The 56,777-nt window shown below is 36.3% G+C and overlaps 1 protein-coding gene across 2 annotated transcripts; it reads left to right on the forward strand.

Moving 5' to 3' along the window:
- The first annotated feature begins 243 nt into the window (after positions 1 to 243).
- On the forward strand, positions 244 to 29,515 carry gabra6b (gamma-aminobutyric acid type A receptor subunit alpha6b). Of its 2 annotated transcripts, XM_008426913.3 has the most exons (10): positions 244 to 457; positions 630 to 748; positions 1,054 to 1,121; positions 2,886 to 3,106; positions 5,141 to 5,223; positions 7,226 to 7,369; positions 7,721 to 7,873; positions 13,392 to 13,672; positions 20,575 to 20,831; positions 29,058 to 29,515. In XM_008426913.3, the coding sequence occupies exons 1-10, from the start codon at positions 399 to 401 to the stop codon at positions 29,068 to 29,070; spliced, it is 1,398 nt and encodes a 465-aa protein (XP_008425135.1). In that variant the 5' UTR covers positions 244 to 398; the 3' UTR covers positions 29,071 to 29,515. The 2 variants fall into 2 exon arrangements, with proteins under 2 accessions (XP_008425135.1, XP_081472100.1); XM_081615974.1 differs by lacking the exon at positions 244 to 457 and having other exon boundaries at positions 671 to 748; positions 991 to 1,121.
- Positions 29,516 to 56,777: the final 27,262 nt, after the last annotated feature.

The raw sequence follows: 56,777 nt of genomic DNA on the forward strand, positions 1-56,777 counted from the left end.
CCCTCCTCTCTCTCGGTTTCTTCCCAGCGCTTCGTTCTTTCCAACCTTCTTAATCAAAATGGCAATAACCATTATTTCCTTCAATTGTACGCACTACCGATTTCTGTTCCACTAACACCCGAAACCTGTGTGTCTTCTATAAAAATAATAACAAAAAAATAATAAAATAAAAACTCAAAAATCCATCCCCCTTCCTCGCTCCCCTGTTACTCCCCCTCCTCTTCACTCTCTTGAAAACTCTTTAGGCTTTTCCAGCTGAGCAATTCAGGCTGAGGCGGGCGCAACCGCACTAGAGGGAAAGTCAAGTCGTGCTGGACTGGCGCGATCTCCTCGCACTGTTTCCAAATAAAAGGAAGGACTCAAATCCGCAAACAATCATGCTTCTAAAATAATGCAACATGTCGATCGGGTCTTTGCGAGGCATGGCTTTCGTTTTAACGAGCTTGTTCCTGTTTTGGTAAGTGTGGCAACTCTTTCTCTGCATTGTTGGCTGACTTCTTTACGCACGGCAACGCAGTCATATTGTGCACATAGATACTGTACACTCTTGCTATGATTTAATAGCTAATTGAATGATCTGTGTGTGTTGATCTACTTTGAATGATCTGTGTGTGTTGATCTACTTTCAGTGCGAGTACTGTTTGTGAGACGCAACACAGTGAAACCAGTATTTATTTGGATAATATCACGCGTATATTGGATAGATTACTGGATGGCTATGACAACAGGCTGCGACCTGGATTTGGAGGTATATACATATTTCTATTATTGACTTGCATGTCAATTGCTTGCAGTTAACAGTTTGGTTGTTTTTTTTCTCAGAGGATAGAGTTTCACTCCACTGCGTGTGCACTTCATTTTCTGTTTAGTGCTGATACATCATTCCTAGATTTCAACTGGATTTTTGCTTGATGTTTGAAATTTCTGCTAATTTTTGAAGTTGTCATTTATATATTTTAAAATGAAAGTTTGATTGTAACTTTTTTTTAGATATTGAGGAACATTACATAGTTTGATCCAAAGTCAGAACAACAACTTATACTTCTGCTGTAGGTCCCGTCACGGAGGTCAAAACTGACATCTTTGTCACCAGCTTTGGTCCAGTTTCAGATGTAGAGATGGTACGTAAACCTGATTAAACTCTAATTTTCAATTTGCAAATATATTGATTTAAACAGCTGTATGCAAATATACTGTTTTCCTAGTGAGTCAAAGCATATATGTCTTAACTTATAGCTCTCTCATCCTTCATTATTCAGGCATTTGAGCAGGATGTCATTAGTACAGCTTAGGATTTTAATCTGGTTGGCAATCCCCTCTACCCCCCACCTCCCTCACCCTCCACTCCATCCTTCCAGAGAGAGAGAGAGAGAGAGAGTGATGTGGCTGATGTTGGGACATGATAGGCTGGCTACTCCTGGCCTGGGATAGGCTGACTGATATATGTCTTTTGTGCTCTACACTGTAGCTTTAGATACTATTTGACTGCATCTATAGCCTGTAATATGCTGGAGGCATTTGTGTTGTGAACCATGTGAGCAGCTCTTAAAAGCTGAACAAGTTCAGTCCTATGAAAATGTGTCACAACAAACTGTTTGGAAACTTTGACTTTGATAAAACATGCATTATTGATTTCAAAGTTATTATTTTTATTTTTATTCCCAAAAGATGTTAGCCCTTTCTGGGCAGTTCATCAGATTTAGCAAATCAGACAATTGAAGCAACTAAGCATCTAAGCATGTGGAGGACAACTTGCTGAAGTTCAAACCAAGCATCACAATATGAAAGAAAGGAGATTTAGGTGATTTTGAAAGTGTTGTGGATGTTGGTGCCAAGCAGTTTGGTCTAAGTATGTTAGGAATGCTTGCAGAAAGCTGTATAAAAAGAGAAACCATCCTTTAAGCGGTGATTTGGTGGACAAAATTCTTTGCTGACACAATAAGCCATAGGAAAATGAGCTGGTTCAAGATGATAGAAAGGGAACAGTAGCTCCAAATATAGCACATGTTAAACATTGAAGCAGATGGGTTTCATTAGCAACAGACTTCTCCACCTTTAACTCCTGTCAGGTAAGAACAGGAAACATTTGCTACAATTTTCACAGTCCCATAAAACTTTGATTCAAGATTTAAGACGTGACATTTTGGGTTGGAACACATAACATGAAAGCGTGAATCCATCCTGCCTGTTTGGGGGATAGTTTCTTGGACACTTGGGATTTCTTAGTACTAAGGAGCAATGCTTAAACTGACAATGTCCATTTCTTCAACGTACCGTCTTTTGAATTTCACCTCCATCGGTCTAATGGACCAGGTTGCTTAGTTAAAATCATCTTAAACTAGTTTGCTGAAAATGATTTCACCACACTAAAATGATAGTAACCACATCTGGCAGGGGAATGGGAAATTCACATCATGAATATGCAGCAACTGTTTGACACACTCAGCAAAACCATCAAACTCTCTGATGACTGATTGAGACATTGTATTAAATGAATGGCATGAAAAATTAAGGCATTTCTGTTTGCGAAGGAGGTCAAATGCAGTACTAGTAAAGAACATCTAACAAAGTGGTAAATAAAATTACTCTGTGAAATAACTTTTCATTGGAAGTGCCTAAATAACCCAACCCTTCAGCAATAGCAGCTAGTATCCCCTCCCCCAAAATGAATAATAATCATGAGTGGGAAAATAACTCACAGCACTGGTAGCATAGTATCAAGCTGCTTTCATCAAAAACCATTGCTCACATACCCATCTGTCCTTCTCTCTGGGGTACCAAATAATAATGACTCAAGATAGTAGATGGTGGAAGCAGCATCAGCAGTATGCATGGTGTTAGTATCAGTAAAACCTGTAATTATATACACTTTGACCCCTTTCCAGGAGTACACCATGGATGTGTTCTTTCGTCAGACGTGGATTGATGAGCGGCTCAAATTCGAAGGCCCAATTGAGATCCTGCGGCTAAACAACCTTATGGTCAGCAAAATCTGGACCCCCGACACATTTTTCCGGAATGGCAAGAGGTCAATCTCTCACAACATGACCACCCCAAACAAGCTGTTCCGCATCATGCAAAACGGAACCATCCTCTACACCATGAGGTAACGGCGCTGGACTGCAAAGTTAAAACCCAGCCAAAGCCGGAATAGAGCACAGATCTGGAGAGCTGTTCAATTGAATAGGCATCCAAGAATATGCACAAACATTAAAAAGAATCATAGAGTGCCAGAAAATGTGAAATGTGCCATCTGATACTCAAAACAGTCCTTGAAAGCAATTCAAACAAACATGACTTCAAGCTTTGTTCCAAAAGTAAATATGCAGCATATAAATCCCACTGGAGTCAGTGACAGTATAAAAACATAGATTTCAAAGATAACCAGATTATTTGTGTGGCCCAACTTGACTTGTAGAGGTTAAGATACAATTTATAAGCTTTAAATAATCCATTCAATAAACCATGATACATGCTTCAAAGACACATGAACACAGATTACATAGATGGCAAGTGTGGTATAGCTAATTAAAAGAGAAATACAAGAAATGCATCTTGTGATTCAGGAAAAATAGTTCCTCAAGTATCCTATTTAATTTTTAAGCTGTATATAAAATATTATCTCGGTAGTCATTTTTTTCTGAAAACAAACTGATACATATACACACGTCATAAAAATGTCGTCAGAAAGAGCATTAACAATAGTTATAGTCTAACAGTTCAATTCCTTTTAGTTTCAGCAAGGCACAAGTATTTCTTAAATTCATGCATTTTTTGAAAGACTTTGCTTTTTGTCAGATAATTTACCAGTAACTTTTGAATTTTTAAATAATTCAGTGTCAGTATATCTGTGTGCTTAACCGTTGTGTGTGCGAGGACTGAGGCAAACGAAACAAGTTTTAGGGGTGTGGAGTCGGTTGGACCCCATTTCTACATACAAGGGTTCAGATATTTCCTCAAAGTTTTGACCTACTTAGAAGCACCACATGCTGGTCTCTGCTGTGTGCCAGGTAAACTGAAACAATTTTATTTTTTATAAATGAAATACATTAGAAACTTTGCATTAGATATATCTCCTCCCATCATAAGACTATCATAAGTGAAATTTAAAACGGTCTCCCTCCCGATGTGTATAATTAAACTGGTTAAGGGTTTTGTTTTCAGGAGAAATGTTGCCTGTGAATTCCAAGCATATTATTATTACATTAAATTATTTTAGGCATCATGAACATAGAACCAAAGCAATGGCAAAAGGCTCAGTTTTTTCTGTATGCAGGCAAAGTACATTCATTTTTACAGTGATGGTGGTGGGAAGCATTTTGCCGTGTGAATAATAAGAACATTTTGGTTTTTCTCTGTATTCCATCAACATGTCTCATCAAACAAGCTAGTGCATGAAAGTTGGCGCAATAAAATATGTACGATATATTTTTCTGTTGTATTTTCAAGTTTTCTTTCTTTACTTTTTTCTAAATGCTAATCATGACAGGTCAGCTACTGTGCTGGTATTTGAAGGGCTGGCAGAAAGAAAGCTTTGGCATAAACACTGAAATCATCAGTTTCTGTTTATGCAAAGTAGAAATACTTAGCTGATGAGATAAGACAATGCATAATATTGAAGAAAATACATTTTACCAGTATTCATAAGAAAGCTAATGATGAATTTGCTGTTGTTTTCACAGCTAAAACTAATGAAATGGCGAGTTCAGCCCTGTTGGGTGTAACTATGTTGTATGACAATATTTTTCCTTCAATGCTTAAATAATGTTCTTATTTGTCATTGTGACCCAGAGGCCTGGTTCACAATTTAGGTTGTGAAGACTTTATTAATACTAACAATTCAAAATAAGAGCCGGCGCTCAATACTCCTCTCATAAATAGGGCTTTGTGAGACAACCTTTGTTAGTGACCATCTATTCTATTATTATTTTTGGTTTATTAAATGTATTCATTTATTAAGCAATGTGATTGAGGGATGCAGGTATTTTTCTTAATTTATTCCCACATCTTGAATACTTGTGTGCTTTGTTTCAGTGTACTAACTAACTGCACCATGTTGCAAAATCCAGGTGAAACCAGCAGCCGTTATCCAGTGTTGGTTTAAATGAAAAATTGATTTCAGCTTTCCTTGTTCTAACAGATTAACTATAAATGCAGAGTGTCCAATGCGCCTCATGAACTTCCCAATGGACGGCCATGCCTGCCCACTCAAATTCGGGAGCTGTGAGTTTTGTCTTTTGTTAAGTGTCAGTGGTTTGACAGATGGTGTCACTCTCAAATGATCACACTGCCACATTGTAACTGACCATTTGACAAGATGTCTTCTGGCTGCAGTTTGAAACATCAAATGTTGCAGCTCAAATGTGTTTCTCCTTCCTGTTTGTTTGCAGTATCTGGCAAAAGTATCATGAAATTTTGAGATATTCAATGGAATAAAACACCAAGTAGTATGGATTTCTAAAATGCAAAAAAAAAGAGATATACAGTAATTCTTTATCTACATTTTTATGAATAAAAATCTAAAAGTATTGGATGCATATTTATTTTTCTGTTCTTAGAGGTATCTCTGGGTCAGCTGACTTCATATGTAGACATGGACACATTTCTAACATGAACATGTTTTGAACCAAATTATCCTATTGCAGCTCTTACTCTGTGTAGGGTTTGTTTGACTGGATGATAGACATTTGTCCCAGTCTCAAGTTCTTTAAAATATATATGTTTCTGAGTTTTCCCTGTAATTCCCTCTTTTAATGCATGATGCTGTCATTTCCAGCGTTCTTGTTTTCTTTTTTTAAGGTTTTTTTGGCTCTAGTGGCCTTTATTTGAAAGTAGTTTGACAGGAAAGAGGGTTATGAGAGGGAAGGCCTCAATACATGGGTTGTGCTTTGCCCCTGGACCACCACAACACCCGCGTTCATGTTTTCTATGTCATAATACAACTTTTCCACCAAATTTTCAATATGAAGACAAAAAGTTCAGTTTTGATCTCATTCAACCAGAACATGTTCTTCAACGCTTTTGCTATGTCCCCTATAAGGCTAATTGCAAAATTTCTAGGGAATTATTTTAGAAATTTATTTCACCTTATAGTTATGCCACACTATTTTCATCTTCAGATGACAAATTTAAGATGTTAAAACATTGTTATATATTTTAGAACCCTGTTTTAAACTTTCCTTCTATTTTTTCAGTCACCAGTCTGTGTTTGTTGGTCTCCATGATACTTTTATCTTTTCCTCTGTTTGTTCATAAATGTTTACCTGGAAGGAGAATTTAAGCCAGCTGGTTGTACTGAATTTTATTTAAGGTTATCACAGTAAAGAGAACTGAAAACTTTTTTTTTTTTTTTGCCATTTTCAGAATTTTGTTTGTAAAACTTTGAAATTTTGAACCTAATTTTCCTCCCTGTAACATTTTATTTGAATGGGGGTGAATAAGACTGACATGACACTGTAATAAACATGACATAACACATGTCATAAACATGAATAAGCCTTCATGAATATTTATGACTGTTGTCATAAAGCATCATTTGGTAAATTATGACACTTTTAATACAAAGTCAACATTATTCAAAATGTCTTTGTTATGACAACTTGACATTAACCAATAAATCATTACTGTTTAAACTTTACCTTTAATAACATAAAGTTACCTAATTTTTAAAGTGCAATCAGTAATACTTTTATTACAAATTTATATCAGTAATGATTTCTTGGTTAATGTCAAGTTGTCATAACAAAGACATTTTGAATAAAGTCAACTTTGTATTAAAAGTCTCATAATTTACAGAATGACGCTTTATGACAACAGTTATAAATATTCATGAAGGCTTATTCATGTTCATGACAGGAGTTATGTCATGTTTATTACAGTGTTATGTCAGTCTTATTCACCCCCTTCAAATCAAGTGTTACCTTCCTCCCTATTTAGTATTGTACTTCTTTGGTTTGTCACAAAATACTTTGAAAATTTGACTTTTGCAAAATGTACTTTTAACCCTTGTGCGTGCGAGGCAACTGATCCAAGTGATACGGTATGGTGTGGGGTCGGCTGGACCCCGTTTGTAAACACAAGGGTTAAGTTTTGTTAGGAGTGCTTATAGTGGAAGCTTATCTTCTTTTAATCATTAATATGCATTCTTAAACATTTTAGATGAACTGTTTGTATATTTTTCTTGAGGACCAAATTCTAACAGAGGTCTCGCATATCTTCTCCATAGATGCATACCCCATCAGTGAGATTGTGTACACATGGAAGAAAGGACCTTTATCTTCTGTTGAAGTCCCACAGGAGTCATCCAGCTTGTTGCAGTATGACCTCATTGGTCAGACTGTATCAAGCGAGAGGCTGAAGTCCAACACAGGTCATCAAATTTATCTTCTAAACTCATTCACTGATTACACTAATTAGATCTGAAAGCTTTTTGTTCAGATTTGGCATAACCCATGCATAACTGATCTTTTTTTTTTTTTTTACAATGTGTAACAAGAGCTTTTCTAAATGTAATATTAGTGTTTCCAAAAGCATTTGTGAATTTGGAACTGAGCAGTGAAAATAATCATAAATATCCAGCATTTTGACATTATGGGAATGTTTTATAACAGCTCTGCATTTTTATGTTGGAATTAAAATGTAGTTGTTAAGAAACATTGACAAAAAAACATGTAGAAATTAGCTGTTTGTATGATTTGGATTTTATGTTTAACTCTTGCAGGTGAATATGTCATAATGACTGTCCACTTCCATCTTCAAAGGAAAATGGGTTTCTTCCTGATTCAGACCTACATTCCCTGCATAATGACTGTCATTCTGGCACAAGTTTCCTTCTGGATTAACAAGGAATCAGTTCCAGCTCGGACTGTCTTTGGTAATTTGCCTTTAAATCCGTTTTGCTTTTTTTGTATAATTTGCAAAATTACTTTTCAGGCTTCATTTATTTCAAACTAAAAATAGACACCAAACTATACTATATGGAGGATCATGCATTCTTTGTCTCTCAGAATTGAGCTTTGTGAAAAATACAACACCCATAATGTTTGCCAAAAATTGCAGCCAAATGGTCTTTCAAACAATTGAGGCTGTTTTAATTTATAGGTCACTAAAGTTACCTAGTAAAACAGAGAAGATGCTCAGATTCTCATGAACTTGTAGATTGTTAGATGTTCATATAAAACTGTATTTGTGTTCATTCAAACATCTCCCATCCTAACTGGTGGAGCTGGAAAAGAAACTGCAAAGCAGAATGGATGAAGCTGCCTAAATGTGTGCTAAGATTCAAACAGACTCCAGGTTGTTGATCCAAAGGTGGATCAGCAAAGTATTAAGGAAAGGCTGTGAATACTTCAATTTGATTTCTTGTTTTTTTAATTATTAATAACTTTGCAAAGCACTCAAAAATCTTTCTTTGACATTGCCATAGTGGAGTATTTGCTGTTAGAATTTTGGAGAAAGAAATTAATTTAATACAACTTGGAATAAGGCTGTAACATAAAGTGAAATGCTGCAAATACTTTCCATATAAATTATGTCAATGCAAAAAACACTGTTTGTTGGGTGAAAATGGGCGCAACTCTGCCTTTTTTTCAGAATGAGAAGCATGTGCAAATTCAGTTTTGCAAACATTTAAAACCAAACAAACCAATCTTTTTAAAAATACTTCAATTAGCGTGGCATTAACATGGTTTTACAAATTCCCCAAATCTTTATCATTTATAGTGGAATGCACATACGAATAAAAACATATAGACACTTTGTTATTGAAACACGCAATTTTAAAGCCATAGCTTTTTAAGACAGCCTACACATTTCCATCTTTAACTTTTTGATTCAAAATACTCTTTGAGGCTTCTTTGTAGAACTTTTTCCAACTAGAGAAACGTAATTATCTTCTGTTCTACACTCTAATTCTAATTATAATTCTGAATTTTAATTTCTCAGTTCTACCTCTACTGTGGTGCAGCTTAATTAACTGGGAAAATATCCGTTTTGGAACCGGTCATGCCAGGACTGAGAGGGGGAGGATGTTTACTTGGCTCTCTTCCGAGCACTCACAGGTTCCACTTTCTCACATTACATTACGCTACAGTTGCCACTGAGCTCCAGCCCCGGGAGCTGAGAGGGTGAGAGACACTAAACAAAGACAGAGATAAACTGAGAGGAATAACAGGCATGAAAAGAGACAATGAAGAATAGAAAATGTGTGAAAGTACATGGCTAGAGCTATCATTTGCAAATGCATTTCCACTTCTGGGAAATTCAACAAGCAGCAGCTGAGTAGAATTACTCTGCTACCTCTTGCAGCTCACAGCTTTTCCCTCTTCTTCCGAAGTGAGCCAATGCTTCAACAAGCCTGCACTTTGCTTTAGAGAATAGATCCAAGTCATTAGAGTCAGTAAGGGAGTTCAGACCCCATGTAGAAATGCAATCTGTGGCAAGTCATTGATGTCATTCTTCCTGCAGCTTTCTGGTCTCCTACTGTTGGATATGAGATAAATTGTTTATTCTCTAGATGAGCCCTAAGTCAACTTAGAAAACCTGCATCTGGATTTATAACAAACTGGATGAAACTGTTAAAAACACATGGGATACATTGTTATTATTTTCTTTGTGGTGAAGAACTCTTTGGAGAATTCAGAACCAATCTTGGTTAACATTTTGCAGCTTTAATAGAAAGTTTTATTCTGCTTCTCATTTCTGTTTCCCAGGTATGTTTACTGTCGGTAAACAGAACTTTAAATAGAGAACTTTGCTGTTTTGGCTCATGTCTTTCTTTACTACGACAGACTGGAACAGCACCCATTTTACATTTTAAACTTCTCCATTTGAGACAAAGAATGAACTGGAGGGAGTAAATCCACCTTTTTTGAAAACTATGGCTGCAGATTCAGATTAGCTGACTCATACAAATGGCTGGGAAATGCCTCAGGGTACGGTAAAGATGCCACATCATCTGCAAGAGGTAATTATGAGACCCTTAGGCTCCTAAACCAGACATCCTCCCCACGAACCACACAAATAGAATCTGTGAAAAGTTGTAACACTGGCAGAGTCCAACTGGCAGTGGTGTGAAGGCAGACACAGCTTTTGATTTGGTGTATGGGTTGGCCTTTGAAAGCATCACTGCACAGTACTTCAAGGGACATGGTCATAAACTCTCTAGATCCACAAACCCCATGTTGAGTGGACTGAAAAATCCCCACGGCCTTCTGAGGAATGCTGCAATAGCAAAGATGTCCAATGTTTCCATTGTCTGGACAAAAGCCACACCCTGATCATGGACTCAACCTCCTGTCTTTAGATGACTCTCTGCTTTATCACACCTGGATCAGCTCATCAGCAGAACTCTGTAATGCTTGACTGCAAGCTAGGGATGAAGTTTATCCATGTAAGTCAAAAGTGTAGGACAGGGGACACATCTAAAAGCTGCAGGACCCTGGCACACCACTGGCTGACTGCCAAAGGAGGAACGACGTTGTGGTCACTGCTGTAGACCAAACTTTCCTTATGAAATTGAGACATATAGTCCCTCAATAGTTGATACACACTCCAGGTCCCATTAGTATACCATCGAAACAAAAACAGAAATAGAAAAAAATAAATATTTTTACACACATCACATTTTGTGTAATCCATTTCTTTTCAAGCCAGAGGTTACAAAAGGGAGTAAATCGACAAGGCTGGTCCTCTAACTCGGGTGTGAGGGTAGGGGAACTTCAAAGTCTTACCCAACCATTTTTTTGTTTGTAGATTATTTATAAATTGATTTTTTCATATTTGGATATCCAAACGTAAAGCTTCCCATTGCGCACTCTTAAAATTCTGTAATGACACAGTGCTTTTGTACTTGAAATACCTAAAGAAAGTCATTTCCATGGTAGTTTTGTTCATATTCATGATGAGCCATTGAAAGGAAGATAAAAGAAGGGAAGGGAGTAGAGCAGAGGCCTGCTTGTCAACAACCTCTGCAAGCGCTGAGAGTCCCCTGAGCCCAGGTTATACAGACTTAATTGAGTATGGCCTAAATTGTACCTTACTTTTTTCGCTGTAAAAGCACATAAATGCCCCAAGCGTTTAATTTGTATCCTGTCTCTCTACTTCTTCCCCCTCCCACACTTTTTCGTTCCCATTCTGTTGCCTCTCCCTCCCACCATGACAGCCTTTCTTCCCATGTCCCCCATTCATTGTGATAGAGACAGTCACCACTGGTTGACTGCCAAAGGGGGCTGCATTTGAGAGTTGTTAGCATTTACTGTTTAAGCTTACAGAGAATGCTTTTAAAACATTATGAGGTGCATTAAACCCCTACACGAATCCCAAAGCGGCTAATGAAATGTGTGCAACTAAAGCACACATTTGGTAAAATGCAGGCAGGAATGTTCAATGGTCCTTTTTCTCTTGCTAACTTTAGCTTGATGAAAGTGAACTAGATATGTACTTTGCTAATGGGCTCTCAAAAAAGTCCTTTATCATTAGCACTTTCAACATAATTAAGTAATGGACTGGGGAAAGTTGCTTCCCAATGATTGAAATACAACACAATGTAAAGACCGATTAATATATATATATGCCACACAATGGACTCCACAGTAAATACTTACCCATTACAGTCAAAGATAGTGTTTACGCTGCCTTCGCATGGTGGTGCATCGTGCCATCTGTCAAAATTAGAATGGATTCTATTTTCGCCAGACGCCAGAGCAATGTTGAGTCAATCTTCAAAGATCACATGACACCAAAAGAAAACAAACAAGCGCAATATTTGTATTTTCAAAATAATTCATCAAGACAGACTATATTCTCAAAATTCTAGCTATATTAATGAATATATGGGTATGCATTTTCCACATGCTCTGCACCTTCGTGTTTCTCAGAACAGCACAGCCGCTTAATATCAGGCTGGTCAGGTTTGGTGTTGCATTCCTTATGTTGCATGCTCAATATTTGAGTTGTAAAGTTTCACACTAAACAAATTTACTTTTTGGTTTAAGTTTGCCATAAAAGAAAAAAAAAATTTGAAAGTCATACTTTCATTTTGTCATTTATAAATGTCATTGTTACGGACTACATATTTATTTCAAAAGCTAAATCTTTGATTTATAGTCTGAATATCTGGCTTATAAGGTAAGTGATGTTTGTGCAAACTAAATATTTAGTTCCCAATTAAAGATGCAATTCTAACCACAGAAAAAATATAAAAAGTTTAATTTTTCTTCTGTGGTTTGATGTTATTTTAATGAGACAGTATAGATAAAAGACAATAAAATTTTTCTAACTGCTTTGACCACTGGCCAACTTATTGCTTGCTATCAAGGAAACTTTTTTTTTTTCTGTTTTTGATATACAAACTATGTAATGTAGTTTACAAACCTGTGAAAATAGAAAGACTGACATTCTTCCCTACTTCTGGATGCCAGAGTGACAAGTCAAATTGAAGATGGTAATTAAAACAATATCTTAATGTCAAGAGGCTGGAAATTTAATCCAGACATTTGCAGTCAAGTTTTCTTACTTTCTTACTACTATTCAAAAGATACACGATGTAAGATTTCCTTAAAATGTTAGTTTTTTCTTCAAAGTGTAACATGTTTCCTACTTATTCATTTATTTATTTTCTAAAATGTAAAACAGATTATTTCATTATTTTATGTAATATTTTGGAATAGAATACAGTGACTAAAAGTGACATCCCTGTTACAAAGTTTGAGGAAATTACAGAAATTGGATTATCATTTGTTGCATTACATCAAATAGAGTCAATTTGTTTTCGTCTGTGCACTGTGTCAGTTTGGCTTGTTAATCTTAGCAGTGACCAAACTGCATGTCCACCACAGAAATATGTCGCTCTGGAATCCAGCTGAGCTTGGACGTTTGAGAACTTTAAAGGGGCAGCTGCTGGAAGTTATTTTAAAAAATGGCCACACTGAAAAAAATAATACTCAATACATCCATTACTGGTTAAATTAAAACAACTTTATTTTCCTAATTGGATAATAAACTACTTCATCCAGTCAAGAGCTGCTGCTACATTTAATCCAAAGGAGTTAGCTTATGTTGCGCGGTCATCTAAATGGACCCCTCTCTTCTTTCTTTAAAGAGTTTTTTGGGGGGTTATTATTGAGGAGAGGCCCTGGAGCAAAACCAGAAATGGCTGAAAGATGCAAAGATATTTGTAGATGTTTACTATGGTGGGCAGGAGCGTGACAAGAGTAGCAAGGGGGAGGAGTGTCTGGATTTCCCCAACAACCAGATCTTGGAAAAGTAGAGGGCAGCAAATGGATGATATATATCAATAAAAAGATTTAATGTTTAATTGAAAATACTGATAAACAGAATATGAAACCTTGAGCAGATCCGTGTTGTGAACTTCTTCTCATCTTTGTTTTCAGGCATCACCACTGTCCTGACCATGACAACATTAAGCATCAGTGCACGGCACTCCCTCCCTAAAGTTTCGTATGCCACCGCAATGGATTGGTTCATTGCTGTGTGCTTTGCCTTCGTCTTCTCTGCCCTCATTGAGTTTGCGGCTGTCAACTACTTTTCAACACTCCAAGCCAACCGAGAGCTGCGAAAGGCAGCAGCCATAAAGGCAGCCGCTCAAGAAGCAGCAGCAGCTGCAGCCGTGGTTCCAGCAGCAAGCACAGGGACAGAGGGAGACGTTGCTTCGGTAAGTCAGGCATATGCTCTCCCACTGGTGTTTACATGTGTCAGCATATGTTCAATGACATGTGAGCTAATGCTTAAACTGAACCAGATAAGGATGGGTCACATGGCCTTGTGTTGATAACTACACAATACTTTTTTGTGGCTATTGAAAACATATGCAATTTGAGGTGCATTTTGACTTATATTTTAACTCATATGGGAATATGAGTCCTTATAAGGTGTTATGGTTACACGTGAACATTCATCTAAACGGTAGAGCTGCTGTTATAAATGATGATCAGAGCAGATGGTTCTTGGTGAAAAATAGGACTTTCCTTGGCCTAATTACATGCCTGTACCTGTCGTCATTAATCTCCACTGAAGTGAACATTTCTGGGGTTTTTTCTTCTTGTAAATGAGAAGGGAGTTCCTAAAACTTAGGATGGCTTGTGTTTTTACTAACTGTACATTTTGTAAGACTTCAGTTTTGAAGCTTTGACTATGTTGGTCAACTGCCAGAAACAAGGTAATAACTGTAATATTTCAACACAAAGTAACAATTACATGAAAAAAAGGACAGTCACTCTGGAAATAAAAGATGAATAAAGAGAAACAAATTATGTTTTCAGCTAAAATATGCTGCTGACAAAGTGGAAGTATTAAAACCCTTAAAATAAATCCTTCACTGGAGTAACTTCCTTTGTAAAGGAATATTTACACAGTAAATTTAATCTGTCAGGAGTAATAGTTGTATGTTAAGAAACTACAGTTTTTCATAAAATCACAGTTGCCATACAGTGGTAGTCCTGCTGGTAATTTTTTGTAAAAAGCCCTTTTCCCACAGAGACTGCATTTTATGTCTCCTCTTAATATTTTGCATGTTTGGATCACTACTAGAGTGGGAGCTTTTGTCCTTGCACAAAAATCCTGAAGTTCATCCAGAATCCTGATGATCCGTTATGTTCTTTTCTCTTCAGATTTCCACAGAGCAGGGATCTTTAAATGCATGTTTTAGAGCCTCTGACCAACAAGTTTCAGATGCGTCTCTGCTCCAACAAACCAACTAAAAATCTGACCAATAATAATAAAAAAACATGTTTCTGTTTTTTGGGCAAAAAGACAAAATCAAAGCATAAATGCACTAAAGGTTCCTATGACTTTCCTATGACATATTCTTCACATATTCCTTCTTCCATTGCTTTATGTTAGACCCACGATCATTCACAGAGAAAATGGCTGTAAATACTAATCATGATAAACTTTACAAGGCTTCCAGTTACTGTTAAAGAATTGTTTTGCAAACGGCATGTTCACCCTTTTACCTGGGGTGCAAATATGTGTGGTGGACACTTATTCTGGATAAACTATTTTAAAATACACATTATTTTTGATGTGTTGGGGACATATTCATGCCAGGATGATTCTTTTGACAGTACTAAGTTGCTCAAAAACTAAAAAGAAAATAACATTTTATTGCAAAGTGTCATGTCCAAGAAGTACATATTGAAATTGAAAACAAATAGTTCCAAAAGGCCAGTAAAATAACTCGTAAACAGTGTTTAAAAATGTATGAAAACTTTAAAAATACCTTAAGACCATTAAAAAAATTATTTTAAAAAAAACCTTGCTGTTTGCCTGAGAAGTGATTCAAGAATTCTGCATTAACTTTGCCATTTTTTAGTTGGTTCTGTTGCATCATTGGTTTATTTCAACATGCTTGCGTTTGCCTAGGGATGTTTCTCTTCGTCTTAATGCAAAAACAGTTTAAGCTCTGTAATTTTCTAACTTCTGCTTGTTTTACTGAAACCACTTTTTTGACAGGATGGAATAAAACAGTATAAAGTATAAACAGCATTGATTGATGTTTATGCATCGATTCCAAATAAGTAACTTTGAAAAAACACCTTTCTTGTGAATATGTATGCGTTACTTCTCATGGTAAAAAATCATTGAAATGTGTGCCAAAATCTTAACTGGTTTAATTTTACAGATGTGCTGTACTTCTTGGTAAATACAAATCTACATTGACAGTTTTTTTTGTCCCTTTGTGAGTGGAGTTTTTTTTCTCTTGCCAAATCATCACACATTGTTAACAGCTTTTTCCGGACTTGCAGTTACCGTTTGTGGTTATACAACATCAACAGGGTTATAGAACTGGGCTCAGATGGGTGTAGGGATTTTATCCTTAGTGTATTTTTTTGAGAAATAGCTTCATTCATCCTCTAAGAGATTCTGTTTTTTGTGTAGAGACCACTGAGCTTTGCCTGTGCTTGCGTCTCCCCATTATATACTTCTAAAGCATTGTTGTGGATGTTTTGATGGATGAGATTGGTTTGTTCCTTTTAAAGGCCAACTGGCTGTCGGCATTTTGTGGTAAATAGTCAGCTCTTACAGTGTCTACCCCACTTAGCCATCTGGCAGTTAGTGGTTAAGTGGAAGCTGTTTAAAATAGAGTTTTGTGTGTGTGTGTGTATGCGTGTGTGTGTTTTATGTTGGGTGTTCCTGGTTTTTTCATGGATACTCTTACTTCAACCAGGTAATAACATCTTGCATCCAGATTGTCGTGGAAAATATTGTTATAGTGATGAGTTTAAAAACCTTTACTTGTTAGTGTTTGCAGTTTGCATCTATAAGAGAGGGCTTGTACACCAGCTTACTTGTCTAATTGTTGAAATGTCCAATCACAAGAGAGCAGTGTAGTATACAGGACAACACAAATTCATTTCGGATGTTCATGCAGCAGTACAGATTTTAAGGGCATTTGGTCACAGTGTCTTTGCTCTCATCATGATTGCTGATGCCAGGAAATCTATGATTGAATGGGGACATTTGTAGCTGACATTAAAGTATAGTTACAAATAATCACGTGTTTAAAATGGAAGCTGGAGCCATTAGTTGTTCCGTGGATGATTTGTTTTATCAGATTTAATCTTTTTTTTCAGTTTTTATAGATGATTCATTTTCTTTTTCAGTTGTGATTACGTATAATTTACACATTGCATGCATATTATATGTAAGATACCATTGCATATCGGTATATTTATTTGTTACAGACTGTGAGTTTTTTTTAAATTGAACTCAATGAACATAAAGTGTTAAGTCTTGGGACAGATTCCTAATTACAGTTTGGTCTGGCTATTGACTGGGCTATCCCAACACAGGTTTGGATTTTGCAGGTTATATTCATATCCATTTTTATATTCATTTTTCTACAACATAATTTCAACTTAAATTTACTTCAGTCCAGGCTGGATGAATTGGATTTGACTGAAAAACAACTCAGTTGTAGACAACAGTCATTTATTTTAATGCTTTTTTTCACATATTTATCACAGTTGCCATGTAAAGTCATGAAACGTATTGTATAATTGTAATGCATTCTCTGGAAGGACATCTAGGATATATGTAAATGTGAAGTATGAAAATGTTCAAAAACAATCTGTAGCACATCAAAATGGTTCCTGTTCAGAGTTTCCAGTGTCTTATGGAATGAATGTATTCCAGACCAGAGATGCTTCAGAAGCAAAGTTAGGCCTAAGTTTGTCATTTCCAGTCTACGATTTGTTCCAGTATACTCCATGCAATCATTCTTCTATTTGCAGTCATTTGGTCTGTGCACAATGTAAAAATGTGCATGCAGAAAATGCACTCCAGCATTTCTTCTTCATTGTGTTTTAATGAAGCTTACAACTGTAAGATTCTACTATTTCTGTTTTTTTATGACTGTTTTTAAGTCCTTTGTCACGTTTAACTTAATTTCTTGTGCACACATGCAGGTTTTCATCACTGCATTCCATTCTCTTCAACTTTAACTTTTGGTAAAAACACCACAAACTCCACTTTATGCAGTTTTTCACTCTGTAGGTCCGAAAGACACTCGAACTGATGTACGTTAATTTATGCGATCTACAGTAAACTCTGTCTGCGCCATCATTTCATTTGCTCAACACACCCTCCCTCTCTCTCTCGCTCTCTCCCAGTCTCCTATTTGTCTCTGTAACTATGTGATAACCACAGAGAGTGACATGAGCGGACAGCCAGTGGCTCGGCAAATGATGCTGTTGCAGATTATGTAAGAGCTGTAGATTAAGGAAAATCCAGCAGATCACTGCAAGCTCAGAGGAAAGAGGGCAGACACCGCAATAAAGATGGGAGGGGGCTTGGAAAGCAAGCCCAGTCCGTTTTTATGAAACAAGATGGAGAGATGGGTTAGAGTGGGTCCTGGGTATGTGTTGGTGTGTGCATTTGTGCTATAGAGTTACACTGGAAGAATAGAAAGAAAGAGAGTAGGAGGAATGCATCATAGAAAATGACTGCTTTCACCAAATATGTAGGAGGGAAGACTCTTCATGACATGGAGAAGCAAAAAAAATCCCCAGGAATAGAAAAAATCATGCAGTCATGAGGTAAAATACCTGGTATGACTATGAAGTTTTTCAAATAATCTTTTTGTCCCAACCTCCCAATTTTTTGTGACAGGTAAGACTGTGGAAAAGAAAAGTTTTGTAAGTTCTACTTCGAACATACATCACGTTTTCATGAATTCTCTGCTTATTGTAGAATCTCCATCTAATATCTGAGAGTCAAACAATGTTTTAATATCATGTAATTTTTAATACATGCACACAGTAACACCACCTGGTCATTTACCTGTGTTTAGGCAGGTCAAGAATGTCCCTGAAGTAATGACAACTACTGAACCAAAAAGAGCTTAAAGGTCATCTTTTATTGAATAATCTGTGCTACAATGTCATGGGCATAGTTGTTTCAAAATAGTTATTACATAAATGCAATCACACACACACACACACACGCATGCACACGCACATGCACACACACGCGCACACACACACACACACACACACACACACACACGCACACACACACACACACACGCACACACACGCACACACGTATATGAATATTTACTTAACCTCACATACTGCACTGGATAAACAGTTCTTAGAAACATCAGCTTATAATTATGAATATATTGGATTCGTTATTTTGTTAAATATTAGAAAAAGGTATAACTTTTTTGTTTAGTTGTAAAAGTTATTTCAGGTTTTTTAAATTAACTGCTTGCTGTTAGTATTTCTAATACTGTCTCTGTTGAGCAGTTTCTGAACTCAAAGAGAAAAATTTAATATTCAGACAAATCCAGCAAAAATATCGCAAGTTCACTTCAGTTCCAAAACTGATGGAATTTACATAAAATTTTTTGCAGAATTTGAGCGTAGTGAGAAACTGAGTTGAATTTGTTACATAATTTAAAAACATAATTTCTCTCTGCGCCCCCAGAACTACTTATTATGCATCATCATCTTAATAATTTAGAGGATTGTTTGATTTATTGAAATCGCCCTGGAACATCATGATGTGACGTTTCTGTGCTTCACACAGAATTGTTTTTTTTTTTAGACTGTGTTAATTTGCAGCAAGAAGCTTTGCACATCCTGTCCTAGTTCCTAGATATATTTTCTGCTCTCATATTGTACCTGATTTACAACAAATATTGCCAGAGAGTGTGTATTGTGATCATAATTAGTTGAAATTTCATAAGCCACAGGATAACCATGTGTCAATGTGCTGAGTGTCAGTCTGCACACAGAGAATAACACAACAATAAAAAGACTGTGGGTGTGTTTCTATGATTTTAAATAATATTTTTGAGATTCTGTAGTTTTACAACCCTATTTAATTTACAATATGCTCATCAATCAATCAATCAAATTTTATTTGTATAGCACATTTCAGCAGCAAGGCATTTCAAAGTGCTTTACATAATTAAAATAAAAACAGAAATAAACAGTGAGAAAGAGAGAAATTTAAAAAATAAATAAAAATAAAAAAAACAAACTCCCGTTGTCCTTTGCGGAATTTAACTAACTATAGAGGACTCCGCCGTCCTTTGCGGAATTTAACTATTTCATAGAGGACTCCGCCGTCCTTTAGCAGGGGACGCCGCCGTCCCACACAGAATTTAACTAACTTAGAGTTAGGGGAGTCTGCCCTCCCGCGGACTTTAACTGCTTTTATTGTACCTGACAGTGCCTAGGATTCTCAGGGTTTAACTTCTTACCAGAGGACGCCGCCGTCCCACACAGAATTTAACTAACTTATAGTTAGAGGAGTCTGCCCTCCCGCGGACTTTAACTGGTTCCATTCCATTTCCATTCCACTTTAATTTTCATCGTTTTCCACCCTCATTTTTCACTTTCTTCCCCATACATAAAAGAAAGAAGAAAAAAAATTAAAAACATTAAAGACATAAAAACATGGAAGACATCAAAACCCGCACTCTAACCCTAATTTAGCCATAAGCAACTCTAAACAGGTGGGTTTTAAGTTGAGATTTAAAGGCACCCAGTGTTTCAGCTGTTTTACAGTTTTCTGGAAGTTTGTTCCAAATCTGTGGTGCGTAGAAACTGAATGCTGCTTCTCCTCGTCTGGTTCTGGTTCTGGGGATGCAGAGCAGAACCAGAACCAGAAGATCTGAGGGGTCTAGATGGTTGGTACAGTAATAACAAATCTTTAAGGTATTGTGGTGCTAAACCGTTCAGAGATTTATAAACTAACATGAGTATTCAACTCATGTTGATCATAACTACATGGAAATGATCTTGGAAGAGGAATTTTAATTTTAGTTAAAGTTAGAAAAGTGTTTTTTTATTCTACAGTGTAAACAGTGTAAGCACATACAAACGTGTAATTCATGCAGTCATTTTTGTTGCTGAGTAGTTTGAGTGAAACATCTTGATGTGGCTGTTAGAAAGAGGACATATAAATAAAGATTAATTGATTTATTGAACAGTAAATCAAGTAAAACAGGATAATAATTTAACTTTAATACATCATATCAATTCATCGTTGTTGTAATTTTCTTTTTACATTTCCTGTTTTTATTTACTTTTACTCTTAAAGGTGGATGCCAATAGTGTATTGAAGAAGAGGATGAACTCTGCACCGGTTTTCGATCGCCCTGCAAAAACTTTCCCCAACCCTCCTGTCAATGCCCAGGCGTTCCTCCAGCAAGGCTCCGCCGTCCCAGCCAACAACGTCCTGACAGGCACCAGCATCATTGACAAATACTCACGCATCCTTTTCCCCCTTTCGTTTGGCGCCTTTAACCTGGTCTACTGGATCGTTTATCTCACCAAGGACACCATGGAGATGTCAAGGTAAATAGATGGCATGGCTGTCACAAATAACTTTGTTTTGCTTGGAGCACAAGATGGAAATTATTTCACCAGAAAATGAGTGAAGGTGGAATTTGTTTGTTATAATTTCTGCTTTAGGTTTATTGAATTGCTCTTATCAAGGTCTTAGTATGGCTCCAGTGCTTAGGAAGGTGTGGATACGCTTTAATTATTACCTTTTGTTGTATTTCAACCACTAAGTTCAATGTGATTTACTGGGATTTTATATGATAATATGATAAAACAATATCAAAGTACTCTAGACATATCAAGTGGAGAGAAAGTAATGCATCTATTTCACTTTGTTTGTTACAAGAGAAAAAACCGTCATCTTTTACTGCATGCAAGGCTCCAAGTCTTTTGGGTTACGACTTGTTCTGCAATTTCTGCCTCTTCTTCTCCAAATTAACTGAGATTTCATTGAGGGCGTCTATGAACATCAGTTTTCAGGTTTTACTACAGATTCCTAATTGAATTTACTTTGGACTTTATTGGCCAAAAAGACAAATTTGGACAAATAGCATACATATGTTTTGTTCTAACCATTCCTAACCTGTGGAGGAATGGTTAGAGTTCAGTCCTGCTGGAAGGTAAACCTCTGCTCCAGTCTTAATTCTTTTGTAGTTTCTAACACATTTATTCTAGGTTTCTTGTGTTAAGCTTCCTGAGATGAGCTTCACCCTCCCTGCTGATGAAAAGAATCCCCACACCATCATGCTGTCACCACCATGTTTTAATGAAGGGGTTGGTGTTTAGGGTGATGCAATGTGTTACGCATGAGGGCCAAAAAGTTATATTCTCATTTCTCCACCTTCTTTCACATGTCCATTTTGTCTTTTACAGGATTTGTGGCAAACCTTAAAGACTCCCAGTCTCTTTGTGTTTCTCTTGTATTTAAGTTTTTCTTTATTAACTCTTTCATTCCACCGTCCATCACTTGTCTGCAGATGTCCTACTGACCAAATCATTAACACTCACATCATGAAGACTTTCTTTCCTTTTGGTAACAAAACCAAGTTCTTGTAAAATAAATGTTTATTTCAGTCATTTGCTTTTGATTATATTGCATCAGTTAACAAGTAATTTAAGTGTCTGTTAGCTAAAGAAAAATGTAATTTGAAATGAATATAAGCAGTCAGACAATGTAAAATGTTTTTAATTGGAGTGAACATGCAGCCAAGTCAATTATGGAAGGAGCCCAGGATGCCTCAGTGGTTGAGGTAATGGGAACAGAAGAAGAAACAACAGAGCATAATAGAAATATCCTTTATTGCCCCATAATGGGTACATTTATGTGCAGCAGCAAGGTGACAGGGAATCTAAGCAAGTAGGTTCACACCAATATATAAAAACAGTATAAAGAACAATGTAAATGACAATAAAAACTGTATAACAGCAGATATGTGCAGAAACATTTTCAGAATGAGTAAACCTGTGCGAAACAGCGTGATGGAGGAGAACAAAGTGAGACGGATCAACAAAACAATGGATCAATAATGACATCAAATGCTGACTTTCAGCTTTGAATAGAATGGATCATCAGCTTAAATCAGATTTATAATCAGATTTAATAGTTTCTACTGAAGGACAAATTAAAAGAATAAACAAATAAGTGCAAGATATGGCTCTTTACAATATGTTAAATCATTTCAAACTGAAATAAAAACACATTTTTAATACATCATAAATTGATTATATGTGACAGTAATTCATTAAAAGATCAATTGAATTGGAAGTATTTGAGCATTTAATAAATTAATTGTGAAATAATTAAAACTGTCATTGGCTTACCAACAGATCCCAACATCTGATTAGTTACCCTTCACAGCAAGTCAAGACTGATTGATCCCAGATTGATGCAGAGCCTGCTGCCCCTTAGAGAGGCAGTAATCGTTTAAGAGACCAATAAAGAGTCCGTTTTTGCATGTGAAGGCGTAATCGATCTTATCAAATGCCTGGTTCACCTTGGCCAATTCCTGTCGATGATCCACTCCAAACTTCCCCGTTATGATAGGATTCCTCCAATAACCTCTCAGGGTGAGCCTCAATACCCAATGGAGGAAACTTATTTTATCTGCTTCTATCTATGATCTCATTTTTTCAGGCTTGATCCATAACTTATAACCACAGGTGGTGCAGGATTGAACAAAAACACACAGGTAAATCAATAGCTTCTTTTCCTGGTTCAGCTCTCTTCACCACAACACACCAGAGCAGAGCCCACTTTACTGCAGCTGAAGTAAACTCCGGTGCTTCAGGCACATACTGACCCCAGACATGGAGTCCTCCCCTTTTTTGGACTTTGAGGTGCAGAATCTCATTGGATCCCCTTCAGAGTCAGCAGCTTGAGGGGTCCAGCAGAATCATACCATGTGCAAAAAGCAAAGATGCAACCGTGAGCCCTGAGTTTCTCAACCCAGTCACCCATTTCTTCATTAGTAGGCCTTGAGATTGTGTCCATGAACAGCACAAACAAGATCAGTGATTAAAGGCAGCCTTGGTGGAGCTGCTTTATTTAAAACAGGATAATAACTCTGCTTCTGCTCTGTTGAACCATTTGATATCACAGTTTATATGATGTATGGTTACCATGGAAAACATAATGCAATCTGGGCCTCAGAACTGCCTGCTGGTGATTTAAACAACTTGTAAAGACTGAGTAAAAAATAGTTCTTAAATGTTTTCACAAGTGCTCTCTTTGAAATACAGGTTTCCATGTGTGTAGCCAACAGATGCTGTTCCTAGCATCTGTTCCTAAATATAATTTGGTTTTTTTAAGTGTTTTGATGGCAACAAAAGTTGGATGTTACTATCTTACATCATCTCTAGAAATCCTTCTTGGTTTGACACTTTGACAAGATGCTGAGCGGTAGACTAGTTAAAGGATGAAGTTCAGTTTATGAACTCTTGAGTGTTTGTGTATGTGTGGATGCATAATTTTGTTTGATTTGCTTCAACTTCATAATATGAACAGATGTGTATGTCTGGTTGTGCATCCTCACTCCCGACTCTGGGATGCTTCAGCTGTGTGGGTTTAAATCCTTTCATTCCCTGCTTTGCTCCTCCTCTAAAAAGGGAAAAGCCCTCAAGGCAGGAGCTGAGACAAGTCAGAGGACATGACAGTGTTGGCAGGCATCAGGATAGCTCTGTGTGGCTAACACTCTTAGGGATTCTTAAATGTTTCTAAAAATTGATAGGAATTGTAATCCCGAGAGACGTTTCAAACAGACTGGATGATTACAGTGATGACTTTTTTTGTGTTGTGGAAATTGAAAGCAGACATAAACTAGGAAAAAACATACTAGAGTATGTAAATGTAAAATATGAACAAAGCACAAGAACATATAGGAAGAGAATCCTGTGTATTGTGTATTCTGATATAGATTCATATTTCATACATTTTTAACTCTTGACTGCTGTATCTGTTTTGTGTTTTGTTCAATTCTGTTTGTGTGTTTGTTGCATCCATTCTGAATTTCCCTGATTGATTTGTTGGATTGTTTTATGTTATCATTCTTCCTCGGTATTTAATCTCCTGAGTTTCATTGTTCATTTCGATTCTATCAAGATGGTTCCATGTTTTGTCTTCCTCATGTCTTCAAGCTCTTCAGTTTGGTTTTGTGAACAACTGCAAAACCGCAAAGGTTTGTTAGAACAGTGTTTGTCAACCTTTTTTGAGCCAAGGTACATTGTTTTAATTGAAAAAATCACGAGGCACACCACCAACCAAAAATGTTAACAAAGATACTCTGTAGCCGCCTATATTACATATATAGTCATTCTTATCAAAGTGTCTTGAATAGAAATCAAACAACACAAAAAATTATCAGATTTTATATTTCTTATTTCAAATTGCACTTAACATGTCCACTTCAAAAATACACCTAAACAGCCACGACACTGTGGTGTGCGATGCATGAATATAGTAAAATTCATGCAAATCCCCCCCCTGAAGCTTACATATATCAGCCGCACCGGGCTGCAGGACGCTGGTATCTCTGCCGCTCTCGGTTTCCCATAAGGACCCAGCAGAGAGATGCGTCCTAATAACTGCTGGATATATTAAGGACGCAGTTCTCCGTCTCCAAATCCGGTTTTGTTCACACAGAGCTTAAGTGCAGCGGCTCTATTTCCCTCCTGTACTGCCAGATCGATACTCCTCAACTTAGAAGCGGCATCATATGAGTTTGAAAACATTTCTCCGTCGTGCCTGCTGCTAGCATGTGCTTGTTCTAAATGAAAATGTGCACGTTCTTCTTTGATTTCCAATTTTAACTTGGGAATCAAGTTAAAATTGATTTCCAAGTAACAATCTGTGGATTGTTCTGAAGAAAAATCCACAGAACAGCCGCATGTTCAAAGTGTAGGAAAGAAGTAGCATCTTATAGTCCGGAAAATATGATAGGTGAAATTGGATAATTTCCACGGCACAGCCGATGATCACTTACGGTACACTAGTGTGCCGCATCACAGTGGTTGAAAAACACTGTGTTAGAGAACCGCAGTGACCAAAGAGCATCATGGTGGGCAAGCAACACGCCAGGCAGGTCAAGGATGAAGTTGTGAAGTTTTAAGGAGGGTTAGGTTGTAAGGAACATCCCTAGATTTCAGTATCTTCAAGATCATTGTTCAATTCATCATCCGAATAAGAATAAAATCTGGCACAATTGCAAAGCTACCAAGACATGGCTGCACATCTCATCTGGTAACTCCAGGGACATTTTTCAGTCCTCGAAAGCATGTACACATTTTGAGTAAAAAATGAGAAAACGGCACTGCATACAACAGAGCTCTGTCAAGCTATGTATGTTTAGCCTTTGTCATAGCATGCGCTCCCATCAAACCTACTGTATAGATGACTGGGTGCAGAAAAACAGATTTTCTCTTTGTGTGTGTGCAGGTGGATTTCTGTGAGTATTTCTGAGGAGGATACAGGCACAGAAGTGTATAAATGTGCTATAGCAGCAGTGTCTACCGACTGCGGGCTATTTTAATGAATAGCACCATTCAGGGCGAGACATGAAGGAAACAAATTGGCTGAAAACGCTTCCTTCCATGAGGGGCCCCAGCTGGTTGGCTGACTGTTTGCTAGCTGCCTGGCAGGCTGGCTGGAGTGTGGTAACAGCGGACGATAAGCCTTACTCTTCTTTATTGGCCATCATAGTGCTAGGCTTGAAAAACAACTTCACCGTTGTTGCTCATAAATCAAAATCCCTAAATGCTGTTTCCAACTCAATTCCTATTTTTGACTGCGGGGCCATTGCCATAACTTTGGTGTAATAATCACTCGATTACAGGCCACTCAGACGGAGGGCAAAGAAGAATGATAGAAGTACTGACCCTCTATCTATATTGTTTCTCTTTGGGGCCTTGTGGGAATTGCTACCACTGCTTTCACCTAGTTTGTCTCTTCTTGCATGCATGCATTTTTCTCTCACCTGCCTGTGTTTACATGTTTTCCTGTGAGTCCATCACACCAAAGACATTTTTTAAGGCACAGTATTTCTATCTTCCTTTGGTCACTTAAAAATGCTGTCTGTTTCGGAAAGTCTTTGCACTAAATTGCTGTCTCTATATCTTACTTAATATAAGTATTATTCTTTCAAACCCACTCTTTCTACCTGTCACTCCCCCACCTTCACACCTCTCTTTTCTATCACAAAGCGCTGTCTGTGCTCGGCGCCCCTTCTTGATGAAACAAGAGCAGCCTAAGCAGAGTGATCCACCCTCCAACATCCAATATTCTCTATTCACCGTCCAGCACCTCTAAAGCAAATACAAACATCATTTATGTGAGACTGTATGTTTATTTGTGAGGTTTTTTGTTTTTTTTTACCAATTGTATAAAACACAACTAACATATCAGGACAGCAACATCAAGCAATAACTGTTGTCAATGCAGGTCATTGTTAACATATAATACCATTTAGACTCAAAAACTGAGACATATCACAAAAAGCTTTATTATTCCAACAATTAATCTGACATGTTTGTGCATTTGCAATGTTCTTCTCACATTTGAACATATAATTACATTTTTTCAATACCCATAATTATCACATAACAACCAAAAACATTCTTATCATACTTATAATTATAAGTAATTTATTGCATGATCACTTATTGTTCAAACATCAAATATGTCAGAAATATTTCACATTCAGAAACACTATAAATGACTGGATTTATTCATTATCCAAAAAGCTTCTGTTTGTCATAAGAGTCAACATATCAAGTTAATTCAGGGTCATTTTGAACCAATTTTAACTTTGCTTAACTCTGTGTAGGTCCAGATATTTAAGTAAATCACACAAACATTTTCCTTTTTACACTTCGATTCTACATCTCTTTTACTGTCAGCATGTTCTTTTCTATGCAAATGTCTTTTTAGTGGGTGAAACGTGGATAATTTAGACTATTTTAATCCCCTCTTTTACAACTAGGTTAAATTTTGTACATCCCAAACGTCATTTTTAAGGATTTTACATAGATTTGTTTGGGTATGCAGAAATATGTCCATGTTTGGGGATCTGTATGAGTTTTGTATACAAGTGTATGGATGGGTGTAATTATTCCTTTTATTTAGTTCCAAGATTGTTGCATGATCTTAAATGAGAAATTTCCATTTTATGTATGTTTTTACAAATCGTATTTATATTTATTATGCTATCCATTCCCCACCTAGATCAGGTTATCATTCTGGCTTGCAGAAGCTCAAAATCTATTAAGATACAATGTTTTGAGCTGAGTTACTGAATGCAATCAGGATGCTTGGCTAATACAAACATCATCAGTTGGCAGGGCGCTCAACATTTTTGCAATATGAAAAACAATCTATTTACAGTGAAAGCAGGCTCTTCTTCCTTCCAAACTGTTAGCGTAAAGAAGCATCAATTTCATGTTTTTTCCTTTGCCTCTTCAATATTTTAACATAATGTAATGCCCTTAAAATCCACACAGTGAGTTTTTAAAGTAAACACTTAAGAAGTTAGAGCAGGCTGAGATAAGATCGTTTGTTGAGTGTGGAGCTTTGCTTTCTTTCTTTTGTTGTGGTACATTTTCAGAAGCTCTGAAAATCAATGCAGTATTCCTGCGACTCGGGTTCTTTGATTTTCATTCCAGCCCTCAGAAAGCTCTGCTTGAGGTTTATAGCAACCAATGCTTGAGTCTGGATATTTCTCAGACTCAAATAAATAATATAATGAGCAAAACAAATCAGTTGAAAAACTTATGGGTAGTTTGATTATCGAGAGGTTCTCGAAGTTTTCCGGATTTATGAATATGAATACATTTGCATATAATTATTTGTACTTGAGTAATCTTTTTAACAAATACTTTTATTTTTACTCAAGTAACTCCTTTGATGACTGCTTTATAACTTAATTGCTGGGTACTCGACCCAAATCTGAGCCTATATCCACTCTGTGGGTGAAAACCTCTGAAGTTGATGAATATTTAAAAACAACTCTCTCATTATTCAGGCATTTAGCAAATATAAATAATTTGATCCTAACTGACATAAAAGATGAAGGTTTGATCTGATTACATCTGAACTAAAATCATGACTTTATGTACATGTAATAAAGTGCTAATAATGGGTCCAGAAAGTAAATGATCAACCCAGTGTTACATTAAAATTGCTTATTCACTAACTGTATTACAATACAAATGGTTTTTCAAATCCCCCACCAGAACCCCCTTCTTTCTTTTGCAACCAAAGCTATGCAGAAAGCTGTCAGTATTTCTGTTTTTGCCACTGGCCATGCGAGCTCTCTAGCTGAAAATGGCTCTCAGTGCTGTCAAAAGTGTCTCCAGCTTTAACACATCAGGTTGAGGAGGTGGAGGTGTGAAATACCTGGCTGAGGCTCCCCCATGAGTTCCAGACAGTCTACGTGGACAACACTGAAGAAGAAGTTAGAAACTGAAAAAGATCAGATTTCAAATTCAGACTTAAAATGTGAGCAAGCCTTCGCCCGCAAGAGCGAGCCAGAAAAAGCTGTTACATCATACCCATGTGCATTTGTTCCTGTGTACAGGCAGATGTGGATGGATATAAAATGGAGTAGGTGTGCATGTGTAGGAGTATTTATGCATAAAGCAATATGTTTAAATGTGATGAAATTTGAAATTTATCTACCCTCTGAATACACGCAGATTGACATTTTTTCCTCTGATTCAACCTTGCTTCCTCTTCTTTTTGTCTTGCAGGGATACTGTCTAAGATTATGTCTTCCTGGAGAATAGAAATACCTGAACAATCAACACACACGCACATGCGCGCACACATACCAATGTTCTGTTTCTTCACACATTAAAATAGGTAACAGACGCTTGCCAAGCTCTCTTTTATGCAGCCTCAGTGCATTCTATTTCCTTTTAAGTACTCCCATGGAACATAAGTCTTTAGAGAACAGATGTACCAATTCCGATTGCCAACTTGACCATGGAGCTCAAAGCCATGTGGGGCCACAAGTACTGGATCCATTTAAAAAAACAGCTACTCTCACTTCTCTTTTTTTTTTATTTCATTTGTCTCATGTTAAGATAAAAATAAATTGTTACATGTTAAAACAATTTTAATGTGCACATCTGTCTTGTATGCTTTGCCAAAGTTGATGGGACGAGAAATAAGATTAAATAAATTTCACTGAAGAAGCATAAACCAACCACAAAGGGTTTCTCTGTTGGATGCATTACTTTTTTCTATGTAAAATATCCATGCACTTGTAAAAAACACTTGTAAAAAAGTGTTTTATATATATATATATATATATATATATATATATATATATATATATATATATATATATATATATATATATATATATAAATCATTTCCATTATGATTAGAAGGAAACTGATTATAAGAATGTACTTCTGACTGAATCCATTGCATCTGGCAAAAACTTTTTTTTCCTCCCAGTTCTGTCAAGTCTTTGTTTCTTTAATTCTCTCCCTTAACACTGTTTTTGTGTTTGTTGGTTTATTATCCCTCAGCTCAAAGCCTAAGGAGGATCCAAAGCAAAATCTTCAAAGAGTTTACATGATCTGTTCAGTAACGTTGTTGGCATGGCACATTATCGAGTCCAACTTGCACATGCAAGTGGAAAACATTTCCATTTCTACAAAAACATTACGGGCCCTAAAACAAATGAACGTTCAAAAAAGTCATCTTTTTCCCACATTTTCTTTTTTTTTTTTTTTGTAGTGCCTTGTAACAACATTCACACCACTTGACCATTTTCACATTATGTCACGTTTCAACCACAAGCTGTCATGTGATTGACAGTAATCCATAAATGTGAGGTGGGAAGAAAACAAATAGTTTTCAGTAGTTTTACAAGTAAGAATCTGGCAACAGTAGCATGTGTGTGTATTAATCCTCATTTTGTAGAAGCACCTTTCATTGAAATTACTGCTGCAAGACTTTTGAGGTACTTTACTAGCTTTGCACATGTAATGAGTGAAATTATTTCTCATTCTTTTAAAGGTAGTTTAAGCTTACTGAGGTTGGTTGTCGAGTGACTGTAAAAATAAATTTAAACTATTTAAATCTGTTATTGTAAAACATACCCAGTGCATAAGTAAAATACATTTTTGTTGATATTTATTTGTAAAATAACTTAAAATTATCTGTCACTTTCCCCTAACATCACAATTTTGCATTGCGTTGTTATGTTTTTGATTAAAATATAGATTTTTTAATGTGAACATGACAACATTTGAAAAAGTGGAAGGGGTATGAATAGTTTTGTAAGGTGCTGTATATCATGTCTCATATTTGTTACATACAGATATAATTTATAGTCATGAATTAATGTCTACAGCTGAACTTGAATAGTTACCTTTTTTACCTCTTCAATACTATAAATAAACAGGCATGGACAGTAAAGGTTGGGAATATAAACATGATAAATAATTAGATTTTTAGATGGACTGACTTGGCCGTGTATATGAATAAATGTATTCATATGGTGCCGTATAAATCAGTTTTGTCACATTTTTTAGCTATATCTAATCCTCCTTCTCTGTCATAGCTTTATTATTTATTGAACAAATCACAGGTGTGATTGTAAATCTAAAAAAACACATTTCAGTCGAAATCAGAATTTTATCTTATAGATCTGGGGGAAAAGAGTCTAATCTTGAGTCTTTAATTAACACCTCTTTCTGTGAATGTGTCACTGCGCTGCTAGCGCTCTGCAGTCTTAGGTCTCATTAAATCATTCCCTAACACCCTAATTGTTATAAAGCTGCCAAAACAGGCCTTTGCCTTTGAGAAAAGAAAAGAAAAAAAAAGAAAAGAAAAAGAAAAGTGTATCTAGTAAAGTTCACCTACCATTTTCATAGCTGCCATCTCATATGCTAAGACGCCTGGCAACAACTCTTTCCTCACTAGGATTTATTGTTGCATTTTAATTAAAGTTAATGGATTCTTTCACTGGTTTCCAATTATTTCTCCAGATGACAACCATTTCTTGGGAGTCTCAATGAAAAGACCGAAAAAAATAAAACATTAAATGTATCATCATCATTTATACAAAACATATTCATTTATAATCCTTGCATGGATACGAATACGATTTTCCACAGCTTGCTTTTTAAAAAGAGGCTGACATGATAAAGCTATGAGGTGTCTAAAAATAAAACATGGTGTGTTTACTTTCACTTTTCATCTATTATCCAGAAATATGTTCTCATTAAATATGTCTCTTATTAACAGGGCCAGCCGTCAAAAATGCAAAACATAAAAAAACAACAAGCAACGCAAAGCAACATAATACTTTGAAAGGATTTCATGGCAGTCATGAAAATGTGCCTCACAAGAGCTCAATTCAGTTTTGGTTGGAATAAAAATCCAGTTTTATTCATAAAACAAGTTTAAATTGGTATTTTTCTACTAGTATGGATATTTTTATTGTATTTTATATGAGATTTTTTTCTGATTTGTAAACCAGCATGATACAACTTTGATTCTCTACAATGATCAATCAGAACAACAATGCATGAGCAACAAAAAAATTATATGCAATATTCTACACTGCCATATTTTAACAAATTTAAAGATTTTATAACAAACGGAAAACTGGAATCTAAAACACATCAAACAAACATATTCTTTAATGCAAAAATGCATGTGCTGCCAAGGATTACAGACTGTTTTATGTAATATTTTTTGACCAAGGCAAGAATAAAAATTTGCATATTTGAAGACAATTATACTAAAGATTGTGAATAAAAAATGCACCAACATGCCCTGGCCAAGATTATTTTTTTTACATGTCCAAGAAATAGAGCTGATTGGATTTTACATTTTTGTGGAAATGTTCTATGGAGTTATCAATAATAGTTTCCTTAACTGTGGACAAAAGATGCCATATTGCTGTGAATTTGTAGTAAACCAATCCTTAGACTGGTGGAAGTTAGTCAGACTGACCTCTGGTTTAAGTAGATTATAGTAATTTAAAACAAATTAATTTAACATAGTGTATGGGATACAGCTTGTTAAAAGTGAATATCAACTATTTAATTAGCTTTCACTAAGAGACAGTTGTTAAGTTCACCACTGTTTGCTCACCAAAATAAAGTCTCTGCTTAAATAAAAATGTATGACTTATCATTCCACCACAAGCCCAGGAAAATGGGTGGATTTTTCTTTAGGCACTATTTTGTCCAGCAGCATCAAAGATGGTTCATTCTTGTGCTTTTTCAGGTCTCCAGTTGTTTAGAAATAATTTCAGCTGACCAGGCAGATTGATGCAGCTGGCAGTCTCTACCAAGGAAGCAACACGCTGAAACACAAACATTATTTGGCTGAAAAAACAAGCAAACTTTAAAATGGTCTCTTGTAAAACTGCAGAAAGTGTATATCTTTTAACATACCATGTATCCCACGTTTATGAACATTTTCTTTTCATTTGAATTGTGTTAAAGTGCTAAACCAGGGTTGCCCTTCTGACTAACTTAGCATTCCATTGTTCTTAGGATTTCTACATTTTCTACAATATAACTCCTAAATGGCATTTTTGGCAATAGTTAGGGTGACTATCGTTATAATTTCAATCACCCTGACTTCAAAAATGCAACAAAATAAAAATAAAATACAATGAAATATAATAATAATAATAAAAAAATAATATATATATATATATATATATATGCAACAATAGATGTATGCTTTGCATAGATTTGTATAAAATAAGGTCTTCAGTTTCTTGGATCTTTTTCATCAATGTATCACAAAAAGTTAAAAAAAAAAAAAAATTGTCAGCCTGTATGAATTCTGATTCTTCTGTTTATGTATTATTATTTCATCACCCTCCTCCACTCTGTGTTTGGGGCAGGAGGTGAGGAAATTAGAGCACTTTGCCCTGTTATGTCCCACACATCAGGTTGTACAATAAGAAAACCTCATGGACTCTGAACTTTGCTTTCTACTGGACTGTACTGGACTGATGGCTCAGACCCAATGAGGCCTCCAAGCTGCTGAGTCACCTGTAGTGAGAGACCCAAACAGAAATTAAAAGCAGAAAGAGTTGACATATGTTTTGTGTGTGAGTGAGCGTACTCTTTCCACATGACTGAGCATGTTTGCTTTTATTAGTAGACCAAACCATCTGCCCTGTGACCCATGCCTAGCTGCTCAGCTCCACCACGCCACTGCAAGAACTTCACTTGCTTGTCTTCCTTGTGGTCTATGATCGTAGACGGTTGTGAACTTCAGTAATGGAAAAATATTATTGTGGTGAATTTGACCACAAGGCTAATGTTTTACTTCAGTTTTTTAAGTCATCAGGCATGTACTTTGTTAATTCTTTGACTTTGCCAGTGTTAATCCATGTCTCATATTTTTTACACTGTTATTTGCCTAAAGATTATGGACACGTTTAAAGACAATGAATTCTCTATTTTCTGTGATTTTTTTGTGAGCATAATTAGATATTTATATAAGTTTCATTCCTATTCTATGACCCTGCTTGATGATCAGTTGTATTAATCAATTTACCTGTTAAAATAAGCAGTGGCAGGTTTTATATTTCCCCATTTACATTTGTTTATCTCCAGAACTTTTCTCCTGAACAAATTTATTGCCATAAACAAGGCCAGTTTTTGATGCAAAAGACAATAATAATATATGCAGTTTCAGGTCTGCAAAGCCTGGTAGTAAATGAACCTTCACTCACTTTTCCCACAGCATTGTATATATTACTATGTTCAATAAAGCCAAATTATGTAAATCTAGTTTTTCTTCATTCTCTTTTTTTTTTTAGAAATGTACTATTGCAAAATTGAGATTTTAAAATGTTTCATTTTTTGGCACACTGCAACCTGAAGCCTCAGAGTTTTTAATGCAGCATTACATGAGAGAGAAACACAAATTGACTGATAGTAGATATTTCACCAGTACTGCATGTGTGAAAGCTTCACGTATTTATTTTTGGATATCAGTGTCAGCATGAACATGAGCAAGAGTGAAATACAATGGCTGAAATGCATTTCCCCCCTTTTCTTTCATTTGTTATTTACATTGTAGCTGTATTTCTTCACTTACACTGTACAAAGCTGTAGATTCCTATATGACAGTAATGTTACTGTACTTGCCTTCTTTACCACACCCACAGACCTGGGTGTTGAATTGATTGTATGAAAAAAATACTAAAGAAATAGTTTATCCAGTGAGTCACACATTTATGTAACTCCGTTTCAGTATGCCCTATTTTTAGAACAGGCACCGATAAACCACAGCTTTACATTTGAGCGTCATTGCATGTGCATATGAATAGGAAGGTGTTTCCAGGATATCTTTTAGCTTCTCAAAAGCTTAAATTCTCAATTTCCTTTCCATCCACTCACAGGAGTAAAAGGCGCTTTCTGTCTTTATTTTATTGCATTCTCATACAGAACAAAAACAAAAGTTGGAGATTGAAAGAAAAGTCAGTTTTGCTACTTAACTTACATTTGGAAACATATGCATTTCGAACGATCCTCGTCTAGGTCATGGTGTACCCAATCACAAAAGGGTAGAGTGCCATCTATTGGTGCATAACCCAAACCCTCTCTTTTATTCATAGCCGCCTAACCACTAGCTCTCCCTCACCCACACACACACTGACGCTCAACTCCTACACACTGACTCACCATATGTTTTTACACATGCAAAGAGAAAATCACAGTTTGAACAGCAAGCACACAAAGACTGACATCTTACAATAGCTTGGTTTGTTTTTATGTGGGCATATACAAACACAGGAACAAATACATACCTATCTACAGGAACCCACAACAGAAATTCATAAAAATGTATATACATTTAGAAATACAAAAGATAACAAAATATTAATAAATTAACTTTACATTTAACTTACACTGGGCAGTATGTTAAGTTAGACTAAACTACATTTTAATGACAGTTGTACTTTTGGGTAAGTGCTTCTAATGTTTGGTCATTATTTAAAAAGAAAAGAAAAAGATTTTCACTTTAATTATATTTTGCTTTCCTTACTTTTCCATTATGAAAATATGAATAATAGTTAATAAGATGAAGTGTTTTTGTATTTCAGCCAAACACCAAAGCAAGCAAAAATGTACCTAAATTGAACATGACTGTGAAAAGAAAAAAATTACTCATTTACTTCCTTCTTCAACTCAAAGTGACTCACACATACAAACAGTGTATTTCTGCTCCACAATTATGTTCCTTTTTGGAACATGGTAATTTTGGTTTTGAAGATTGCAGCAGCTTCTCTGGAGTATTTTAAAGAGTGTGACAGAAACATTTATCTGCTTGTGATGAAAAAAGATTCTGTGTGAGGATTGAAAGAAACTGAAAACATTGGCAGGAATTCCACTTATTATTCTCTCCACTCCTTCCCAAAGAATTGTATTAGCTACTACTAATTTTAAGCAAGACAGTGTGGGAAGAATTTCTGTTTTCCTCAGTTGAATAATTTACCTCCCAGAAACAACAAGAGCTCTGGTGAGAAATTAGTATTTGTTTTCTGTCCGTTTCTTCTTCTCTTCTGAGGAGACAACTAACAAACCAGTGCATCATCACCCCCATGAGGTTTTACTGAGACCTGTACATCCCATACCTAAATGTCCCAAACCAAAATGTTATTGTCATGGCTACAGTACTGTAAACATTTGATTTTAAGGAAAGGTTGGTAACTCTAAGATGCATGATGTAGGGACAGCAAAAGGTGGTGTAATCTGATAAACATTGATTTGGGGGATGGTGGTTTTGTAGAAATCCATATGAGTGGGCACAAGCTTACCTCACTTACAACTGCAGGAATATGAGTGACCAGCACATAGGCCAGTATGTGGGAGTGTCTCTGTGCTGCTCAACTGTGTAGGATTTTCACAGCACTGTCAGCTGCCACCGTATTAACTACATCAGATTCACATAAGCTTCACTCAAACGCCTGAATGATATGTGAGTCTGATTCATCCGATTTCCACCCTGTCAACCAAGTAGAGATGAGAGAGACAATCAGGGACAGGATGTGAGAAAGACGGAGAGACAAGATGTTGGTGAGGACATGACACAGAGATAAACGGGTGTTTTGGTTTTTGCTTTGTGGACCTTTTATCCCTTGTTCACTAGGATGAGGGGTTTTTTCGGGAAGCTTCCTTGCACATGGATATTGGACATGTGCTCCTGGATATGGATCTTGTGGGTCTTTTTTGTGCAGGGGTGCACTCTTGCAAGGGGCTTTGCTCATGCAGGCCTTTTAGGATACATCTGCTTCAGTTGTGTGTGGGTGAAACAGTGTTGGTGTGTAGTGTGTGTGTCTCGCTGTGTCCTGACGGAGGAATGGTGGTGTCCCGCCACTACGATCCAACGCCATTGGGCTCCCCAACCTACAGTTCTGGGTCAGGGCTTCATTTTTTTCTACTTTCTTTAAATGCCAGAAAACTTAGGGTCAGATTTAACTTCAGACAGTGAGAAGAAAAGTTTGCATGTGTCTTTTTAATTCAGTGAATGTAAATATCTGATTTCAGCTGAATATGAATAAAAAAACCCTGAACACTATGACATGCTTATGTGTTGGGGGTGGGGTGTTTAGAGTGTTAATTTTCTGCTACATGCCGCATCTCCAATTTAAAGAAAAAAGTTACATTTTTGTCTCCTCTGATCAGAACACCATCTTCAAGAGCTCCTACATAGCTTATGGCACATCAAACAGAGAATTTCATTTGGCCACCATCTTGTCACTCCATAAGACCAGATTTGTTGTTATTGAATTACATATTTGGGCTTAAATATTCAGGGGTATGAGTGGTTTTGCAGTGCACTGTAAAATCAGGATACTCTGGACCTCTTTTATCTTCCTGTCTCTCCTCAAATACCACGCAGCAGAAACAATGTAAACAGTGTTTCTTTGCACATGCCAGCTGTATTTTATTACATTCTGCACCATCTTGTTTTTCTCCCAGGAGGATGTAATGTATTGTCTTGTATATAGATCTCCAGTTCCATTGTCAGGGGCTGTTCAGTGTGTGAAACAATGTTTAGGAGATGCCTTTTGATGTGGAGTCCCTCGAATGAAATCACCACCCTGCATATCACATTTCAATAGTAGATTTTGTTTCAATTTGAGAGATAAGTACTTCTATAGCACATTTCCATTACGGTACTATTATTATTCTTTGTTTTTCTTTAATCCCATGTTAAAAATAATCATTACGGGATTTTACTGTATGCTGAGTATGAGCTGTGTGCAAAATATAAATGGAGCCTGAAAGGCAGATCATAACAGGAGTTACTATCTAAATGTCACTTGTTTCAAAATAACTGGTTGCTTTTAGGTTCACCAGAGACAAGTGACTGTTTTTATTGTAAAATACTAAATTCACTATTTAAAGACTAAAAGTCAGGCAGTAAATTCAAAATTAGAACACTGTGAGTTAGCAAAATGAATATTTACAATGAATATAGAATATTAGTACATTTGAGAAAATAAAAGTAAAGTGACGATGTTGAGACAAATTGATATTTAGTATTGGAATCCTCTTTAAATGTCTCTTCAGAGAATAATTGAGGAGTCATTGCATTTTTACAAGCCACTGCTCAGAGTTCAAATCAAAACATCTAAAACAGGAAGCGAAAATAAAATAAAATTCCACCTGAGTTTCTTTTTATTAGCAACAGCTACAGAAAAGCAAGAATAAAGTTGACCTTACAAATGGTGTGGATCACATTTGAAAGACTGAAACCCTCCATCCACACACACACGCACACACACATTCTGACCCATGTTTGAGCCAGAGCCTGAAACAACCTTTTTTTTGTCTTAAAAAAATATGTTTTGACTGCTCAGATATGTGTTCCTGACAAAAGACTCACAATTTCATTGAAACAAAAAATCTTCTTAGACCGTTACATTCACACCTCTTCAAAGAAGTCCCTAAATACAGAGACAAAGTGGATACATTAGCAACAGTGCCTCTCTCATCAGAGCAAAAGCCCAGCATGTAAACACTCAGTAAGTGTTTACATGCTGGTTAAAGGCATCATATCTGTACCACTTTCTGTACGACGTCCCTCATTCTGAGTTACATTTCTGTACATCTGTTTTTATTGTCCTCACTGTAAACAGTTTGTCTTTTTAATGCTGAAGTACACATTTTGTACATTTTTAGATTAACCAACTCAGTTGCACATTCATTTGGACTGGAGTACAGTTTCTTTAATTAATATATTCTATCTTTGTGAGAGTCTTCTTGCTCTGATTGCCTGTCACTTTGTTGATGTTGCACAGAAATGTTCCCATTGTGGGACAATAAAGGATGTTTCTATTCCACAAAAGGCTTCCTTTCTGCTCATACTTTCAAATGTACTTCAATCAATAAAGTGTTTTTGAATTGAATTAGAATTTTTTAATAGTTTGTGCATGCTCAAACAAGGCGATATAATAGCATCGCAGGAGAGGTTGGCTACTTAGTGAAAGCACTAGGCCAGTACTTCTCAAATAGTGGGTGCCATGATGAGCTGAATGGAGGCGTGAGAGGCAAGACGACTTTAGTATTCTTGTCCTTCATTCATGCTTTAATGATAAACAGACCTCCAGTCAATACAGAATTCAATATTTAACTGATAAATAAAGGACAATTCTGCATTTTACAGGACAGAGGGCCAACCCTAGCAGAGCAACACCAGTGCTGCACGCGGCGCTAGATTAGAGCAGACAGAGAGAGAGTAACAAGGACAAAATGAGAGGGTTAGATTTGTTTTTCAGCAACATTTTGTCTTTGTTGTGGTACTGCAGACATCGTAATAAATAACATTTTTAGTATTCATTAAACTGTCATATGCCATCTGTCTACTACAAGTAAGGTAGCTATTACTGAAAATAGCTTCACAGAATTTCAAACTATACAAGTTATCCTTTAAAAGAGAAAATTATACAGTGGCAGACCTGAGACCTGGTATTTGTAATTAAGTCTCTAAAATACTACGCTGGAATTAAGTCAAATTGAAATTCTAACAAATCACACATTTTTTGTAATTTTTTTTTAATCAAACTTCTGTTAAACTTTTTAGGTGGTCATTCTCAAATACAAAAAATGATCCATTCCTATGTCAAAACGTTCTGTTTGGTCGATAACATAGAGATTTTTTTCTTGTTTTCACCAGCTGACATTAAGTTCACAAAGTTGTAAAGGCGAAAAGTGCAGTAAGAGATTACTGCACCTCCACACCCACATTCTCTGATGATTTATTAATTCAATAAAGGGATAAATGGGTGGGATGTTGGCTGCAATACAAAAGGAAGCATAGACCACTTGCAGTCTTGTATTAAAAAGGAACTCTAATACCTTTTAACAGTTCAAATTACCTATTACTGTTGCATGCTCGTAGGGGGGTGAACGGCTCACTGCAAACAGTAAAGTGGTTTCTATAAAGTCTTTATATAGCAACTTCTCCAAGCAAATCATTAAAATTCATCTGGATACCATAGCAACAAACTTTCTTCATATGCAAGGGGTCAGTTAGAGCTTGTGAAAAGACTACCAACTATGCGTACCAACAGCTGGGCCTCCCACGCTAATAGGTGAAAGGTTACATCTCAAGTTTTGTATCAGTTTTGTACTTTCCTCCAATATGTTACTCACAAATATGCATTTTCTTTGTGTGTGTGAAAGCCCAAACACAGAGACTGCTACTATTTTCACTTACAGGTTTTTATGATTGTTACTTCTGAAAATAATAGAACATTCTGAATTAATTTTCACTCTCTGGTTTAATTTTATAAAGAAGAGCATGCATTATTTAGATTATTGAGTTTGAATGCCAATTAATTAAATCAGCGGTATTGTACAACACTGAACGATAAATCAATTAATTGCACAATAAATTAAACCTATCGACCTCATTTTAATTATCGGCTTTATCTTCTCTTTCTGCCTTTTTTCTTTCTGCTGATGACACTGACTGAAAAAAGGCTCAACTCCGGTGCTCTCCACTGACCCTCCCTTCCTATTTCCTAAGTGTAATGTCTAGTGCACATTACACGAGTTGTTGCCCGATTATCGGCCCATTTTCAAACCCTGAGAGACACATTAGCCGACAGAAATCCTAGGTATAACGGTTTGATCGCGTTTGTCATGCCATGTGGTGTCCAGCTATATTCTTTGCACCAAATGCTGAATAAATATTAATGTTGTTTCCACATATCATCTCCAAATGTCCGCTGGACTTTAGGTCGCGCCGTGTCAGCTATTGGGATTCCCTCCGTAATTTCCCCTCAGAAAGCGCGGAGGAGAATCCGCGCTTTCTGATTGGCTACCTGTCACATTCATCAGGCTGTGTTGACTCTCCCAGTCTGGGAAAACCCCTGATTTAGATGGGAGCTGCCACGACGATCTACCGTAACACACCACACACTACAGGATGATCGGTTACGAAATCACCAGCGACAATCTTCGATAAGTCAATGATCTAAGATTGTCATAAGATTGAAAATAGGGGCAAAAAATCGTGTAGTGCGAACTATTTCATTAGGTACTGGGATGTGCCCATCTTCTCTATTTAAATCTAGTGATTACTGAAGGGGAATATAGTATACAGACATCATAATCTGCACTCTTTTGGTTGAATGCAGTATTTATTTCCACTTTGTCTTTATGTTGTTTAGTTTTTATTCAAGTACGTTTTTTGTTAATGGAGACTGAGAATCCATTAACACTGGAACTGATTTAGTTTATCAGTTCCAGTGTATATTTATGTGTTCTTTTGAAAATAAAGTGTATCTATCTATGGCAGGAAATCGCATGCATTATTAGTCATTTCCATTAAATCAGCGTCAAAAGGTCTCGAAACAATATTATTGTTTATCGCAATAATTTTTTTAGACAATTAATCGTCCTGCAAAATTTGTTATCGTGACAGGCCTACTTGTGTTGTACAATACCTCACGTCACACATGACTTGAAGAATAAAGTTTTATAAAATGTAATTCTGCAGCACTTGTAACTGGTTTTATGAGGCACATCTATTGTTAAACATCTATTAAAGGAAATACTTTCCCTCACCAATATTATATAATATATATCCCTTGCACTCATTCAATTACAGCATTTACACTTTTTTTAGTTTGAATCCTTTACCAAACAAGATCTTTACTTTGTATTTCTGGGCAATCTATCTTTTCTGGAGCAAAAGTGCTGTAGAAATTTTAGATTGTGAGGATAGCATATACCGTTTGGATTCATCACCTTAAAACATTCTTCTTAGGGACTCCAGTCATAAGTAAAAACAAACACACACATGTATACTGCATATATACATATATTTACAGTATATACGTAGTATTTGCATGTATCCGTCTCTGGCCACGGCTGGTATATTAACACAAGGATGTGTAAGCAATTTACAGCCGCCAGTGGTTTATTATATGCAATGACTTTTGCTCTAAAACCTTTTTATGCATCAAAATGTGCTTCTTGGCTTCGTGCATTTAAAGGGAGTCTTGTCACAAGTGGATTTTATCCCAGCAGATTACATTTCTTTTCCATAATTAACTTTTTTAGCTGGAAACTTTTACTGCAATCCTGGATGCAGGGCACTAAGGGCTTCATGCTGATAACAGTAACATTCAGGTAGCAGAAATGCTTTAGGTTTGTTTATTTAAATCATGTTTTTAGACTTGGATAATATTTTAATTCAAAATTAAAATCATACAAGAACTACTTTTTGACTGTTAGAGGCACCAGTAGTAAACTTTATATAAATCCCAGCTGTCAGTTGGTGTATACCTGCCAATAAGTTTTTCTTTGCTGGATATTGTACTGCATGCTGTGGAGAATGATCCTTTATCCATGCTATTAATATTAACAGCTGGTCCACTTCTCATGCTACCTTTATAAGCTAGCAAGACAAAATGGCATCAAGCAACAGTTTGTATTTCCATTTGTCAGCCTCTGTTAGAGTGTCATTTCCTTTAACCTTAGCTTTGAGGGTATTTCATTAACATGTCATTTCCTTTATCTTTGCAACTAGTTAATAGAAATAGAGGAAAACACAGAATAATTTATTCTCAACAGTACATCAGTCTTTAGAGTCCTTTAGGAATCGGAAACTTATATATATATATATATATATATATATATATATATATATATATATATATATATATTCTTGGCAAGAACAAGATCCGTGCAATAAACAGCTATGCCTTACCAGTAATCAGATACCCTGCCGGAATAATTAGCTGGCCAATGGAAGAGATGAAGGCCACGGATGTTAAGACTAGGAAGCTACTAACCATGCATGGAGGATTCCACCCCAAATCCAGCACCCTGAGACTGTACACGAGCCGTAAGGAAGGAGGCAGAGGACTAGTGAGTGTGAGAGCCACTGTCCAGGATGAAACATCCAAGATCCATAAATACATCAAGGACAAAGCCTCAACGGACGATGTGCTCAGCGAATGTCTCAGGCAATGGGGAACAGAAGACAAGGTGCTGGAAGTACCATCATGGGAGGACAAGCCCCTACATGGGATGTACCACCGACAAATAACTGAAGTGGCTGATGTCAGGAAAACCTACCAATGGCTGGAGAAAGCTGGACTCAAGGACAGCACAGAGGCTCTCATCCTGGCCGCCCAGGAACAGGCCCTAAACACCAGAGCAATAGAGGCTCAGATCTACCACACCAGACAAGACCCAAGGTGTAGGTTGTGCAAGGAGGCCCCTGAGACAGTCCAGCACATAATAGCAGGGTGCAAGATGCTGGCAGGGAAATCGTACATGGAACGACATAACCAAGTGGCAGGCATAGTGTACAGGAACATCTGTGCAGAATATGGACTGGAAGCCCCGAGATCAAAGTGGGGAACACCCCCAAAAGTGGTGGAGAATGACCGAGCTAAGATCCTGTGGGACTTCCAGATCCAGACAGACAAGATGGTAATGGCGAACCAACCGGACATTGTGGTGGTGGATAAAGAACAGAGGAAAGCCGTTGTGGTGGATGTAGCAATACCAAGTGACTACAACATCAGGAAAAAGGAGCATGAGAAATTGGAGAAGTACCAGGGCCTCAGGGAGGAACTGGAAAAGACCTGGAAGGTGAAGACCACAGTGGTGCCTGTGGTAATCGGGGCCCTCGGGGCAGTCACCCCCAAACTGGAGCAGTGGCTACAACAGATCCCAGGAACAACATCAGACATCTCAGTCCAGAAATGTGCAGTTCTAGGCACAGCCAAGATACTGCGCAGAACCCTCAAGCTCCCAGGCCTCTGGTAGAGGACCCGAGCTCAGAGGATGAAACAGACCACCCGCGGAGGGTGAGAAGGGAATTTTTTTATTTTTATATATATATATATATATATACACACACACATGCACGCATGTGTGAACTTTATTTTGAATTCCACTACAAAGTGTTTTTTCATACTTGATTTCAAATTATTAGTAATGTAAAATTTACTTTTGCAACATCTAATCATTGAAATATTTAGTTTTCAATTAGAAATGGGTAACAGTTTAATCACACTTCCATGTGTGGGTGGGTGTGTGCATGAACCTTAATAATAAAATTTCTTTTTGTTTGTTTTTTTTAGCTGATTTGGTTTAGTGGAATGGTGGAGAGAGCAGCTAAAATATTCCACACAAATAAGGTCAAGTCCTCATTACCATGGTAACCCACCAGAAGAGACCAGCTGGTCCATCTGCTCCTTAGCTAACTTTGAGTTGGTTTTCTTACACCTCATACCAGCTGCTGTTATACAGGATCTGAGTGATCACTCAGGCAGCAACATCCTGTTAGGGCAGTTTGCCCCGAGTTTAACTCTGAAGGCTGCATTCTTGTATAACAGATACTGCAAAATAACATTTGTTACTACAGCTGTTTTTCCCAATCAGACTTTTTGATTAGGATCACTTTTGTAGCTGACCAGGTGTTTAGCACTGCTACTGCTTATTAAGAAAGTTACTTTTCAAATAGCAGAATAAATTGTTAAGTGTGGAGTTTACAAGGTTTTGGTTTGGTTGCTGTGGCAGTAAGTCGGTGCCCATGAATTGCCTTTAGGTATCTTTGCATGGTTTTCTTGGGACGTACCCACTTCCTCCTGAAGTTCTCCAAGATTTATTTCTTTTATTTTTTCTAATGACGGTTCAGTTCATTGTAAATAAAGTTAAATGCATTTTTTCCTATTTTTTTGCACATTTATTCTTGTTCATTCTGCTTGAAAACCACCAGCCATTATTTGGTGATGGAATTAAGATAGATGAAAGTACGTAGATTAAATGTCTTCACAAATATGGAGAGAGCAAAATTTGTAAAATGTGAACTGGCCACAGTTTCAAACACTTTGTTTTAAAGTTCATGGCTTTTCTTGAACTGCTTTAGATCAGAAGGGATTTTTTGTTTTTTGCCGGCCTTTAATAGGTTACACAACATCCATAACTAGAGTGATTTGAATTTTGTGTATAAGACGGACACTTTTCTGGTTATTTTTCATCATGGCAGCCATTGTGATTATCATGTGAGTCTGTGGTCCAGAACCTAATGAACTGCTTACACAACGTCTTCTGCCAAGCTTGTCTCTGGGTAACAATGGGGGAAACCTCACGGCTCACTGGAGCCATGTATTCATAACATGGATGAGCTTTGAAAAAGAGGAAGAAGGCCAAGAAGAGGTACTGTGAAAGCGAGAACAATGGAAAAGGTAGCGTTAGAGAGCAGAGCAAAAATCTGAGAAAATACCAGATGGCCACACATTCTGTGGCTGGCTGCTTGTTAGGATGAGTGGGAGCTGGATGAGTAGATGGATGACTCGATTTAAACAAAGTGTATGATTGGATTGTTTCATCTTCAAAATGGTAAACTGGAGATCCATGAATGTCATCAAAGGTTTATAGTGCACCTTTGGTATCATTGCAATCGTTTCAATGAGCAGCAATGATTTCTAATTCTTGAAGCCATTAAGCTGGTGAAACATCTCAAAAGGTTTTTACAACCAAAGAATGCAGATGTTACTTACAATTTAAGAATAACACTAGGAGCCTTGCTCACAAACATTTTTCCAGCTCAGTTCCCAAATGTTCTATTCATTTGAGATCATAGCTTTGATATTGCCACTCCAAAATGTTGAATTTGTCAAACTATTTTGTAACTCATTTATTGGTATCAGGACCGTACCAAGGCATCAGCGAACTTTAGGGTCCCAGGGCCTAAAGTAGTGCCTTTTTTTTCAGTAACGATTTCCATGTCATCATAATAATAAAAACACACAATTTCATTATGAAGTGATTTGTTCTTACAATAATATATATTTGATAATGTATGTAGAAATCATTATTTTATGGACAAAAAGGAAAAAAAAAAAAAAAGTAATTGCTCTTGGGGGCCCCCTGGTGGCCGCATTAGGTCACGCACGCTTCGCCGGCAATCCAAACGTCCAAAGCTCCGGTAGAAGATAAGTTAGCAAAACAATGTAGCAAAAAAGGACTTATCCTTCACGGACAGAGAAAAAAAGAGGAATAATAGAAAAAAGCCGAGATAAAGGTATGTTTAATGTGTCTTGTAATGTAATGTTTATCAAAAAAAATTGTAAAGCTGCTAATAGAAAATTTGCTAGATAGCTAATTTTCTATTATCTATCTAGCTAATAGATCTAGCTAATAGATAGTTTGGTTGTTGAACGGTTCGGTTATGCTAGCGTTTTTGTGTGAAACTGAGTTTTAACTTTAAATGAGTTCCTTCTCATGGTTGGATCTGTATATTTCTGAGGTTGTTTTTTTTTTTTTGCTTCAAAACGGCATGTTTGATAATGTTTGATAACAACACTTCTCAGTGGTTGACCTTGTCTAGTAAAATGTTCTTACATCAAGTTACATGGCTACTGCATTGATATATCAATGAACTATTCTAAGCTGTAGTTGGCAATATTTTGTTTGCTGCTGAGCTTCATCATTCATGTGGCCAAAACAAACATTATTTTTACATCAACTTCTAAGGTATGTGAAGGTTCTGTTACACAATCCTACCAATTCATTCTCCTTTTGGAGATGTAGTTGGGCCAAAGCTTTCATTTCTTGGCTGATGCATCTTGGTTTCTGAGTGCATTTACTGAGAATTGACTTTTTATTATTTTGCTTTTTCTGTAAAAGATTCTTCCTCTTTGAGTGGCCTTTCAGCTTCAGGACTGAGTTCACTGTTTATAAGAAAACTCTTCTACCAGATTCAGACATGATCTCCACAATGTGTATTGGTTTTATTGTGGAGTTAGTATATTATTATTATTTTTTATTTATTTTTTTTACCAAAAACATGTGAATATCTGGGTCTGAACAGAGTGATGGTAAGGAATTCCCTATGTTGTTTATACTTGTATAACTTTATTTAAACAGATGAACATGACCAACATCTGGAGATTGGACCCAAATTGTTCACGATCCTCTTCCGGATATTGTACTTTATTTCTTTGGATTTTTCAATGATGTTACACAAGCAAACAGGGGGTTCAAGGTGTTAATAAAAAACGCTTTTACACGTGTCTATTTAACTTAGATCTTTTGAAGTAAGAATATTCAAAGTTACAGAATAACATTGTCATTTTGGCTTTTCCAGGCGTAGCAATCTTAGCATACATTTGAATTTGAAGAAAGTAATACTAAAATTATCTTATCTCTTTGGCATTAAGCAAAAATAAATAATTTTGCAATCCAAACTGACAGGAGAGGTTCTGGTGAAACTAAGAAAGTGAGATAAAGAGATTATGTTTCTTTAAAGACAGTATATGCAAATATCTGGTTTCAACTGTACAAGCAAAAACTGAACACTTTCTGAAGTATGTCTAAACTTTTCTACTGCATTTTAATAATTTTACATTATTAAAATGTAAAATAACTTATTTTACTTTTTTTTCCTTGATTGGACTTCTGAACATAGGCTACTTAAGGACATCAGATTTGCCCAAATTGAAGCTATCGTCTTTATTTGCAATTCATAAACCTTTCAATTTAAAAGGGTTATATAATCAGCAAATACTTAAAATCTGAACAAAATAACTCAATGCACACTAGGAGGCATGTATGATAAAGCAACAGGAAGAGTGAGATAGGGAATAGGAATTAGGGAGAGATACAGTCTTAAATAAAATAATAAGAAGGCCGGAAGTGTCATGGAAAATGATAAATGAGAGGTGCAGTAATTGAGTGATGCAGAAAGATAACTAAAACCTTCTGGGCAAAAGTTAAAGGTGAACCCATTACATGAGACCAAAGGGAGCAAAGAGTGGAGGACAGCTGATGACAGGGAATGGGAGCAAAACAGTAGAAAGATAAAAGTAGCAGATGTAGGAGAAGGGTGGGAGAAAAACCTGTAATTAACTTGGAATGAGGGAAGGGAGTGTGGGAAATAGAGATCAGATGGGGCAAAGGTAAGGTTGTAGTGGAAGAGGTTAGGGTAAAATGGGAAGGAGAGAAGAGGGTGTTTTAAAATAAGAAGGAATTGGTCAGGACAGATCAAATCAGAGTAAAGAGAAATCAGAGCATATTCCAAGTAAAATATACATGGAATATCTTTACTTTTATGGGGAAAAGAAAAAAAAATGATCATAAGATGGAAAAACCTGTAATGAAACCGGGTTGGTGACAAACAAAGGAACCTCTGGATTTTAAGCAGGTGAAGGAGCAGGAATAGAATAAACTGAAAGAAGATAAATTTACACGGGAGTTGAAGGAGGTAGAAGAATGAAAGCCATACAATAGTAAAAATGAGGAGTGCAGGATAAGGGATGAGCAGCAAATGTAAAATGTATGCTGTGGCAGAACGATAAGGAAATGGGTGGTTGAATGTCTGTGAGTGAACAAATGGATGAATGGGTAGATGATGACTGAACGGTTGAATTTATGGATGAAAGTTTTGAATGAAAGTAGAGTGGCCAGAGAATTGAAATGAGAATGGAGGCAGCTGAACACGGTGATTAACTGAGCAGATATATGACAGCGGCGGAAAATAAATGAATTTATTTGTAGGAAGTATTGAGAAGAGAAATATTTGACAAAAAAATATTGACTCATGTTGATGTTATTGCAACATAACAGTGATTATGAGGTCTTGTCTCTTGCAGTTCATGACGTCAAAGGACTTTTTCCTTCCTGGTCTGTTTGTGAGAGATTGTGTCCCCTGGAACTAAACATCTGGACTTGTTAAGCTCATTCTGTATCAGGCAATTTACAGCTTGGTCCAATATGCTGACAGTGCTTACTACCTGCTGCAAGGAGAGCCTTAAGGCCTGTGTTGACTTGACATATTTGATGTGTGCATATATCTTTTAAGCCTGACACTCAGGCAGACGGTTAAAAAAAAGGATGTCACACAATGGTTTCTTAAAATTATTACTTGTGTCGGTTCAGTCGGTTGTTTAGATACACAAACACATCACTGTCTGATTAAATTAGGACTAAAATCTGATTATTCACATTCAATTAGACTGAATTGGTGATATTGTAGATCTGTCTCCCTAGAACACCTGGTTCAAATCATAGCATTAGCTCCTGCATCAGATCAAGTGTTGCAGAACGTGTTAATCACCCATTTATTCAAGCCAGGTGTGTGGCAGAAGGAAAACACAAACATGAAGGGTGTTTGTGTTTTATCCATCCAATAAAACAGTATTGGATGGACCCAATATTGTGTCACTTATCAGAGCTTATCAGGACCAAGACTGCCCTCTTTAACATCAGATAACTCCCTTTTCTTACCAAAAAGCAAATGGTAAGACCATCTGTTCTGACTTCCACACAATCCTTGGTGCATAACAATCACAAATTTCACACCTTGAGTTTCTTTGTTAGAAAACGCCCACAAACGGTGACAAACTGCTGTCACAAGATCTACTGACCAGAACCGATAAAACAGCCAGAATCAACTGCTAGTTGGAGCAGACCTCACACTCCTTTGACCCAGATGTGAACTGATTTACTACAAAACTCTCAATAAATTTAATTATACAGTTTAATAGATTTTATATTGGTAAAGTTGAATAAATACTGTAGAACTCCAAAAATCTACGTGACAGACAGGCGATGTGTCACATGTTGAACATTCCAGCAGTAAGACATCTAACTGCTTGATGTCAGCGGCTCTATGCATCTTTATTGCTCACAAAGTGCTACAGAAAGGTGAGAAAGGGACATTTTACAGCAGTGAAAGCTTTCTGCATCCATTTTTAGAGGTGACAATGGAGGCTGTCACTTCCAAAAGTAGTGAAAATAAACGTCACAATACAGATAACTCTTACTCACCCAATATGTCTCCGACTTCTGATGTACCTGTTTTAAACTTCTTTTCCACTAAGATTTTTATCAAGAACTTTATTAAAACATTCGACCCAGAATACATTGTTTCTTTAAATGATTCCCACAGTTAGGTGTTTAATTATTTTATAGTAAAAATATTGTTAATAGAATGTATATAGTGACTTTAAACTGAAGAGTACATGCAATGACGGCTGTTTGAGAGTAACCATGTAGAGTTAGCAGGTTGGTTTTACATTAAGATTTTCAAAAAAATGCAAATAGAAGTAAAGAAACTGTCAAAATATTGTATATGTTCATTGATTTTACTTTTTATAAATGCTCTGATGATCTGATATGAATGCTAATGGCAATTCTAAATGCAAACTAAGTTTGTTTTTGCCTCAGTCATTATGCAAGATTTATATTTGCACTGTTAGTACATTGTTGAATGCTATCTTTGGAAAGTTCCTTCAACCTTTTAATGTTATTTACATTTCAGCTTTTGGTCACTTAGAGGTTGATTTTTGAAGAGCTTTGATGAGTAATATATTTTTATAAATTAAAAGTATTTATATTTTAATGTAATATTCTTAATAATTAGATTAAGAGCAGCATCAATTAAGTTTTTAATTTTTTAATTTCTTGATGCTTTGTCAAGAAACTTGAGCTGCTTTAAGTTTTGTTTATGGGTCTTTTTTTATTCCTTTTTATTTTTCACAGTCACATTCAACTTGGCCAGATTGTTAGACGACCTTGCTACTGAAAATGTTCCCCCATTTAAGTTTTCCTTTCATTGTCCGTGTATTTTGCAAAAAGCCATCCAATTAACTTTGCTGCATCCTGCTGAATCAGGACAATCGGTAAGATTCTCTAAAGTTCCTCAGGCTGCTTCGTTTTTCTGTCACGCCGTCATTAGTGTTGTTGCTTCCAGCCACAAACCATCTCATTCTTCCGCACTGTTCACTGGGGTGCAGCTCGATCGTAGTTCCGTCTTTAACAATGGTGGTTACAGAAACGCTTTAGACAGCTTTTGTTCCAGTTCTTGATTTTTATAAATGGTTTTGATTTTTATAAGATATTCTGTTAAGGGTTACCCTTTCATTATGTCTCCTTCTGAGCTATATTGATTGCATGTCAATGTGTTTAAATCTCAGTAATATGTTTAATCATAAAAGGATTATTGCTTCTTTTTGATTGAAATAGGGAACGGAAATGAATCCTGCTTCAGGTGGTAAAAATATCCACTGTGTGTTTTCAGATGCAGTCGCTCTGGGAGAGACTTTGTGGGTACTAAAATATGACCGTGTGGCAAAACCAGCACATTTTTTTAAAATAAAGGGTGTTTTATGGAGCTTTATGTAACTAAAAACCAGAAATCAGTGTGTGTACATCTCAGATCTCATATTTTGTTTCCGGCATTAGAAACTGAATGATTTCATTCAGTCCCAGAGGAAGATAGAAAATGTTCTCTGTGTGATTAACAAAAAAATGAAAATGAAATGCATTTTTTGTTTTATTATCTTTTGTATGTGATTCTCGTAAATGAAGTGTTTGGTGAAGTCATTGATATTTACCCAGATTTCTTTTATGTAGAACAAATACAAACTTGGTACCTTCAAAAACAGACACGTTATATTTGATGTTGGTCTTTCTCTTCACATTTGAATATGTGCCCATAAAAGGTGTCTGGACATACACTTTTATCACTTTCATGGTGTATGGCACAAAAGAAATAAACTATTACTTACCTACTCATTAATATTTGAGAATCACACTCTTTCTCCCCAGACTTTTAAAATTTGTACGAGCTTTCTCCCATGAGGACATATGTCATTCCTAAATAAACAAAAAAAGCTAACTTGTAATGCTGCAGATAAATCATATTTGTTTTTCAGAACAATTTGAGCTGAAATTATGATTGAAAGGGTTTATGGGTTGATGAAGGGCTATTTTTAAAAGTATTTGTTTTACAATGATGCAATGCTAATTATCTCTTTAAATAGGAACTTGTAATGGCTGAATAAATCATAAGCCACAGTTAAGTAGGCCAAAATACAAGAAAATATGCTTTTAAAATCAATAAAATTATTGCATTGGAGTAAATTGACTGGAGTCAAAATAAGCAAAAACAGCAGTATATGGTATCCAATATCCACAAGATTCAAAATGTATGAAGAAATATTGTTCAAGAACACTTTGGAGCCTGAAAATAGAAAAATGGACCAACGAGACAAAAGAGTAAATAAATAAATAAAGAAGCCATAACTTCTGTGCAATACCATAAACATATGAATTTGAAATGATAAATTTATAAAAGATAAATCAGCAAGGTATGCTTTAGAAATTATGTATATATTGAAAGATATAATGGACCTGCTCAGCTATTGCAGGCTTAATTTAAGTACACATTAAATGTGCTGTCATTTTTCCTTTTTATGTTTGTTTGTTTTGTGTTTGTTGCCAGCACTTTGCTTGCACTTACAATGACAGGTTCTTTGAAAAGGTAGTATAGTGCTGTCAACTGATCTGAACAATGTTTAGGTATCTGTTTTGCAGGAGTGTTTTGTCTAAAAATAGGATTGATGCTAAAGCTAAGTTCACATTTCCTGCAACAATCTGGCCTGGTGCATCAGAAACAGGCAACTAGCTGCAGAGGGTGAGATGAGGTTGAAAAACATTTGGTAGAATCTAATTAAACCAACACACAATTAACATTAACTATGATGTCAAAGATTCTCTACCAAATTAAAATCTGGATTCTGTTTCATATTGTTAATATTGGCTCAAATCTCAAGAAATATGTTTGTAAGATTAAAATTTTACTGTATACCTAAAACTGCAAGGGATACTATATGAATGAGCTTGGACTTAATCATGCCAATGAAAAAGTTGTTGGTGGTTTATAAACATTAACAACACCAAGCAGCACTTGTTCATTTTGAATAATGAAAATTGTTTTTATTGATAATTAAACAATAAATATATCAATATACTTTTGCATTTGTGGGATTCAGTTTACTTGAAATGAGCCTTTTATATTTCATATCAAGCATAAATGATTTTGTAAAGTGTTATGATGATAATGTATTTCCATGGAGATGTAAAGACTGATCTGTCACATCAACCACATATAAGGGTCAAAAAATGTGTTTTTCATTTACCTGTCCACCAAAAATAATTTGCTATTACATACAGTATGCTTGTTTTGTTCATATGTCCCACCTTTTTCATTTACTCACTCAACACACCATGTTCAAGTGCCAGACCCTTCTCTGTAAGAGACATTTTAAATGTTGGCTCAGATTCTTACACTTCACACATAAAAAAGCAAGTGAAATTGATGTTCTTGATTCAAAATATGCAGACCAACATGCCTGACTGGATGTTGAAATCCTGTGGAAACAGAAACCAGGTGAATGGCAACTAACTGAGGAAAGCATTATCAAAGATTTTAGGCAAATAGCTCTCCTGTGTTTTTACAGTGCAGCTTTTTTATGCAATGCACAGCTTTGCTTTTAAGCAATGTAACAACTGCTGTGTCTACAAGCCACGGTCTGAAAGGCCGTTTTGTCGGAACACAAAAGATGTCTATACTTTCGCCTCAGTCCCAGTTGATGTTTTCTGAAAAGCAGTCACCAAGGCAGCAATAAAGGTTGCAGTGACAGTGCCTAATATAACTTAAAACAGAAGAAAATGTATTTTATATCTGAATTTCTAAATCTTATGTTTAAGTTCATTTTACCTTTATATGTTACATTTTACTATTTCTACATTCTATGTGTTTTTTTCAGCTCTCAGGGCTCCAGCATCATACATCCACTGGTCTGGGTTTTTTCCCAGATTGATGCTGAAACTGCACACAAGCTGCAGCTCACAGTTTATTTACCTTAGCTGTGTCTTATCTGAACACTTTTTTTTACCTGATCAAATTAAGTGCAACTAAAACTTTAAGTTTAGAAAATATGTTTCACAAGAAAACCAAACATGTAAATCATTGGTCAATTTCAAATCTTGTGTACCAAATTCAGTACTGAAATATAGGGGAAAATATGGACAAAGACAGAAGATTATTGTCTTAACTCATCAGAAAGCCCTAAATAATTTTCACCAATGGTTTCTTTATGTCACTAACAGACATCTGTCTATTCCTTTTCAATCAAAAGGTCAGTTTGTAGTTTTTCTCCTTAAAAAACGAAGCAACAGAAATGTTCTATCTAGTGTACATCTATAAATTTCTACTCCAAGTTTTCTATATGAAGACTGAATTACAACAATGTAGTACGTTTTAGCTGACCTCCATAGACAGATTAACTGGATCCATAAAAGAGGAGGACATGTTTATTGTTTTAAAAAATTTATTTTTATTTTTAGCCATCAAAGGTAAATAGAGCAGAGACCCTCTGGCAAGATGAGGCTATTTCCAAAGCTTTGTATTCGATAATATATTGTTAAATACAAAGAGCAAGAAGGATAGTACATAGTAATAATTAGGGATTGTTGTGTTTGGAAAGACACTCATGAAATCATTACTATGAAGATTAAAAGAATATATGACACAACAGAGCTATGACTAATTTTTAGCTTTGCTGCGGTATTGAAAACAAGGCCTGGAGTTATTCTTCTTTTTCACTATTCTTCTTTTTCACAATTAACAACGAAAATGAACCAGATCCTCCTTTGGGAAAGAATGTATTATATCTCATTAGAGTGTTATTTTCAACTGGAGTAGGTAAAATCCGTCTACATGAGTGGAATTGCCCTTTGGTTTTCAAATCTCTTGGAAAAAAATCACAACTTTGAAGTATAAATGGTTCTAAATTATACCAAGACAGTCTTCTTTGACCCGGTCATCTTCCAGACGGGTCATTCTTTTGACCCATTTGGAGTCACTTGTTGGGATTTGAGGTACAGTACTAAACTGGCTCTGGTCCTATTGTTCAAACAGGAGTTTTTCTGTAAACCTAGGACAACATTCGTCCTCTGTTTCTCCTCTGAACTATGGGGTCCCATAGGGGTCAATATTAGCGCCTGTTCTTTTTGCCTTGTATCTGCTGCATCTTGGTTGTACTTTTAAAAAGCAAAAAGTCTCTTCTCATTGTTTTGCAAACATTCAAATCAGTCTACATGTAACTACATCTGACAGCCAGTCTGTTGTACGTATGTTACAAGACTGACTTCAGGATGTACAGTCACGGTTAAGAGCAAGTTTTCTGAACCTAAATAAGGAAAATATTGGACATGGCAGTGTTGTGGGTCCCCTGTCTTCCTTTTGTCATCCATTCATGAAAAATGTGGGTGTGATTGTTGATCCTATGTTTAAATTTGATTAGCATATCAGCACAGTTATCCAAGCCAGTTTCTTTCAACTGAGGACTCTTGCTAAGATAAAATCATATCTTCCTCTGCCTGATTTTGAGACAGCTATCAATGCATTTATTACATCACATTTAGGTTATTGTAACTGTTTGTACTTAGGGTTGGACCAGAGCTCCCTGCAGCGACTGCAGAGCATACAAAATGCTGCAGCCCATCTGCTGATTGTTGTAAAGACCACACCATCCAAAAGGACCAAGGCTGGTACTGAGTCATAACTCTAGAGAATCAGTTTATTAAGGTATAAAGATGAGGTGGCCCCTGACGCTGTACTGGCAGGGAGAAATAATACCATTGGATTAAAACAATCTTAAGAAACAAATTTCTAAGGCGTAGTTAATCATCAGTATTAAAGTACTGAGGGGTTCAAAGTAAACAGGATATTAAAGAAATACCTTTAAAACTTTATCTCTGCAAGTTGTGTCTAATATATAAGCTGCTGTATATTGTATTGAAATGTTCAAACTCTAGATAATGTTTATATTCAACCCACTCAACAGAAACTTCTCGGTTCTCAGTCCTGACTCAGAGACAAGTACTCAGGTGGATGGTGTAATACAACAAGTTTGTAAATTACTAATTTTCACACGTTTCAGCACCATAAAGGCAAGAAGAACAGAAAAAGCTAACAACCCTTACTTTAGTACAACAGTTTCCCTTTTTTCCTTTAAATTACATGTGTAACGTTGACAACACTTAAGCTTTGTCCTTTTTTTCTCCTTTATAAATGTTCCTGAAATAGCAGACTTTGAACATCTGGCAGTCAACACCTCTTTGTCTCAGTGTTGCATTTTAAAGTTGAACTGCCAACTGTAGCTTTTTCTTGTTATGTGGGATATTTAAAAGTTTTTGACGATGACATTAGTGCAGGAAGTAACATACCACTGCTGAGATAGTTTTAACATTTGATATTTTCAGACATCCTTATAATAATCCCTTGACAATTAATCCTAAGGAAGAAGGTAAAAAGAGAAATGTTCTCAGCCGTGGTTTTACAATGTCAATTTCACAAGGGAAAGTTTTTATCTATACCCCAGAATAACACATCAACACAATTCACAGGTTTACCGGATGACTGAATGATACCTTGTAATGATTTGTAAGATGTGTGAAAATACTTTTTCTCCTCTCTCCTCATTCCTTTTCTCTGTGACAGATTTTTTTTTCAGTCATTTTCTCTTTTTCACACTTGAAAACTGCAACACCATCTTAGTTTTCTTTTAGTTTCTTTCTCAATAGGCAGAAACACACACACACACACACACACACACACACACATGCATGCACACATACACAAATACACCTACACCTTCAGAAATAGAGGCAGAAGCAGCCTCACTGAATCTCTTAGCCCACATGTTGATAATGTCACCTCTTCAGTGTTTCTTTAGCTTGCGCTAACAATCAAGCAGCTTCTCTCTTCTTTCTTGTCACCCTCAGTCTGTCTTTATTCTGGGATCAGTGGGATGTTTGAGAAGAACTGCCATTCTATGTAATTGCAATAGTTAATGGTGCCACACTATAATTTCACTCTTATATCTAGAGAGGGAAGAGAGTTCACGATCCATTAATATCACCACTCTAAATTATAAACTGCACTGAGCAGAAATATTGAATGGCAGGCCACCAACATGGCAACAAAGTGCATCAAATACAGAGACAGAGTTAGAATGTTATATCATTCTAACTCTGAATCTTGAATGGCCCAAGCCAAGATTCACGTAAGTTAAATATTGTCTGAATTTTGGCTTTGGCCAGAGACATAACCATACATCGGTTAATGAACATATTAAGGAA

This window comes from Poecilia reticulata, chromosome 14, assembly GCF_904066995.2.
Source record: "Poecilia reticulata chromosome 14, P_reticulata-male-v2, whole genome shotgun sequence".
NCBI lineage: Eukaryota > Metazoa > Chordata > Actinopteri > Cyprinodontiformes > Poeciliidae > Poecilia > Poecilia reticulata.

Coding starts and splice junctions, on each gene's coding strand:
- gabra6b (XM_008426913.3), top strand. CDS start 399: ATGTCGATCGGGTCTTTGCGAGGCATGGCTTTCGTTTTAACGAGCTTG. Junction 5,224..7,225: donor CCCACTCAAATTCGGGAGCT/GTGAGTTTTGTC, acceptor TCTTCTCCATAG/ATGCATACCCCATCAGTGAG. Junction 7,874..13,391: donor TCCAGCTCGGACTGTCTTTG/GTAATTTGCCTT, acceptor CTTTGTTTTCAG/GCATCACCACTGTCCTGACC.